Source organism: Schistocerca gregaria, chromosome 1, assembly GCF_023897955.1.
Source record: "Schistocerca gregaria isolate iqSchGreg1 chromosome 1, iqSchGreg1.2, whole genome shotgun sequence".
Lineage (NCBI taxonomy): Eukaryota > Metazoa > Arthropoda > Insecta > Orthoptera > Acrididae > Schistocerca > Schistocerca gregaria.
This window is the reverse complement of record NC_064920.1, coordinates 546223835-546295923: the sequence shown is the minus strand read 5'-3', so window position 1 is coordinate 546295923 and position 72089 is coordinate 546223835. Positions and strand designations below refer to the sequence as shown.

At 44.4% G+C, this 72089-nt stretch overlaps 2 protein-coding genes across 2 annotated transcripts; both read left to right on the top strand.

The window, feature by feature from the left end:
* Nucleotides 1-35617: 35617 nt before the first annotated feature.
* On the top strand, nt 35618-38556 carry LOC126359524 (skin secretory protein xP2-like). Its single transcript, XM_050007641.1, has 2 exons — nt 35618-36071; nt 37913-38556. The coding sequence occupies exons 1-2, from the start codon at nt 35618-35620 to the stop codon at nt 38554-38556; spliced, it is 1098 nt and encodes a 365-aa protein (XP_049863598.1).
* Nucleotides 38557-52772: 14216 nt separating this feature from the next.
* Nucleotides 52773-59572, top strand: LOC126355920 (27 kDa hemolymph protein-like). The gene is made up of 6 exons (XM_050006474.1): nt 52773-53021; nt 53726-53940; nt 56953-57074; nt 58179-58333; nt 58420-58570; nt 58768-59572. The coding sequence occupies exons 1-6, from the start codon at nt 52985-52987 to the stop codon at nt 58988-58990; spliced, it is 903 nt and encodes a 300-aa protein (XP_049862431.1). The 5' UTR covers nt 52773-52984; the 3' UTR covers nt 58991-59572.
* The last annotated feature ends 12517 nt before the right edge of the window (nt 59573-72089 follow it).

Genomic DNA, 72089 nt, shown 5'->3' with positions numbered 1-72089 from the left:
CCACTCAATTATGGAGGCGGATGTACCACTCATTAGGGCTCGCCATTACATGTACAGTAGCACTCGTCATCGGGGTAGCAAATTCAAGAAATGGTTCAAATGGCTCTGAGCACTATGGGACTCAACATCTGAGGTCATCAGTCCCCTAGAACTTAGAACTACTTAAACCTAACTAACCTAAGGACATCACACACACCCATGCCCGAGGCAGGATTCGAACCTGCGACTGTAGCAGCTGCGCGGCTCCGGACTGGAGCGCCTAGAACGGCACGGCCACCGCGGCCGGCTAGCAAATTCAAAGCCCATGATCTACATCTATATGAATACTCTGCAAACAAGTGTGAAGTGCGTAGCAAAGGGTACTTCCCATTGCACCACATACTGTGGCTTCCCTTTCTATTTGCTTATGCAGCATGGAAACAATGCTTGCTACAGTACCTCTGTGTGCGCTGTAATTAGCTAGTCTTAGAAGTCCCTGCGGGAGCGATACTGAGCAGATTGTGTCTTATTACATTCGATCACTTAATGCTGGTTCTTGAAACACTTTAACAAGGGTTTCACGGAACAGTTGGGGGTTACTGGATATTACTAACAATAACTTCGTGTGGCTCAGTGTCCGGTCGCGATGTCTTTCAACTAGACGCCTCTTCGGCGACTTGCGTACCCCTACAGTTTAACGTGAAATTCGAACCACGCTATCTGTAGCGATTTTTCATATGATTGGAGGTGAATTTCAGATAAAAGTCAGACTGAAAAATCAATGGGGCGATCGGGATTCGATCCCGCGACTCTCAGTTTAAGTGCATGGGCTTTACCAGGCCTTTTTTTTTTATCAAAGACGCTGCCTATTTTATTTTATTTTTCTCCGTTTCCTAGATTTAGTTTACAATGTGTGCACAGTAATGAAAATGATCATATGTAACAAAGATTTTGTTTTAAATCATAGTACATACTCGCCATCAAATCTCTACACCAAGAAGAAATGCAGATGATAAACGGGTGTTCGTTGGACAAATATATTATACTAGAACTGACATGTGATTACATTTTCACGCAATTTGGGTGCATAGATCCTGAGAAATCAATACCGAGAACAACCACCTCTGGCCGTAATAACGGCCTTCAAACGCCTGGGCATTGAGTCAAACAGAGCTTGGATGGCGTGTACAGGTACAGCTGCCCATGCAGCTTCAACACGGTACCACAGTTCATCAAGAGTAGTGACTGGCGTATTGTGACGAGCCAGTTGCTCGGCCACCATGACCAGACGTTTTCAATTGGTGAGAGATCTGGAGATTGTGCTGGCCAGGCCAGCAGTCGAACATTTTCTGTATCCAGAAAGGCCCGTACAGGACCTGCAACATGCGGTCGTGCATTATCATGGTGAAATGTAGGGTTTCGCAGGGATCGAATGAAGGGTAAAGCCACGGGTCGTAACACATCTGAAATGTAACGCCACTGTTCAAATGCCGTCAATGCGAACAAGAGGTGACAGTGACGTTTAATCAATGACACCCCATACCATCACGCTGGTGATACGCCAGTATGGCGACGACGAATAAATGTTTCCAATGTGCGTTCACCGCGATGTCGCCAAACACGGATGCGACCATCATGATGCTGTAAACAGAACCTGGATTCATCCGAAAAAATGACGTTTTGCCATTCGTGCACCCAGGTTCGTCGTTGACTACACCATCACACGCGTTCATGTCTGTGATGCAGCGTCAAGGGTAACCGCAGTCATGGTCTCCACGCTGCCGCAAACGTCGTCGAACTGTTCGTGCAGATGGTTGTTGTCTTGCAAACGTCCCCATCTGTTGACTCAGGGATCGAGACGTGGCTGCACGATCCGTTACAGCCATGCGGATGAGATGCCTGTCATCTTGACTACTAGTGATTTCGAGGCCGTTGGGATCCAGCACGGCGTTCCGTATTACTCTCCTGAACCCACCTATTCCATCCATATTCTGCTAAGTCATTGGATCTAGACCAACGCGGGCAACAAAGTCGCCATACGATAAACCGCAATCGCGATAGGCTACAACCCTACCTTTGTCAAAGTCGGAAACGTGATGGTACGCATTTCGCCTCCTTACATGAGGCATCACAACAACGTTTCACCAGACAACGCCGGTCAACGGCTGTTTGTGTATGAGAACTCGGATGGAAACTTTCCTCGTGTCAGCACGTTGTAGGTATCGCCACCGGCTCCAACCTTGTGAGAATGCTCTGAAAAGCTAATCATTTGCATACCACAGCATCTTCTTCCTGTCGGTTAAATTTCATGTCTATAGCACGTCATCTTCGTGGTGTAGCAATTTTAAGGGCCAGTAGTGTATCATGAAAAACAAACAAATTTAAATGTTTCTATGAATGAAGTTTAAGCAGCTTGTTTTATATATACTTCTTATACTGTTTTATTTTCTTTTAATACAACGAAAAGGGAAGACAAGTGACAATTCTCGTTACGGGCGGCACGAGGAAAAAAAATACAATCATCGCATCACATTGGCAGCAGCACGCGTTGATTCGACATCAAATCTTGCGTCCAGCCGGAAAAAACTTAATTATCCCCTCCATTGGAACGGAATCCTTACTTTTTTGGGTGCCGACTAATTATCGGTGTGTGTGTGTGTGTGTGTGTGTGTGTGTGTGTGTGTGTGCGTGTGTGTGTGTGTGTGTGTGTGTGTGTGTGTGTGCTTGGAGCTTATGGACGCTCATCGACGAGGTTGTCAGCGCCCTTTCGCTCATTAAAACAAACGTATGTGGATAAAATTTCTAAAATTGTGGCACGCAGTGAGGAATAAATCTATAAAATTTTACTCATTCACTAATTCCACCTCACTCGCGTTGAGCCACACACACTATCTCACACGCCTAAAGACGACTGCGAAGCCGCGCTGAGTGGCCGCGCGGTATGAGGCGCTGTGTCACGGACTGCACGGCCCCTCCCGCCGGAGGTTCGAGTCCTCCTTCGGGCGTGGGTGTGTGTGCTATTCTTAGCATAAGTTAAGTAGCGTGTAAGTCTAAGGACCGATGACGTCAGCAGTTTGGTCCCTTAGGAATTCACACACAGACACACACGACTGCAAAACGGTGGAAGTTGCTACACCTGGGGTTACAACTGTTGAGTCGTTGCAACCGATTATCATCGTTCTTAGGACTCGTGAACAGTATGCAGTTACATATGGCTCCAGTAGCAGGGTTCCAGTCGTCTTCTCAGTGTGCATTATGCCAACGCCCGAATCTCGTGGTCGTGCGGTAGCGTTGTCGCTTCCCGCGCCCGGGTTCCCGGGCTCGATTCCCGGCCGGGTCAGGGGTTTGCTCTGCCTCGTGATGGCTGGCTGTTGTGTGCTGTACTTATGTTAGTTAGGTTTAAGTAGTTCTAAGTTCTAGGGGACTGATGACCATAGATGTTAAGTCCCATAGTGCTCAGAGCCATTTTTGAACCATTATGCCAACATGCATAAACCGTGTATATTATCGTCTTTAAACGTTCGGACCCGCGAGTCGTATCATTCCTTGGACATTCCAGCTATTCCTAAATAACTGTCAAAATAAGTTCTGTATTTATGAATTCATGTTGGTCTTTTAGGTGTATCCAATGAGCCATCACAGACTATACAGCTCGCCAGAACATGTACTGCGTCGCGCATCCAGCGATCCAGTTGGCCGAATACGTCTTAAGTTTCGGAAAGAGCGTCGTGTCTGGTTAAAAAAGAAAGAAAGGTACATTTGATATGACTTCTGTGTCGGTGGCGCGTCACAGGAAGGCCAGTATACGACGCGTCAGCATCCAAACGTCCCTCGCCGCGTCACACATTCAGCCATGTTCTTCCGTGTCCAACAAACCGCAGGCTATGCAGAGGGAAGACTGAACCATGTAAATGGCGTACAACAGTTCGGTGTGACAATTTTACGATTAATGACGATATACCACATCGATCGCGCTGTCGTTTACAGCAGTGGCGTATGCACTGTGCGCCAGATATGCTGTCAAGCTCTAGTTGGATATTTGATTTCCATGACGTTGCGGCTGTGATGACTCATCAAGCAGCGGTAGATCCGAGCCGTGTGTGTTCTCATGGAAGATGCTTTAGTTGAGGAACGCTGTGTAAAGTCAGGTTAAAACATCGGAATGATATAGAGAAGAGGATTGCGATATGACAGAAGTGGAATCAGTGGGTTCGGCGATGTATCGATTTGTTTTTTTGGTACTGAGATTGGTGAGATCAAGGGTGGGGGGAGAGGCACAACTTATGCTGAGTTTTTATTATAATTCTTTTGCGACACGGTATGTGAAGATTTCGGTTGGTAAAGAGGGTTAAATTTGACGTCTTACTCTATGCTTGGTCAGTTGGATGGGATGATGTAGCCGGAGTTGGTTGTGCAAGACTGGTGCACGTAATCGTTGTGCAATTGTAACAGATACAGTCTGTGTTGGTGCAGCGGTGACTACTGCGTATGATACTGATGTCTATAATTGTGTAGCTCGAATAAAATAGTTAGTTCTTGACAGATGCCAGTGGTGGAGTGTAGTGTTATCACCCAATATGCAGCATGCCATACGTTCATCCGATAGATATACCAGGTGCATTCAAGTTCTAAGGCCTCCGATTTTTTTTTCTCCGGACTGGAAAGAGATAGAAACAAACGCATTGTTTTAAAATGAGGCCGCGTTCATTGTTAATACGTCCCAGAGATGGCAGCACCGTACGGCAGATGGAATTTTACCGCCAGCAGCGAGAATGAGAACTGTTTTAAATACTTAAAATGGCGACGTTTTCCTTACTTGAACAGCGTGCAATCATTCGTTTTCTGAATTTGCGTGGTGTGAAAACAATTGAAATTCATCGACAGCTGATGGAGACATGTGGTGATGGAGTTTTGGATGTGTCGAAAGTGCGTTCGTGGCTGCGATAGTTTAATGAAGGCAGAACATCGTGTGACAACAAACCGAAACAACCTCGGGCTCGCACAAGCCGGTCTGATGACATGATCGAGAAAGTCGAGAGAATTGTTTTGAGGGATCGCCGAATGACTGTTGAACAGATCGCCTCCTGAGTTGGCATTTCTGTGCGTTCTGTGCACACAATCCTGCATGACGACCTGAAAATGCGAAAAGTGTCACCCAGGTGGGTGCCACGAATGCTGACGGACGACCACACGGCTGTCCCTGTGGCATGTTGCCAAGCAATGTTGACGCGCAACGACAGCATGAATGGGACTTTCTTTTCGTCCGTTGTGACAATGGATGAGACGTGGATGGCCGGCCGCGGTGGTCTCGCGGTTAAGGCGCTCAGTCCGGAACCGCGTGACTGCTACGGTCGCAGGTTCGAATCCTGCCTCGGGCATGGATGTGTGTGATGTCCTTAGGTTAGTTAGGCTTAAGTAGTTCTAAGTTCTAGGGGACTGATGACCATAGATGTTAAGTTCCATAGTGCTCAGAGCCATTTTTTTTTTAGACGTGGATGCCATTTCTCAATCCAGAAACAAAGCGCCAGTCAGCTCATTGGAAGCACACAGCTTCACCGCCACCAAAAAAATTCCGGGTAACTGCCAGTGCTGAAAAAATGATGGTGTCCATGTTCTGGGACAGCGAGGGCGTAATCCTTACCCATTGCGTTCCAAAGGGCACTACGGTAATAGGTGCATCCTACGAAAATGTTTTGAAGAACAAATTCCTTCCTGCACTGCAACAAAAACGTCTGGGAAGGTTGCGCGTGTCCTGTTTCACCAAGACAACGCACACGCACATCGAGCTAACGTTACGCAACAGTTTCTTCGTGATAACAGCTTTGAAGTGATTCCTCATGCTCCCTACTCATTTGACCTGGCTCCTAGTGACTTTTAGCTTTTTCCAACAATGAAAGACGCTCTCTGTGGCTGCACATTCACCAGCCGTGCTGCTATTGGCTCAGCGATTTTCCAGTGGTCAAAACAGACTCCTAAAGAAGCCTTCGCCGCTGCCATGGAATCATGGCGTCAGCATTGTGAAAAATGTGTACGTCTGCAGGGCGATTACGTCGAGAAGTAACGCCAGTTTCATCGATTTCGGGTGAGTAGTTAATTTAAAAAAAATTGGAGGCCTTAGAACTTGAATGCACCTCGTAAATCGTTCCATATTATTTTCATTCTCCACCCTCCACCGTAGCTAATACGACTTAGCTGACAATGCTCCTGCAGAACAAGCGACACAATGAGCTCGTGAAGCTCGGGGAAGAGCTGCGTTTGCTTGAGATCTGGCCTCTACTTCTTACTTCACTAAACGACGATCATAACGTTTCTTTAATGGAAGTGCAGTGGTGTATCAGTTTATGCAGGTATGTTAGTTACAGACATGGGCCTGGGTAGTAGCGTAGGTTGGAAAAATCCAAAGCAGAGGCAGGGGTGACGATTATGAAGTGAAGGTATATTGCGGTTGTGGGAGAGGAGTAGAGGTGGATATAGTGAAATGTTGACATAGTGGCAGCAGAAAGGTACAATTCTGTTTATGATGAGCAGCTGATATACACATAGTCTAGCGTTATCAGACGCCAAGACTGAGCTAAGATTTGAGTATATGGCACTGTCGATGATGATTGCGAAACGAGAGACCATGTGACAGCGGCATAGCTGATAGGCGAAGATTGCGGCGGCGACTGCGACACAGATAACAGGCGACGAATTTTCCGACGATGACAAGCGAAATTCACTGATGTACAGCAGGAGAGTTAGTTTTATTCAAACACGGGAATAATCATGAGAAGGCATTCCGAAACCAAACTGGGGATTCCAGTCTCCAGACGACAGTAGCTGCTTGGGCACGTATATGTAAAAGCTCAGGCAAGCAAGTGATAACATGTGATACTTTAAAGACTTTATAGGAGTAACAAACTAGAGTAAATTCTTTAAAGTATCATAGCTTTTTCTAAAACATTAAATGGTATTAAATTTCTATATATATAAAAGCAATGTCCCCACTGGGCGACTCATTCACTCGCTACTCACTCATCATCGATCTCCCCCCCCCCCTAAGGGGGTGAAATAGGGGATAACAAATGTTTTTCTCTGAAATATGCCGAAATTAAGGCACTTTTGAGGCTAGACCTACGAAACTGGTATTTTGTTTCTCGGTCAGAAATAAAGAAAAACGTCTTTCAGCGTTTTTGGAAATTTAGCCCCTTTGAGGATGAAACAGAGTACGATAGTTTTTTTCTGAAAATAAGTCATTATTTAAAAAACTACTAAATCGTTTTAATGCTACATCTATGAAAATTGGTTTTCAACTTTTCGGATACAAATAAAAAAATACATGTTTCAGTGTCTTCGTCTAAGGTGGTGAAATGGTAGATTAAATGTTTTATGAAGATATTTCATAATGAAAGCACTATTAAAACTAAATCTATGAAAATTTGAATGTTTTCTCGGCTAAAAATAAAAAAACACATGTTTCACTGTTTTTGGAAATTCAATGCCTATTGGGTGAAATAGGGGATGAAAGTTTTATCGAAATATTTCGTTATGCAAGCTTTTTTCAACCAAGTCATTTGAAAATTTGCATTTGGCTTTTCTGTTAGTAACAAAAAATTCCGCATTTCACTGTTTTTGGAAATTAAACCTCTAAGGAGTGAAAACTTTTATGATAATATTCCATTGTGAAAGCATTTTAAAACTAAAACTCTGAAAATTGGTATTTGGCTTCTCCGTTAGAAATGAAAAAAGTATGTGTTTCTCTGTTTTTGGAAATTCAACCTCTAGTCGGATGAAATAAGGGATGAAACGTTTTAAGAAAATATTTCGATATATTAAAAAAATTTAAAGTTGAATCTATGAAAATTGATATTTCACTTCCCGGTTAGATATAAAGAAATACGTGTTAAAGGACGAAAGTTTCTGTGCTAAAGAATGGAAATACCACCACAAGAACGAAAAAGACATGATTAACAAAACCCTTGGACTTCAGCTACCAGAATCGCATTTTGGTCAGAGCTACATTCGAAAAAGACGATGCTTGTATGGCCTTCATTAGTGCGAAAAGTTTAGAAAGTGTTGCAGTTTGTTCACAATACAAAAATTCGCTTCAAGAAAAACGAAAAAAATCTGTGCAAACCATAATCTACGCGAGCGAGGCAGCGAGTGCTAAGCTAATTATTAGTGAGCGTAATCATACAGAGACGTATACATGCGAGTAACCATGTTATGGAGTGAGACAGTCTGAGAGTTGTGGCAGGCACGGCCCCTCCGAACAGCCTCCTCTAGCTATACGTGGTCACTCTCAATGTAAGCACAGGCATAACTCTTTCTTGTTCTTGTTCTTCTTCTTCTTCTTAGGAGGGTCTGTCTTAGGAGATATATCGACTGGATGCGCTACACTTTCCTCTGCCCTGTGTCTCTTCCTCAGTCTGCTACTAACATCGTCCATTTTTAGTTTCATCCAGCATTCCAAGACTTCCACCATCTCTCCTCTTCTTGCCCTACTCCTTGACTCCAATGGTCCTGTTGCAAGTAATTTCTTCGCAGTAAATGTCCCAACTAAGATGCCTTCCTCCTCCTTGATATTTCCACTAGTTTTATTTCCCCTGATATTTCTTAATTCGCCATCCTGTCAGTCCGTTACATATAGAGTTTCAAAACTGCCCCAATGCTTCTCCCCTTCCTTTTTGACTGTCAATGATAGACTGCTATGATCTATCCGATCAGAATATCCGTACACCTATTAGTGGACATTAACTTAGTGTGTGTCCATCCTTCGCCTTTATGACGTCTTGAACTCCATAGGAGACACTTTCAATGTGGTGTCTGAACGTCTTCGCAGGAATGGCAGCCCTTTCTTCCTCAAGAGTCGAAACCAGACAAGGTAGTGCTTCCTGAGGCTGGGGTCTGGAATGAAGTCAGTGTTCTAACTCACTCAAAGATTTTCCATTGGGCTCTGGGCGAGACTCTGATCAGGCCAGTCAGTTTCAGGAATGTTATGGTCCACAAATCAGTACCTCACAAATTTAATTTTATGGTGGTGCATAGTCGTGCTGGTACAAACAGTCATCGTCTCCGAACTGTTCTTCTCTGCACGCAGTTCAGAACTGTGTAACAAATGTCCGTACCATTCTGAATGTAGCGTTTTCTTAAGCGCCACCGAGCGAGGTGGCGCAGTGGTTAGCACACTGGACTCGCATTCGGGAGGACGACGGTTCAATCCCGCGCCCGGCCATCCTGATTTAGGTTTTCCGTGATTTCCCTAAATCTCTCCAGACAAATGCCGGGATGGTTCCTTTGAAAGGGCACGGCCAACTTCCTTCCCCATCCTTCCCTAATTCGATGAGACCTCGCTGATGACCTCGCTGTTTGGTCTCTTCCCCCAAAGAACCCAACTCTTAAGCGCCTTAAGGAGACAACACCCTTATCACGAAAAACATCCTCATGTAACAGCATATCATCTGTGCTTCACTGTTGGCACTACACCTGATGGCAGGTAACGTTCTCCAGACATTCACCAAACCCCAGCTCTACCATCAGATTCCCACTGGTACAGCGTGATTCATCCCTAAGACATCAGTCGTTTCTGGTCATCCACTGTACAGTGGCGTCACTCTTTACACCAGCTCAAACGTCGCTTAACATTAACTACAGAAGTGTGGAGATTATGTGGAGGTGCTGGACCATTGCACCTCGTGCTTTTCAGCTCTCTACGAACAGCCATTGTGCCAGCTGCCGTCTGGTACCACTTTGAAACTCACGAGTGATTCCTTCCGCTGATTTCATGTGATTTTATGCAGCCATTCTCCCCAACGCTCGACGGTCCCTGTCCGTTACTATGCGATACGTGCTTGGCCTCGGTTTAGCTGTAGTTGTGTCTCCGCGTTTCCACTTCACAGTAACACTGTCGCCAACTGTCGCCTTCGGCACCTTCATAACGATTGAAATGTTCCTTGATGAAGCTGTTACTCAGGTGACATCCAATGACTAGTCCACGTTCGAAGTCGCTGAGCTCTCCTGAGTGACCAATTCTGCTGTTACTGGTTCTCTTCTGGTAACACTGTACTCCCCGCATCGTTTCATAACGGCGAGTCCGTCTCTCGTGACATGCAGTGATCAGTTCCGTATTAAAAAAGGGCGTCCGTGTATTTTTGATCATACAGTGCACAATACTACACGCAAGATAAAGCATTTGGTGAATCTCGTTTTTTATTCCATTTGGAATTCTTTTTTAAGTTAACAAACATTTCGTCTTTTCAAATTCTCTTGTATACACAGGTGAAATTTCTTATTACCTCCTAACCGCACTCATTCTCTGTCACCAAAATTCTTAGATACCTAAGATATTTTACTTGTTCCAAAGTATTTCATTCCAGTGATATTTTGACGAATGCTTCACGTTTTCTGATGTTCAACACTTTGGCCTTTCCCACGATTATCCACAGTCCACATTCTTGTTTCCGCTTTTACTTTATTCTCCGTAATACATTGCAATTCCTTCTATGAGGCAACACTTCTGGGTCATCTGCAATATAAGCTCAGGCGTAACTCCGTAAGAGCAATCAGACCAGCGCTGCCACTACGTCATGCCGAAATCCAGCCAACGGGCCATGACTTTTATCACCTGTATGCGACTACGAGTACTCGTAGTCGCCAATTACTGCATCTGCTTACGATAATTTATTCCCTTATTTTCCATAAATATTTTGTACGTAAAAAAGACCTACACAGTATCGTAACATTAGTCCTGGAACACATTCATTTTAAACGTTCACACTCACTACAACAAATTTTCTTAGTTTCCCAATCCACGTGCCACATGTTCTCTATTCTCATCCCTTGCTATCCCCAGAACATCATTCACCCATTCACTCATTGCTTCCATCCCATTCACTGAAGGTTGCAAACCACTCTTCTACTCAGAACCAATCCCACACACAGTCTGACACCATTACTAATCCAAATACACATTCTCCCCAAAACGTCAGCATCAATCCTATTCATCAAACTTCCTATCCCAAACTTACCAGTGGCTCACGCTACATCATCCTCGTATATCTTAAACACCAATCAACGTCTCATCAAATACTTTATTATCACTGTTTCCAAGTTCCAAAAAAAAAGAAAAATCTACTTGGTCAACTGATAACAAGTATCTCTAGAATGGTTCAAATGGCTCTGAGCATTTTGGGACTCAACTGCTGTGGTCATCAGTCCCCTAGAGCTTAGAACTACTTAAACCTAACTAACCTAAGGACATCACACACATCCATGCCCGAGGCAGGATTCGAAACTGCGACCGTAGCAGTCGCACGGTTCCGGACTGCGCGCCTAGAACCGCGAGACCACCGCGGCCGGCTATCTCTAGAGAGTGACATTTTGGACCACTGCAGCTCATCCTCCCCCCATGAGCGGGAGGGTATGTGCATACAGTAAAGAAAAAAATTAGCATACTTAAAACTGCCGAGACACGAGACGAGTCCGTGACCTCTGCTATAGGAAATGGTGCTGTCCCGAGACCACACAAACCAGTCGATGAATATTGACATCTTCAATGAAGAAATGGCGTGAGAAATTAGGCCTTAAAAATTTGCAATAACTTAGATTTATCACACTTTCACTTCCGAAGACTTTTCCTCCCAAAATGAAAGTACTGCATGCTTCAGTTGACACAGACAGAACGTGAAATGCCTGATCACACCAAACATACATTAAAAATGGCAGTCATTCAGATTACTTCACAGTATAGTCTCTTTCGTTCATAATAGTCATCACACTATTCTTATAAATCAGACATTAATAAACTATACTGGCGGAAAAAATCGAAACACCAATAAGGAGTTATACGATATAAACGAAAACTGGTAGGCATCTTTCTACATATGAAAGACGATCTCTATACAGATTTCGACACAGTCATATAAGAGTGACACCACTAGCTCTCCTACGATGATTCAAATTAGGTTTGGTTCACATACAAGCCGTAACGTCGTAAGCGTTAGTTATCTTAGAGGTTTGACGTGGTGATTCGATGATAGTCAAGACGCTATTGTTAACACCTCATTGATTTTGAACCGGTGTCACGAGAATGTACGGTCATAAGAAGACCGGGCTCTAGACGGCCACGTGGCACTACCGAAAGAGACGACCATCGTTTTCGGCGTTTGTTTCTGACGCACCGCACTGCATCTGCAGCAGCAGTTTGAGCAGCAGTTGGCACCACAGTGACACAACGAACTGATACAGATCGGTTATTCAAGAAAAGTTCCGAGCCGGATGCCCTGCAGCGTGCATTGCACTGACTCCAAACCATCGCCATTTGCAACTTCAGTGGTGTCAAGCGAGAGCTCATCGGAGGGCAGGATGGTGGTCTGTTGCGTTTTCTGGTGAAACCTGGTTCTGCCTCGGTGCCAGAACGGCTGTCGGAAAGCCTCCGTGCGCGCTCGAATCTCTCTAATTTTACATTCGTGATCTCTTCGAGAGGTATAAGTAGGGGGAAGCAATATATTCGATACCTCATCCAGAAACGCACCCTCTCGAAACCTGGACAGCAAGCTACACCTCGATGCAGAGCGCCTCTCTTGCAGAGTGTGCCACTGGAGTTTGCTAAACATCTCCGTCACGCTATCAGGCTTACCAAATAACCAAATAACGCGCCGCTCTTCTTTGGATCTTCTCTACCTTCTCTGTCAACCCGACCTGGTACGGATCCCACACTTATGAGCATTACTTAAGTATAGGTCGAACGAGTGTCTTGTAAGCTACCTCCTTTGTTTATGGCTTACATTTTCTAAGAACTCTCCCAATGAATCTCAACCTGGAACCCGCCTTACCATCAATTAATTTTATATGATCATTCCACTTCAAATCGTTCCGCACACATATTCCCACACATTTTACTGAAGTAACTGCTACCAGTGTTTGTTCCGCTATCATATAATCATACAATAACGGATCCTTTTTTCTATGTATTCGCAATACATTACATTTGTCTATGTTAAAGGTCAGTTACCACTCCCTGCACGAAGTGGCTATCCGCTGCAGATCTTCCTGCATTTCGCTGTAATTTTCTAATGCTGCGACTTCTCTGTATACTACAGCATGATCGGCGGAAAGCCGTATGGAACTTCCGACACTATCTATTGTAACCCAGGATACTCTACAATGTGTCGACTTGTCCCCTGCCCTGCTCGATCACCAAGTCTGTCTCCAGTTGACCACTTATGGGAAATCATTGGACTACAGCTCCAGCGTCACCCACAAACAGCATTAACCATCCCTGTATTGACAGACCAATTGCAGCAGGCACGGAACACCATCCCACGAACTTACGTGCGGCACCTCTACGACGCAACGCATGAACGTCTGCATGCACGTCTTCACCATTCTGTCGGTTACATCGTTTATTAATGTACCAGCATTTCCCATTAGCAATGGCTTATCTGGCGCCTACTTTAACCTGTGGTCTTGCAATATTAATCACTTAAATATGTTACCTAGGCAAACGTATTCTCGAAATTTCAGCAGTGTACAGTAATTATTCTTTGGTGTCGTGATTTTTTTCCATCAGTGTACCTCCAAGTTAATATTTCACGAGGAAATTTTGGAAGCATTGGAGGTTGACGGATAGGACGGTGGTCTATCATCAGTATTGTTTAACCTAACCCCAGAAAAATTAATGAGAACATGGAAGGTTACAGTACACGAAGAGGGAGTAGAGGACGTCTGTGGAAGTCGAGAAAGGCGAGGCCTAAACCGATGATAATTACAGATGGTCTGGTAGTACTAGCAAGAAGTAAAGAAAGCCCTCAGAAGAAGACAAGACTCAAGATCTCTGACGAGAATGAAGAGAATGTTCAATGCTGACTTGATAATGGAAACGCATGTGGGAACGAAATTTAGAAAAATCAACACAGTAAGAAAATTTAAATAATTTGAGTAATATTCAAAGCCAAATGGAGTTGATAAAGAGGGAACTATGAGAGGAGCTACGAAGAGGAAACTAGCATAGAGATCAGTGTAGAACAAAGACAATAAGAAGGTGATCTTCTACGAATCAAAGATAAAAACATTACAGTAGTGAAGACACAACCATTCTATAAATCAGAATTCAGGGCACTGAATGAGAAGGTCGAAATGTATTAACTAGAGGAGAAATAACGAATAAGTTTAAGAAAGTTTTTTAGAACCAGAAATCGGGAACGAATGGTACATGGAGCAAGAGAAATATATAAGACCTGTTCTGCTGGGCAGAGAAGATAACAGAAGGAATCCGCAAGAAGAAACTGAAATTCTTGAAGGATATGACTCGAATGCTTGAGAGTAGACTAACAAAGAAAATTAGGACCATATTACCGAGTTGAAAGTGACCTCAAAATGAGGTAAGGACATAAGAAAAGGTACAAACCAACACGGAGAACCCACGACATTCGGATCAAGGAGTTACTTCAGACTTCCTAAACTATTACAGACCATCAGGGCAACATAATGTGCAAGTAGTAAGGTCTACTACTTAAGCGATTTCGAGAAAATCGCAAGACACCTCTGTGATGTATCTGTACGTTGTGACCTTGAGGACGAGCTGGCGGCAGTCGTGCGGTTAGCGTTGAAGCTCCGTAATCAGTAGTCCGGCTCACTTTTTTTAAATTTATATTTACTAGTGTTATTATTTAGTGCATATTACATTTGAAAAGTAATATGATGAGAAAACACATTTGTATTTGCATAAACTTTTATTGAATTCCCAATGCTGTTTGTCTGTTTACTAATTTTTGTTATTGTAACAAATATTAAGCGGCTTTTATTTTTATAGGCAACTTGCAAGCTTTATCAAGCGCCCTCAAACTTGTCCATATTTGATTGACAACGAACGAGAAATTGCTTTACGTGAAGATGCTGTTAAAATAAATTCAATCATACATCGCCAATTTTCGGCACGAATATTTACGAAAATGTTGCGTTACTCATGGTTTGCACCCAAATAGTCGGCAGAAAGAGAATTTTTTGAAAATTTTTGGTTTTCCTTAGAAAGTCTGGAGATTCTTTGTGCTTACGGAAAAACTGTATGCATTTGATGTAGTTGTTTCTGGTTTAGTTTGTCTCTTCCGTGTCTGTATGAAAAATATCATCCTGCAATTTGTAACGACGAAAGCACATCTGGCGATTAATCTACATTACTCTCATATTCGCCATATTGTAATTCATTGTATTTTTCAATAAAGTTGTTTACATCTTTATTTATCCATGTTTGGCTTGGGCTTCCGAAGCCTGTCCGTCAACGCTGTACCTGTGTCCGCAGACTGAAGTGACCAGGTGCAAAGCAGTTCTCGGTACCGCACCCATCTGCAGGTATAAGGGATTTCGGAAATCACGACAGACGTACTTTTTCAGGAAAACTGTATGTGTTTGGTCGTTTATTTGTCGATAGTTATAAATATAATATTTGTAGCGATGGAAAATTTTAGCAAAGAACCAGTTATCGTTGAAAACTGAATAAAAGTTCATGCAAATACACGTGTCTTTTCATCATATTACCTTTCAAGTATAATAAGTATGAAATAGTATGACTAGTGTTGAAAAAATATAAATTTAAAAAACATGAGCTGAACTCGATTTAGCAATCCGCCGATTACTGAACTTGAACGCTAGCCACACGGGCCGGCCGCTGTGGCCAAGCGATTCTAGCGGCTTCAGTCTGGAACCGCGCTGCTGCTACGGTCGTAGGTTCGAATCCTGCCTCGGGCATGGATGTGTGTGATGTCCTTAGGTTAGTTAGGTTTAAGTAGTTCTATGTCTAGGGGACTGATGACCTCAGATGTTACGTCTCATAGTGCTCAGAGCCATTTGAACCATTTTTGAGCCACACGGACGGTGCCATCTAGTACTCAGCGCCAGAACGTACTGACACATCACTCACGCGTCTTGCGATTTTCACGAAATGGACTAAGTAGTATACTTTACTACTTGCACATTATGTTGTCCTAATGAACTACTAAAAGTGTACAAATTTTGAAGTAGATCCTTGGTCCAAATGTCGCGGCCTCCCTTTGTAAATTGGAATAGATCAAAAAGGCACCTTGATTTAAGGAGTGTTTAAAGGATCAATGACTGCAAGAGGTGCAGGAACAACAAAGCACAAAGCCCAAAGACACCTGGTTGGAAGAAAGGAAGACGATACTCAGGGAGAGAATGAATAAATTCTCAGAAGGAAAGAAGAAACAAACTAACAATTTAATTGTTCTTCACGGCTCATAGTAGACGATCTCTATTAATAAGGAAAAAAGGATCACCACAAAATAATATTGTAATAAATCATATCCCTACAATACACCCAGTTCTTTATTTGAGAGAAATAAAGCAACAGTGAGACAAAACTGTGAAGAACTGGGAGGTCGACCTTGCCAGCAAAACAAGGCGTCATTAGGGAGAGACGTCAGGCGAACCTGTCTCCGTAATCTGGACATCCGGCCAGCAGAACAGGCACCACATACGCCGAGGGTACGACAGAATTCCAGTCGGGAGTGGAACGTCGTTTGCTCATTTCTACGACTATGCGAGGTGTCTTATTACCTTGACTATCCCAGATAGCTTTTAGTCCAGCACCAAAATAAAATATGTATGAAGTAAATGTTCTTTAGCTATCAGGAGTGCTTTAACCAGCATGATTGTGTCTTTTGTAGCATTGTTCGTTACAAACACATGAACAGTAATACGCCTTTATTAAACAGCGCCTTATTCGATACTCCACGCCTCTCCACAAGAACTGTTTAACTACGTATCATAGTGTAGCATTCATGTAAACATGACGTTATTAAAATGTAACACAGAACAAAAAAAATGGTTCAAATCGCTCTAAGCACTATGGGACTTAACATCTGAGGTCATCAATCCCCAAGACTTAGAACTACTTAAACCTAACTAACCTAAGGACATCACACACATCCGTGCCCGAGGCAGGATTCGAACTTACGACCAAGTAGGAGCGTGATTCCGGACTGAAGCACCTAGAACTGCTCGGCCACAGCGGCCGGGTAACACAGAACAGACTTTGACACTCTTGTCCTAACAAGCTGTGTAGATAGTCTGTGTAAAGTAAATCGTCCAGTGGCTGAAGAAAAAAATAGGAACGTAAGAAAAATGCACTCCGGTCATTCAGCCAACCGTTCCCAAACGTTTGTACGAGTACGATGTACATCAGTGAACAGAAGGTAGAAATGCAACTCGTCTATGGAGAAAGTAAATTAGTGGAAGAAGGCATGGTTTGTGTATTCTCCTTATGTTCCCATTTGCTTACTGTCAACTTCAGCAAGTGGACGAGTTACGTCATCCTGCGTACCTGCACTGTGTGATGCTGCGAAAGAGTCAAAGCTAATTTTGTTTTACGTTATCAATAACGTCATCTTTATTTTAAAAGTGCAGTGTGATAAGTTTTTAAACAGGTCCTGAGGAGATGAAGTGATTGATCGAATAAAAATCATGCGAGCTACTGTTCACATGAGTGGCAGACAAATGAAACACCCATCACACAGGGACCACGGGACCATGGAATGGTTCGATTCAAAAGTGATCAGCACTCACCTTCCGACGTTTATCCCGCTGGGAGGTAAGGTGATCAATTCTTGTCTCACAGAAGGCGGTCGGTCGCTGACGGATCCTCAACCGCACCCACTCGTAGCTCTTCGTCCGACCGAGACTGACGTCCACGCACGTCTTCCTTCATGTCGCGAAAGATGTTAAAATCACACGGTGAAAAAATCTGGGTTGTACGGAGGATGTTGCAGCGCTTCCCGATTAAGTCTCATCCAATTAGCACTGTGTTGGCGGACGTTTCCTTGCAACAGGATGATTGCGCCCGACAGCATTCCCACAGCCCGTGGGCAAACGGCACAGCCAATAGAGGAAACATCCCCCATCTCCCCCGTCAAAGATATCCAGAGCTGTTCACACGAGTTCTGGTAAGTTCATAATGAGCTTCTTCTTGGACTGCTGGGGCTCTCTGCTCGTCGAGTTCCTTACACATAGAACCACAACCAATGCCCAGTGCTATGAAGAGACTTCGCAGAAACTGCGACGCGCCATACATTCAAAACGCCCAGGAATCCTGTCGGACGGAATCATCCTATTGTACGACAACGCGCGCCCCCACACTGCCAATCGGACGACGGCTACACTTCGGCAATTTCGTTGGGAATGGAAAATGGAAATGATCGTATGGCATTGTTGGCCGGGAGGCCGCATTCGGGGTAGTTCAGCCGCCGTATTGCAAGTCCTTTTTAGGTGACGCCACATCGGCGACTTGGGAGTCAATGATGATGAAAATGATGATGAAGGACACAGAGCACCCAGTCCCCTGCCGGGAACCGAACCCGGACCCCCTGCGTAGTAGGCGGCAACGCTAGCGCCACGCTACAGAGGCGGACGGTTGGGAATACTGCAACATCTTCTGTACAGGCCTGATCTTTCATTGCGTGATTTTCACATCTTTAGCGACCTGAAGGAACACATTCGTGGATGTTGATTTCAGTCGGACGAGGATGTGCAAGAGTGAGTGCGGTTGTGGATCCTTCAGCGGCCGACTGCGTTCTACGAAACAGGAATTTATCATCTCCTCTCCATGTGCGACAAATGTCTTAATGCGTGTGGTGATTACTTTTGAATGGAACCGTTCTGTGGTCCTGTTGTGGAGCTTGTTCAGTTTTGATTGGACTGCTGCTTGTATCTTCGTAACGAACGAAGTTAATGTCCCCCTGCTAAATAACATTTTCTTGATACACTTTTTAATTTTCTATCGGGTAAAAAGTTATTCTGGGTGATAAAGCTAAATGAGCCAACCTGTGTATGCAAGGTGAATTCGAACTCCATCGACTAAATTTCAGAGGTTGTTCAGGGACATTTTATGAGTGTTTTGGTATATGGGATCCATAGTATTCAATGGCTCCTTACAGAAAAGTAATTTAATTATGAATTATGCGCTTTGTTACCCTAATATCCTTTGTTTGTGTGAAAATGCCTTCACAACAGTGGAAATGTCTGTAATACGCACTCATCAAAACTTCCAACACGAAACACAGAGCAATGCATCAACCCTCATACGAAACACATTATATTCAATCCGTTCAGTTAGTGTAGAGTACAAATGTAGAACTGCTTCCTTACGGGATTGTTCCAGATGCTGATCACTATAATGACGGTAGAGTGTGTAGCGAGGCACTAATGCCTCTTTCACTTTTTCAAAAATGCCAGGAATCAGGGATTACATTCGCGGCTGCGACAATCGTACCAACCTGGTCCATGTAAGTATCGGCCCGCTGCCTCGTAAACTCCGTTCTGTAAACCCAGGCAGAGCCGGGCAGTACTGTAGACCAGCTTCAGAACGACATTAGAGAGGTTATTATTGTTATCAAAAGGAAGTTCGCTGAGTAAATGGAATAAGTGTAGTTACTAAAGAGGTCACAAAGCGCATACCATTGACATTTGTATTATTCTGCATATATTTTCGGTACAATACAGATGCTAATATAAATAGTGGTAAGAAACCAAATGAAATGCAATTACCGTTTAACGAGCCACTTGAGACCAAAATACAAAACATTCCTGAGTAGCCTCCGAAATTTTATCGGTGATGTTCGGGTTCGTTCTATGTACTCCATAAGACATTGTACAGCGTGTGACAAAGAGTACTTCTTACCAGTATTAACGATTCTTTGTCTTATTGAGTGAGGGGAAAAATAATGGCCTATATGCCCTTGTATGAGTCTACACCGATCTGCAGCAAGTCCTCTTCGAATCCGTCTCTCCACATTTTCTTTGGTCTACTTAGTGCCTTCGTCTTTGGGGAGTGAAATCAGTGGAATTCAGGAGGCCATTGATGTTTGTCCAGCAGAATGAGATGATCTGCCCGTACAAGCTGTTTGTTTCTCGCAATGTCTACAATACTTATACCGCTGTATACCTCATCCAGATCACAATTAAGCTCCCGGACAACAGACCATCCTTTAGACTTTACGATCCAAAATGAGACGATCATTTAAATCCTTCTTCCGGAAACTATAAATTTCGCAGCCATTCCGCCCTACAGCTTGGAACAGTGCCTTGTATAGCTAAAGACTGAAATTCTTTGGCAGACTGCGAGATTTAAGAGGCTGACTGAGATTCAATTTCCAGCTTGTAGCTTCTCCGTGTAGTGTTAGGCCTGCAGCCGTAGGCCGGCATCTCTCTCTCCAAAGTGGCAGCGAACTAAGATGTGCTGTTAGCTGTAAACTACAGGGCGGATTAGAGCTCTTGGTGGAGCAAGTGGCCTTTCCTCAAAGGACCGTGCAGCTGCCGTACAGGAACAGCCAAGATCCTGTTTCCCGCCTAGAAGGGTAGCGCAGCATGCGGTATTTTATGTAGATTCTGTTCGTGTGTTTCCTGCTTTACTTTATTAATTATTAATCTCTGTATTCTGTATAGTATTAACGCGTTATTTAGAAATAAACGTTGCCCAGGTGTGCCTGAGCACTGCACCGCAACTGGTTGATGAGGCATGCTGGGGAAGTGCCATTATGACATTGTTAACCAGCCTGAAGACTCAGAACACAAGAAATTAGAAGTGAAAGGCCCATTTACGACACGGAAACAGAGAACGGTACCAGCACTTCAAGTAGCCTGGCAGTGAAGGTCGCATTCGAGAAATATGGAGCGAAAGTCCGGATTTTCAGTTCGAAATAGGCGATTTAGATGACAGTAATTTTTATTTATTTATTTATCGTGGATAGGCTTTTTAGTCCAGAAGTAAAGAGCGAGACTGGAAACTGGAAGGTTTTTATGGCCTTGTAAAGAAATACACACATCAAAAAAAGTTTTGCATCATCTCGGTCCGAGAGTTCCGGAACCTGTACAGAAAATTGGAACAGAGATCAACATAAACATCATTTCCGCCCTTTTTATTGCTCACGTAAACCACACATTGCATGTGGTACCACCACACAGCGAGACCTTCAGAGGTAGTGGTCCAGATTCCTGTACACACCAGTACCTCTAATACCCAGTAGCACGTCCTCTTGTACTGATGCATGCCTGTATTCATCGTGGCATACTATCCACAAGTTAATCAAGAAACTGTTGGTCCAGATTGTCCCACTCTTCAACGGCGATTCGGCGTAGATCCCTGACAGTGATTGGTGAATCACGTCGTCCATAAACAGCCCTTCTCAATGTATCCCAGGCATGTTAGATAGGGTTCATGTCTGGAGAACATCCTCGTCACTCCAGTCGAGCGATATCGTTTTCCTGAAGGAAGTCATTCACAAGATGTGCACGATAGGGGCGCGAATTGACGTCCATGAAGACGAATGCGTCACCAATATGCTGCGGATATGGTTGCAGTATCGGTCGGAGGATGGCATTCACGTATCGTACAGCCGTTACGGCGCCTTCCACGACCACCAGCAGCGTACGGCGGCCCCACATAATGCCACCCCAAAACAGCAGGGAACCTCCACCTTGCTGCAGTCGCTGGACAGTGTGTCTAAGGCGTTCAGCCTGGCCAGGTTGCCTCCAAACACGTCTCCGTCGATTGTCTGGTTGAAGGCCTTCGCGACACTCATCGGTGAAGAGAAAGTCATGCCAATCCAGAGCGGTCCATTCGGCATGTTGTTGTACCCCGCTGCATAGTGTCGTGGTTGCAAAGATGGACTTGTTCATGGACGTCGGGAGTGAAGTTGCGTAACATGCAGCCTTTTGCGCACAGTATGAGTCGTAACACGACGTCCTGTGGCTGCACGAGAAGCATTATTCAACATGGTAACGTTCTTGTCAGGGTTCCTCTGAGCCATAATCTGCAGTAGTAGCCCTTGGGCATGTCATCGACAGTTCCTCTCTTTCTCTATATCCTCCATGTCCGAGTAACATCGCTTTGGTTCACTCAGAGACGCCTGGACACTTCCCTTGTTGAGAGCCGTTCCTGGTACAAAGCAAGAATCCGGACGCGATCGAACCGCGTTATTGACCGTCTAGGCATGGTTGGACTACAGACAACACGAGCTGTATACATCCTTCCTGGTGGAATGACTGGAACTGATTGGCTGTCGGACCTCCTCCGTCTAATAGGCGCTGCTCACGCATGGTTGTTTACATCTTTGGGCGGGTTTAGTGAAATCTCTGAACAGTCAAAGGGTCTGTATCGGTGATACAATATCCACAATCAACGTCTATCTTCAGGAGTTCTGGAACCAGGGTGATGCAAAACGTTTTTTGCCTGCCGCTGTGGCCGAGCGGCTCTAGGCACTTCAGCCGTGGAACCGCGCTGCTGCTGCTGCGGTCGCAGGTTCGAATCCTGCCTCGGGCATGGGTGTGTTTTATGTCCTTAGGTTAGTTAGGTTTAAGTAGTTCATAAGTTCTAGGGGACTGATGACCTCACATGTCAAGTCCCATAGTGCTCAGAGCCATTTGAACCATTTTTGCAGCAGCACCGACAGCAGGTGAATGTAGGATGTTGCCACTATCACAAATCAAGAAAGCCAACGCAGCTTTGCAAGCCAGATTAGCTGAATCAGCAAACTCGGTTGCTACTGCGTAAACTAGTGCAGTAAGAGCAAGGCAGATTTCCACACTGGCAGTGGCAATAGTGTTTTACGATACGTGACTGATACGGGTACATATGCACAACAAGCGCGCTGCTACTGAATAAAAATAGAATTATTCTGAGCCATACAGTCCAGTAAGGATGGCGGGACTGTGCTGAACGAGGATATCAACTGGACCTGCCAGTAGAAGTCTCCGGTCTGAGGCCACGGCAGGGCAACAGCTCGATGCACTAAGTCCCTCGCCAGACTTATTGCCAGTGGGTCACATCGGGTCAATTCCAGCAGCGAGGGTGACTCCTGTGCACACCGACCACCATCTGCCGTCACGGGGAAGGCATCTCGGCGTGGTGCCCCACTGTGACCCAGCTGGGCAGCACCCAGGACTGTAACAGAGAGGTCATCATCAAGAACACGCCGCTGGTGCAGACACCACATGGCTGGCTTACGTAACGAGGCCACCGGTACAGTGGAGTAACGTGTCAGTACAGCACAATTCAGCGTGCAGCTAGCCACTGACCTGTTGTATGAAGCAGCAAAGATGTGTCAATGAAAGAACTCGTTACACCTACAGCAGCCTCCTGGGCTACAACCTCACATTCACCAGCCAGCCAGAGTAACCTTGCTCATAGCCGTTCCACCGTGCACCAGGGGCCACTGTAGTCTGATGTTAGAATTTGTGGCGTCATCCAAACACGGCGCAGCGTTGGATGAAAACCTACTGTTTCAACATGGTGCAGTGAGTGAAGAAACATTTGGTTATGTTTTGGAAGTTGTAACAGACATGGAAGCGAGACGCGACTGCCATCATAACTTGAAGATTACCTTGTTTAGGCTGGTCATGCTGACGGACTTATCGGAATTTAAGAGTAGTTGTAGAGAGCAGTAGTTTCTGCCTGTAAAGTCTACATGATTTAACTTACTTGGGCATACCGTGCCGTGCAGGGACGATGATGATGTTTGGTTTGTGGGGCGCTCAACTGCACGGCCATCAGCGCTCGTACGCAGTCCCAATTTTTACACAGTCCAATCTTTTACACGGTCCATTCCGGCCACTGTCAAGAATGATGATGATGATGATGAAATGATGAGGACAACACAAACACCGTCCCTGGGCAGATAAAATCTCCAACCCAGCCGGGAATCGAACACGGGACCTCATTATCTGGAGGCAGCAACGCTATCCGCAAGACCACGAGCTACGGAAGCCATGCATGGAGTCAGTGCCTTTAACTGTTATACATTTCGTCGATATGGTCATATTGCAAGGCAGTGTAGAGAATCTAGGTGACTGACGATACGATGTAAAGACTAAGTTTATGATGATCTTTTAACGTTGTAATTTATTTTGGTATTATTGTGCGTAATGTAGAGTAAGAGTGGCACAATGGTAAAGTCAGAGATGCAAGGTGTGCCAGAACGGCAAGCAGTATGGATATTGTAGGAAAATTAGTGCAGCTAAAAGTGGGTAATACACACTTATATGGGCAGTTGACAGCTAGTGACAAACAGTCAGCATCGCTTCAGGTACCGCAGCATGAAGTGAATCCAGCTGCCACAGGATTGATTGTTCCTTTTTGTGGAATACCACTGCAAGTGTAGACGACCTTTGAACATTGGCAGAGATAGGTGATTGGACTGGTAGTTAATTCTTTTGGGTAGCTTAAAGAATGCAGCAAGCTTTGAGCAATTGGAGAAGGGGCTTCTGTAAAGAAACAATAAACAGAATAGTGTGACGTATTAACGGGTAGCGTAACGGATTACACGAGGGCATCGGAGGACGTGATGAATCTGAGTTTGGGAGTGCGGGTAGACGTATTGGCCAACGGAATAGTAATGACAAGGCACTTAGAAGCATTCATCTACATCTACATCTACATGACTACTCTGCAATTCACATTTAAGTGCTTGGCAGAGGGTTCATCGAACCACAATCATACTATCTCTCTACTATTCCACTCCCGAACAGCGAGCGGGAAAAACGAACACCTAAACCTTTCTGTTCGAGCTCTGATTTCTCTTATTTTATTTTGATGATCATTCCTACCTATGTAGGTTGGGCTCAACAAAATATTTTCGCATTCGGAAGAGAAAGTTGGTGACTGAAATTTCGTAAAAAGGTCTCGCCGCGACGAAAAACGTCTATGCTGTAATGACTTCCATCCCAACTCGTGTATCATATCTGCCACACTCTCTCCCCTATAACGCGATAATACAAAACGAGCTGCCCTTCTTTGCACCCTCTCGATGTCCTCCGTCAATCCCACCTGGTAAGGATCCCACACCGCGCAGCAATATTCTAACAGAGGACGAACGAGTGTAGTGTAAGCTGTCTCTTTAGTGGACTTGTTGCATCTTCTAAGTGTCCTGCCAATGAAACGCAACCTTTGGCTCACCTTCCCGACAATATTATCTATGTGGTCCTTCCAACTGAAGTTAGCGGATATTGTATAGAACACGTGAGGGGCAGTGTCAAACATCCAAGAAGCCATAAATCACATGTTGCACGGACAACTGAGATCTAATCTTTTGTCGCCTGAACAGTACTTATCGGCGCTGCAGAAAGTATGGAACAAAAGCTACCACCTGAACTGAGCATAATCACGAAACCCAGTAGACAAAACATACCCTCTGCTACCGCAAAGCAACGGTGGAAACGAAAACCAACCGAGCACAACTGTATATTTTAATTCGATTCTTCGTAACAGGAAAACATGCACAGTTTAAGTGCTATGCCATTCACATGTACTGAGTGAAGTGGGGAGCTCTTCAAAAATTCAAGCAGATGAGCATCCACGGGGTATTATTAATTTTGGAATATGGAAGAAGGCATGCAGTAATGATGTAGGAGGAGCTATAAGATTGTCAAAGGGAAGGTCACGGTAATGATGTAGGAGGAGCTATAAGATTGTCAAAGGGAAGGTCACGGTGTGCCTGACCATGGTAATACAAGCCAGCCAGACCACATGCACAGTTCATTTGTTCTTAGACAGGAAGGACTAGGTTCCCCGAGGGATATTGGGGAACATAGATTGCATTCCAGCAAGCAGGTTTTCTTTCATTTACCCCACTTATGACGACATGGTAGTAGTGGCAATTTGCTACAAGAAGGGGAAGCTGATGGAGGCCGAAACGATTGGACTTAAGGGACGTAGATTACAAATAAGTGGTTCAAATGGCTCTGAGCACTGTGGGACTTAACACCTGAGGTCATCAGTCCCATAGAACTTAGAACTACTTAAGCCTAACTAACCTAAGAACATCACACACATCCACGCCCAACGCAGGATTCGAACCTGCGACCGTTGCGGTCGCGCGGTTGCAGACTGAAGCGCCTAGAAGAGATAAGTGGAACTACATGACACATATCAGGATCAACCTCCCAGCTACCTGTCACAGATCCGAGAATCACGCAAGTGAATATCTCACAACCACAGATGTATCGGCCAGATGTATCTTTGGAGTCGTTAGCAGCACCTAGTATAATATTCCAACACCAGACTCTAGAAACTGACCTAATTCATTCCGTGGATCAGTTTGTTGCCATGCAAGAAGGGCACAGTTCAACATAGCAGCTAATGCAGCGCTTAGAGCAGTCCAGAGAAGAATAACGTCGTGTGATGTAGATTTTGAATGCTGCAATACCAAGTACCACGGTAGCTGTCTGCTGTGTGTAGCTTTTATTGTTTTGAGGCTGAAAGCCGACAGTCAGCATAAACCACCAACAGCCCAGATTCCAGTAGACTAGATCCCTAGAGCATAAGAGAGAGTGAGATTGTAACTTAATAGTGTGAATGCAGAACAGATGTAAATCTGTAGTTCAAGCGATCAACAGGACAAGCTGTGAAGGTTTAAACTGTCAAATAGCCGACAGCAAAAACAAAACTGACAAGCGGAATTGTAAGCAGAAAGCACAAGCAGCATACTACGTACGACTGGATGCAGCATCTAAGCCATGTGGGCAAGTCACCAGTTGTTTAGATTAGTAATATCTCTGTATTTTGTATAAACGTGTAGAATAACATGAAACTGGGTTTAAGACCGCCACAAGGGAGCAGATCTCGTTCACAGGACGGGAGGGAGCTAATGTAGCGTAACGACCATAAACATACACTATGTGATCAAAAGTATCCGGACACCCCCAAAAACATACGTTTTTCGTATTAGGTGCAATTTGCTACCATCTGCTACCAGGTACTCCATATCAGCGACCTCAGTAGTCATTAGACATCGTGAGAGAGCAGAATGGGGCGCTCTGTGAAACTCAGGGATTTCTAACGTGGCCAGGTGATTGGGTATCACTTCTGTCATACATCTGTACGCGAGATTTCCACGCTCCTAAACATCCCTAGGTCCCCTGTTTCCGATGCGATAGTGAAGTGGAAACGTGAAGGGACACGTACAGCACAAAACATACATACAAAGCATACATGCCGATCTCGTCTATTGACTGACATAGACAGCCGACAGTTGAAGAGGTCGTAGTGTGTAATAGGCAAACGTCTGTCCAGACCATCACAAAGGAATTCCAATCTGCATCAAGATACACTGCAAGTACTATGACAGTTAGGCGGGAGGGGAAAAAAACTTGGATTTCATGGTCGAGCGGCTGCTCATAAGCCACACATCACGCCGGTAAATGCCGAACGACGCCTCTATTGGAGTAAGGAGCGTAAACATTGGACGATTTAACAGTGGTAAATCGCTGCGTGGAGTGACGAATCACGATATACAATGTGGCGATCCGATGGCAGGGTGTGGGTATGGCGAATCCCCGGTGAACGTCATCTGCCAGCGTGTGTAGTGGCAACAGTAAAATTCGGAGGCGGTGGTGTTATGGTGTGGTCGTGTTTTTCATGGAGGGGGCTTGCACCCCTTGTTGTTTTGCGTGACAATATCACAGCACAGGCCCACATTGATGTTTTAAGCACCTTCTTGCTTTCCACTGTTGAAGAGCAATTCGGGGCTGGCGATTGCATCTTTCAACACGATCGAGAACATGTTCATAACGCACGGTCTGTGGCGGAGTGATTACACGACAATAACATCCCTGTAATGGACTGACTTGTACAGAGAACTGACCTGAATCCTATGAAACACTTTTGGGATGGTTTGGAACGCCGACTTCGTGGCAGGCCTCACCGACCGACATCGATACCTCTCCTCAGTGCAGAACTCCGTGAAGAATGGGCTGCCATTCCCCCAGAAACTTTCCAGCACCTGATTGAACGTATGCCTGCGAGAGTGTAAGCTAAGGATGGGCCAACACCATACTGAATTCCAGCAATGGAGGGCGCCACGAACTTGTAAGTCATTTTCAGCCAAGTGTCCGGATACTTTTGATGACATAGTGTATGAGCACATTAGTGTCAGCCTGAGCAGTGTATTGTAGCAGCACTGACAGCAGCCGAGCGCAGGATAATGTCGTTGTAATAGTTCAACTTGCCCAACTCAGTGTTGTGAGGCAGTTTAGCTTGCTGAAACACCGAACTCAGTTGTGGTGCACAAACTGGTACAGCAAGGGGCAACGCAGATTTCCCATGTGTAAGGAAGGATAGAAACACAGCAATTAGTTGCAATCTCATGATTTTTATTACTCTTTCATATCTAGATGTTAGTGCATTTGAGCGATTTAATCCAACAAACTTCAGCAATACATGTCACCATATAACCTTCGCCTCTGCACCAGTGAAGTCGCATGGTGACATGTACGTCTGGGAGTTTGTTGGATTATAACTCATTCAAGTACACTGAAGATGGCTATTTGTAGCTGAAATCTAGATATGCAAGAATAACAAAAGAAACCAGTGGGATTGCGACTGATTGCTGTGTTTCTATACTTCCTTATAATAATATACAATTGCTGCGGGTAACGGTTTCTCGTGGATTCAAAGTTAGTGGCAGTAGCGTTTTAGGGGGGAACCGATAGCATTTAATATCTTTCCGACAGGGAATTCATTAGAGAGAGAGCACAAGCTCGGATTAGAGAAGGATGGGGGAGCAAATGGGCCACGTCCTTTCAACCATCCTGGATTTTGCCTTAAGCGATTTAGGGAAATCCCAGAAAACCTAACTCAGGATGACTGGATGCGATTTCGAGCTATCGTCCTCCTGAATGTGAGTGTAGTGTGTTAACCACAGCGCTACCTCGCTCGATGTGTAATAGTGTTTTAGCGTACGTGGCTCATATGCACAACAAGTGTGCCACTACTGACTATAAGTAATGGTCATTTTTGTAATAAAATTATTCTGAGTTTCGCAGCCCAACCAGGACGACGGGGCTGAGCCAGATGAGGAAACCACATAGACCTGCCAGAAGAAGTCACTGGTCTGAGTCCACAGCACGGCAAACAGCTCAGCGTGCTAAGTCCGTTCTGGTACAGCGGATCGGGCCATGATCATCTCCAGCAGCATGACCAACTCCTGCCCAGGAGCCAGTGGGTCGCACCCCGTGCACGATAACCTTGATCCACCATCGCGGGCATTGTGTCCGGGTCCTGGTTGTCTACTGCTGTGACACGATGAAGTGGTGCCTGGCACTGTATCAGGCGTGCCGTCGTCAAGAACACACGGCTGGCGCTGACAGAACGTGGCTGGCTTACGTAACGAGGCCGCCGGAGCGGTGGAATACCGCATTTGTGAGGCTTGCAGGCAGCCAGCCCAGTAGAGTTCACCGTCTAGCCAGCCACTGACCCGGTGTATCAAGCAGCAAAGATGCGGCAACAAAATAACTTGCTGCATTTGCAGCGGCCTTTCTCTGGAGCCTCCTATGCTCACCCCTCGCCTCTAGCAGCCGTTCGCACCATCTTGGCTCAAACCCCCCCCCCCCCCTCCTCCCTCTGCACCAGGGGGCGTTATAACTACAATAGTTATGCAATGGATTCACATGTTATTATCATATACTACAAACAATACATATTAGTAGAAATCGATGTAATAGAATTATCCTCTCACTACAATGAAAATTTCAAAGCAAATAATACAGACTCTTATGACGTCATCATTGAATGTATTCTGTATAACTAATGTTTACTAAATGCAGCAGCATTTAGTACAGTGGGAAAAAATGAACTGATCGTATGGCATTGATGGCCGGGATACCCACATGGTAACACTCAACGAAACCTCCAGATGTCAGTCAGATTGGTACCAGACGCCGGCCGCTATGGCCGAGCGCTTCTAGGCGCTTTAGTCTAGAACCGCGCGACCGCTACGGTCGCAGGTTCGAATCCTGCCTCGGCCATAGATGTGTGTGATGTCGTTAGGTTAGTTAGGTTTAAGTAGTTCTAAGTTGTAGGGGACTGATGACCTCAGATGTCAAGTCCCATAGTGCTCAGAGCCATTTGAACCATTTGAGCCGTATATGTTTATGCACTTAGGTGCACTGTAGAATACTTTTGCTGCATAATAGTAGCCTGTCTAGTGCAATAACTGTGTGCTCTGACACTCCGACTTTAAAGCATTCTCAGTGGTTAGAACTGACACCATTCGAAGCACAAGTATACAGGGTGGTCCATTGATCGTGACGGGGCCAAATATCTCACGAAATAAGCGTCAAACGGAAAAACTACAAAGAACGAAACTTCTCTAGATTGAAGAGGAAAAACAGATGGCGCTATGGTTGGCCCGCTAGATGGCGCTGCCATAGGTCAAACGGATATCAACTCCGTTTTTTTTTTAATAGGAACCCCTATTTTTATTACATATTCGTCTAGTACGTGAAGAAATGTGAATGTTTCAGTTGGACCACTTTTTTCGCTTTGTGATAAATGGCGCTGTAATAGTCACAAACATATGTCTCACAATTTTAGACGAACAGTTGGGAACAGGTAGGTTTTTTAAATTAAAATACAGAACGTAGGTACGTTTGCACATTTTATTTCGGTTGTTTCAATGTGATACATGTAACTTTGTGAACTTATCATTTCTGAGAACGCATGCTGTTACAGCGTGATTACGTGTAAATACCACATTAATGAAATAATGCTCAAAATTATGTCCGTCAACCTCAGTGCATTTGGCAATACATGTAACGACATTCCTCTCAACAGCGAGTAGTTCGCCTTCCGTAATGTTTGCAGATGCATTGACAATGCGCTGACGCATGTTGTCAGGCGTTGTCGTTGGATCACGATAGCAAATATCCTTCAACTTTCTCCACAGAAAGAAATCCGTGGAGGTCAGATCCGATGAACATACAGACCATGGTATGGTGCTTCGACGGCCAATCCACCAGCCATGAAATATGCTATTCAATACTGCTTCAACCGCACGCGAACTATGTGCCGGACATCCATCATGTTGGAAGTACATCGCCATTCTGTCATGCAGTGAAACATCTTGTAGTAACATTGGTAAAACATTAAGTAGGAAATCAGCATACATTGCACCATTTAGAGTGCCATCGATAAAATGGGGGCCAATTATCCTTCCTCCCATAATGCCGCACCGTGCATTAACCCGCTAAGGTCGCTGATGCTCCACTTGTCGCAGCCATCGTGGATTTTCCGTTGCCCAATAGTGCATATTATGCCGGTTTACGTTACCGCTGTTGGTGAATGACGCTTCGTCGCTAAATAGAACGCGTGCAAAAAATCTGTCATCGTCCAGTAATTTCTCTCGTGCCCAGTGGCAGAACTGTACACGACGTTCAAAGTCGTCGCCATGCAATTCCGGTGCATATAAATGTGGTACGGGTGCAATCGATGTTGATGTAGCATTCTCAACACCACTGTTTTTGAGATTCCCGATTCTCGCGCAATTTGTCTGCTACTGATGTGCGGATTAGCCGCGACAGCAGCTAAAATACCTACGTGGGGATCATCTTTTGTTGCAGGACGTGGTTGACGTTTCACATGTGGCTGAACACTTCCTGTTTCTTTAAATAACGTAACAATCCGGCGAACGGTCCGGACACTTGGATGATGTCGTCCAGAATACCAAGCAGCATACATAGCACACGCCCGTTGGGCATTTTGATCACAATAGCCATACATCAACACGAAATCGACCTTTTCCACAATTGGTAAACCGCCTATTTCAACACGGGTAATGTATCACGAAGCAAATACCGTCCGCACTGGCGGAATGTTACGTGATACCACGTACTTATACGTTTGTGACTACTACAGCGCCATCTGTCACAAAGCGAAAAAAGTGGTCCAACTAAAAAATTCATATTTCTTTACGTATTACACGAATATGTAATAAAAATGGGGACTCCTATTTTAAACAACGCAGTTGATATCCGTTTGACCTATGGCAGCGCCATCTAGCGGGCCAACTATAGCGCCATCTGGTTTCCCCCTTGTAGCTAGACGAGTTTCGCTCTTTATAGTTTTTTCGTTTGATGCTTATTTCGAAAGATATTTGGCCCGGTCACTATCAATGGGCCACCCTGTATAGCATCAGTGACAAGATGTAATAAAGTTGAATACGAACTTTGCCAAAAACCGCTAACATGGAATTCTCCATTAAATGCAGGAAAATACTAAAAACAGACGCAAATAAAAATAAAGTAGAATACAAACAATATATTACAATGCAGTTAAATCGAGTAGTGCACAGTGATTCGTAAGCAGTAACAAACATATGAGAGTCCACAAAACACCGTACGACAAAACTAGCTTCTGTTTTGTATGAAACAAAAGCAAATATGGAATCATTTACTCCACCCAATATTATTTACGGATGCGTGAAAAAATCTAGCAGCACACTTGCAACATATTTACACTGTAATTCAAAGAGTACAAGACACACACGAAGTCATCATCAGGAACACATCATATGAGACCAACATCTGTGTTGAAGTAACCAAAGCAAATATGGAAGACTTTACATCACCCAGTAAGGAACTGAGATGATAGGCTGATAAACTTGTAGCGCTACAAGTGTCTTGCCAGTGAAACAAGGTTGTGTTACCAAAAACCGCTATACGGGTGTGACCCCCGTGCTGTAGGAGCTCCACGACCCGTCTAACCCACCTGGATTCAGGGACTGGGTCTCGCCCGCTTGCTCTTTAGTATGCAGGCAGCGCAAAGCTCCCGTTCCATTACGAGTGTTGTGATATCACAAAAGAGCCACAGTGCTACAAGTTTCGAGTCAATCACGTAAAGTTGTTTAGTCTTTTGATGTGATGGACCTACATTTTCATGGAGACATAAGAATCTCAGCTTCATCTTCGATAAGGATAGAAGGTGCAGCAATGAATTAAAATTTGCGCCATAGTGAGGACTTGACTGCAGGTCTCCTACTTACTAAGCAGATGTGCTAACCACTACATCACAGTAGCATTGTGACTACCCTAACACAATGCTCTCCGTAACACAACCTTCCGTTCATACATTCAGCCCATTTTCCCGTTCTTAAATCGTCAGCATTGCCGATGATCTCCGACATTGGAATAGCATCCCAGCTTTGTATGTAATGAGGAAATCCTGGCTTTACCTAAAGCGTAGGTGTAGTGGTTAGCGCATCTGTCTAGTAAGGAGGAGGCCTGTATTTAAACCCTGGCTGTAGCACAAATTTTAATTCATTGCTTCGGTTTCTATCCCTATTGTTTAGTATTTGTTAATAAGCTGTTTTGTGCTATTTATGGGAGCACAAACATGAATAAAAACGCAGACTGTACGTCACACTGAAGGACTATTTCCGTAAGACAGACACTTGTGTAAGAAGTGGATGACAGCATCAGACCAAAAACACCTAAGAATTACAGTAATATGGTGCGCAGATTCGTAATACAGAGGTGTCTTGTAAATTGCTATATGCCATACAAATAACACAATGAAAACCAGGTGTTCAAAGTGTAGAAAACAGTAGGTGGCAAAATAAACGACTTATAAGTTGCAGAGGGAGTTATTGACGTATTTATTTGTGCCAAGGCTTATGTCAGAGTGCGCCTCCTTAACACAGAAATAATTGCACAATGGGATGACAGAAGAAGTTAAGTAAATATTGTTCCTACCCAGACAATTCTCTGCATAAAAGTTACTTATTTTATGCGATCATTATTAATAGTATTTTTGTTAAGAAAAGAAAGTTCTTAGGAACAATAACCTTCTGGTCTGTTAAAGCCTCACATATCCACAGAACAATCAGGTTTTTTTGATGGGAAAGGAACTCGTGAAGATTCTCAATATAAGACAAATAATAGAAAAATCACCAGAGTTCTGACTTCCTCTTTTCATCTGCTTTCTTGACTATAGGAAAGCCTTTGACTGTGTTTCTGGGAAAAGCTGTGGCAGGTGCTTGCAGAGTTCGGTGCCCACCTCCCTTTATAACATTGATCAAAAGTCTATACAATAATCAATTCGCAGCTGTAAAGACAAGTGCTGGCACGTCCTATTCCTTCAAAGTATCAAAAGGTGTGAGATAGGGTTGTGTCCTATCCCCACAACTGTACAACATCTATTGAGGACATGTCGTTAGGAAATCTCTTGATGGTTTGACCAAAGGCTTCTCAACTGGTGGGAGAATTATTAACAATCTTCGTTTTCCTGATGACACTGTGCTTTTAGCCAACAGCGAAGATGAAAGTGCTGAGTTACTAAAAAGAGTAAAAGACTTTAGACTAGTATGGATTAGACATCAACCTCAGCAAGTCCAATCTCATGATAATTGATCGAGAAGAACAGATCCAGCTCACAGGTCGATTAGAGGAACTGGAAGTCGTGCATCCCTTCACTTATCTCGGGTCTCTCCAGCACGGGAAGTTGTGAAGATGAGATAAGAAGACGGATCACGCTAGGGCGAGTGGTTATGAAGAAGCTCACCTAGATCTGACAGAGCAGAACAATAACAAGTAGTACAAAAATCCGGGTAATGGAAACACTCGTGTTTTCTGTCTTCTTTTATGGTTGCGAAACATGGACACTCAAGGCCAGAGACAAACAGCGCATTGATGCGTTTGAGCTTTGCTGATGGCGTAGGATGCTACGCATAAAATGGACCGAAAGAAGAACAAATGGGTCCATTATTGAACAACTCGATATCTCCAGAAGCCTTTCTTTTCGAGTCACCGAAAACATTCTCCACTTTTTTGGCCATATTGTGACAAGAAATGGAGAAAGTCCTGAGAAAATAATTTTGCAAGGAAAGACTGAGGGCACGAGACGAAGAGGAAGAAGAGCAAGCAGATGGATAGATCAAATCAAGATGTCCAGTGTACCTCTTCAGCAGGCACTAAGAGAATCTGGCAACTGTCCGGGAGGGAATCGTTTGGTTCATAGGGTCACGACGCTCAGCAGAGAGCACAACGACTTATGATGATGATGATGATGATGTTAAAGAGAGGATCATTTAGGAAACTATCCCGACAACAGCGACGTTTAAAATTAAAACAGACATGCCGTCTGGCAGTTTTGCTAACAACTGTGGTTATTTCACATCCAGGAATATCCTGTTCTAAATACCATATTCTGTATTTGTGTAATCGCATAAATAAATTAGGGAGTGTTATTGTTACGAGGGGCAGTCAAATGAAAACGAGACAGATGGGGAGAAAGCAATAAGTAAACTGTTCACTATTTCAAAAGTACTCGCCATTACTGTTAATACATTTATCCCACTGTGAGACAATACAACCAGTGACTTCATGGGAAAATGTATGCAATGAGACTTTCAGATATAGGGGGAGTTGCTCATAAGAACAGGACTTCCAGTATAAAGTTATTCAATTGGGCTCCTTATATTCAAGGTCACTCCCATTCCCCTCACAATGCGGAACCACTGGGAATTGATCAATGTCACCCAGGGGAATCAACCATAAGCCTTGGACAATTATACAAATTATCGATAGTGGTCATATGATATGAAACTGGCGGGAAACCTCTCCCTAGCTCTCTCCAACAATGGGCGTGCAAGAAAATGGCGGGAAACCCAATGGACCAATAAGATTCGAGCTTCGCCTCCTCCTCCTCGTCGTTATCATCCTATATAACTAAGGCACCTGAGTGGGACACTTTCAGTTCACGCCGAGCGAGCCTACTGCTGTCATCGTAGCCGCCGCGTCATCGTCCACCGCCGCCAGCGTACCGGAGCCATCCTCGCAGGGCCTCTACTACTCGGAAGTAACGAACGGACGCACAGTCGCTGAGATGTGCAGCCGCGAGAAGGACGTACCTGCGCTTGCTAACGACGCGAAGGGTGTGGCAGATCGCCGTCCGGCCGCGCTTGCGCCGTCGGCGTCCCCATCTGGCCCCCCACTTACGACGACCAGTGCTATGGCTATGGATTTGATGGACACAGCTTCGCAAACTTTGAAGACAGCACTGTCTGTTCCGCTCCCCGATTCTGAAGATGAGAGCTCCACCGCCCCTCAGCCACGCGGACGAAGTGGGAAACAGAAGAGGAGGGCAACAGCCGCCACGTCCGCTGTTCGCAGCTCACCGATCGTGAAGAGGGCCAAGCAAGATTTCACCCCTGACGCTGATGGTTTTGACCCGGCCCGGCGCACTGCAAGACGCATGCAGTCATCGACGACGCTTCCAACTGCCGTCGCCAACTCATTCGACGCGCTCGCTGACGCACCGGACCAGGGGAACTGCAGAAGTTGTTGTGCAGCTGGACAACGGCCGTATATACCGTGAAGCCTGCCGGACGAGACCTGTACAGGGTCACACTCCGCACTGCTGACGACTAGCGCCGGGTCACTCAGGAGGCGACTGAGCGTGGTATCCCGTTCTATACTCACGCTTCCGCACCTGACAAAGTCTTGAAGATTGTAATCCGGGACCTCCCATTCAACATGGAAGCCGATTACCTGCATCGCGAACTCGCTGACATGGACTTCTACATACGAGCAGTTGTGAAGACGAAGTCGCCTAAATCGCGCGATGATATGCCGCTTTTCCTGGTCGTCTGCTCCGACACCGTGGAGAACCGCAAAGTACACTCCTGGAAATGGAAAAAAGAACACATTGACACCGGTGTGTCAGACCCACCATACTTGCTCCGGACACTGCGAGAGGGCTGTACAAGCAATGATCACACGCACGTCACAGCGGACACACCAGGAACCGCGGTGTTGGCCGTCGAATGGCGCTAGCAGCGCAGCATTTGTGCACCGCCGCCGTCAGTGTCAGCCAGTTTGCCGTGGCATACGCAGCTCCATCGCAGTCTTTAACACTGGTAGCATGCCGCGACAGCGTGGACGTGAACCGTATGTGCAGTTGATGGACTCTGAGCGAGGGCGTATAGTGGGGATGCGGGAGGCCGGGTGGACGTACCGCCGAATTGCTCAACACGTGGGGCGTGAGGTCTCCACAGTACATCGATGTTGTCGCCAGTGGTCGGCGGAAGGTGCACGGGCCCGTCGACCTGGGACCGGACCGCATCGACGCACGGATGCACGCCAAGACCGTAGGATCCTACGCAGTGCCGTAGGGGACCGCACCGCCACTTCCCAGCAAGTTAGGGACACTGTTGCTCCTGGGGTATCGGCGAGTACCATTCGCAACCGTCTCCATGAAGCTGGGCTACGGTCCCGCACACCGTTAGGCCGTCTTCCGCTCACGCCCCAACATCGTGCAGCCCGCCTCCAGTGGTGTCGCGACAGGCGTGAATGGAGGGACGAATGGAGACGTGTCGTCTTCAGCGATGAGAGTCGCTTCTGCCTTGGTGCCAATGATGGTCGTATGCGTATTTGGCGCCGTGCAGGTGAGCGCCACAATCAGGACTGCATACGACCGAGGCACACAGGGCCAACACCCGGCATCATGGTGTGGGGAGCGATCTCCTACACTGGCCGTACACCTCTGGTGGTCGTCGAGGGGACACTGAATAGTGCACGGTACATCCAAACCGTCATCGAACCCATCGTTCTTCCATTCCTAACCGGCAAGGGAACTTGCTGTTCCAACAGGACAATGCACGTCCGCATGTATCCCGTGCCACCCAACGTGCTCTAGAAGGTGTAATTCAACTACCCTGGCCAGCAAGATCTCCGGATCTGTCCCCCATTGAGCATGTTTGGCATGGCAAGCCGTTCCATAGGACTACATCCAGCATCTCTACGATCGTCTCCATGGGAGAATAGCAGCCTGCATTGCTGCGAAAGGTGGATATACACTGTACTAGTGCCGACATTGTGCATGCTCTGTTGCCTGTGTCTATGTGCCTGTGGTTCTGTCAGTGTGATCATGTGATGTATCTGACCCCAGGAATGTGTCAATGAAGTTTTCCCTTCCTGGGACAATGAATTCACGGTGTTCTTATTTCAATTTCCAGGAGTGTATACCAATTGACGCGGATCGCTGACGTTCCGGTTCAGACCGAAGATCTTCGCTCCAGGAGAGGCCCTGTGCAGTGCTTTCGCTGCCAGGGGATCAATCACGTCGCGCGCCACTGCTCTATGCCGGACAGATGTGTTAAATGCGCCGGCGCCCACGCAGGAAGTGCGTGCCCCCGTCCACCCACCGAGAAGCCGACATGTGCACTCTGTGGCGGTGCTCACGTGGCCAGCTATCGTGGGTGTGAGGTGTGGAAGCGTGCCATCGCTCGCCAATGTGGCCAAACACCAGCGCCGCGTCCGAAGAAGCCAGCAACGAGACGGCCCGGCGTCTCTTTCGCGGCGGCAACGTCAGGGGTGCCCTCCGCCGTCCCGGCTGCGTCGGCTGCTCCTGCTCCTGCCGCGTCCGATGCCGTGCCGATACCTGAGGCTCCTGCGCCTCCACCACAGCTGCTTGTGGCGGACCCGGGTACTGCCTCTCCCGGGCCGTCGGCCGGACCGCGCCCCGCCAATCGCTTGCGCGGGGGTCAGCGCCCCGTGGGTACCCAGCTCTCAGCACCGTCAGTCGACCAGCCCCAGGTGGACTCTCCAAGCGAGTCAGCCACGCCTTCCCCTTCCAGCGACGGGGCCGCGCCGGCTGCCTCCACCGCTGACCTGGCCAACCTTGTCGAGCAGCTCACTGCCTTGGTGACCAGTGCTACGAAGTTGATTGAAGTCCTATCGCAGCAACTCACCGCTGCAGTGCCGATGGCCTCTCCGGCCCCGACCGCTGTCAACACTCACCAGCTGCACCACGGGCAGCGTTAGAGGGCTCACGGTCGTCACGTGGAATGCCAACGGCGTCCGCACTCAAGCTGGTGAACTTCGCCAATTTCTTCGAGATAAAGCCGTCGAAGTCTGCCTTATCAACGAAACCCACCTGAAGCCTGGGGTCGACGTCAGGGCGGCCAACTACTCCAGCTATCGCACCGATCGACTGACGGCGGGTGGTGGGACAGCCGTTTACGTCCACAATGGCATTCGTCATCACATGATACACCTTCCGCCACTGGCAACCCTGGAGGCCACTGGTGTCGTCGTTCACACCTCGGCGGGCGCCATCACGTTCGTCGCTGCCTATCGGCCGCCGTCTCGTCCACTGGACCCTGCTGACATCGATGCTCTGCTCTCCTTGAGGGGGCAGGTGTTCGTCACCGGGGAGTTCAATAGTAAACATATCTCCTGGAACTCCAGGATCACCAATGCCGCTGGCCGCTGCCTGCTCCGGGTAGCAGAACGCCACCATGCGCTTGTGGTGGGGCCGTACGATCCGACAATCTCACCTGCCCGTGGCCTCCCGAATATCATCGACATCGCAGTCGTCAAGGGCATCCCTCATCAGATCACCGCCACGACGAGGACGGCACTGTCTTCTGATCATGTCCCAGTGGTTTTCGATATCGACTTAGACGCCTTGCAACAGCCCAGGCGAGGCATCTCACTTGCTGGCATCGACTGGGGCAGGTTTCAAGCAGCCGTGACGGACTCACTCGCCGCCGCGCCGCCCCCTGCGGAAGCTGGAGCGGACGCAGCGCTTCTGCACTTTGCGGCAACCACGATCGACGCTGCCAACATAGCAACGCCGCCCCGACCTCGCACTCCGCCTGACTACTCCCGCCAGCTGCCGCCGGACATCCTTGAGGCCATCACTGAGAAGAACCGGGTCTACCGAGAGTGGCAGCGGACAAGAAATGCCGACACCAAGCGCCTCCTCAACAGGATGCGGCGGGACATCCGGGTCGCCATTGACAACCATCGCAATCGCGACTGGAATAACAAGGTCGCCACCCCCTGTCTTGACGACAGCACGGCCTGGCAGACGATGAAGCGTTTCCTACGCCGCACGCAACGTATCCCTCCACTGCTCGTCAATGGTCAGGCTGTCTGCGAACCAGCTGCGAAGGCTGATGCCCTCGCAGACGTCTTTAAGGCTGCGTTTACGCCGATCGAAGACCCGACCGACGCTGTCCACGACGACCTGGTTGCTGACCGGCTCCTACGCTACTTGGAGGCACGCGACGACGATGACGTCATTGAAGAGACGACGGCGGAGGAGGTGTCGTCCATCCTGCGTGCCCTGAACCCCAGGAAAGCTGCGGGCCCAGACGAGGTTTCCAACGCCCTACTCCAGAAGTTGCCGCCGGTGGCTGTCACTCATCTCGCCGCCGTAATCCTCCGGTCCTGCAGTTTTCCTCAGTCCTGGAAGCATGCAGAGATCGTGGCGATTCCGAAGATGGGGAAGGATCTGCGTCAGCCCGCGAACTACAGACCTTTTAGTTTACTGCCGGCCGTCTCCAAGGTCTTTGAAAGGGTGTACATCAGGCGGCTGCAGCGCCACGTTGACGAGGAAGGCCTCCTGCCCGAAGAGCAGTTCGGCTTTCGCAGGGGCCACTCGGCAGTTCACCAACTCCTACGGCTAGTGGAAGATGTGTTCGTCGCCCTCGAGCAGCGCGAGTCCTTCGGCGCGGTGTTCCTGGACGTGTCGCGTGCTTTCGACAGTGTGTGGCACCGCGGCCTCTTGTTCAAACTTTTTGAACTTGGGGTCCCGACGTCGCACGTCCGTCTCATCCATTCCTATCTTGCCGATAGGACCTTCCATGTGCGGGCCGCGCATGGCTTGTCCTCCGTCCGCCGCATCAACGCCAGTGTGCCACAGGGCTCGGTCTTGGGACCACTCCTGTACTCGCTGTACACTTCTGATGCGCCGAAGATCAACCGTGTGCGGCTCGCCCAGTACGCGGATGACACGGCTGTATATACGAGGAGCCTCAATGCCGCCGTCATGCGCCGCCGTCTGCAGCTCGCCGTTGACACCCTGGCAGCCTGGGCCGTCAAGTGGCGTCTACAATTCAATGGGGCCAAGACGCAGTTCCTGATCGTCACCAGGCGACTCGTTCCTGCGGGTCTGCAACCGCTCACCGTCGGTGGCAGCCCTGTCCTGTGGCGTCCCACGGCGCATTACCTCGGCGTCACCATCGACCGCCCACTCACGTGGGTTCCGCACATCCGCGAAGTGAAGGCCAAAGTGTGGAACCGGCTTCGCGTCCTGTACCCGGTGCTAAACCCCGGCTCCCGACTACCACCGCGTCTGGGCATCACTCTCTACAAGGCGCTGCTCCGCCCTGTACTCAAATACGCCGTCGTCGTCTGGGAGAACGCCGCCGACACGAACCTGAAGAAGCTGGAGGCACATATCCTTAGGCTGGCCTTGCACCTGCCTTACGATTTCGCCACCGCTCCTCTTCACGACGTCGCGGAAGTACCTCTGCTCCGTGACCTCTTCCAGGCGGCCACCCGCACCTTTTACGAACGTGCTGGCCGGTCACACAACGCCCAAATCCGGACGCTGGGCCGCAAACTGCCGCGCAGCGTCACCACCCGCTGGCCACACCTGCTCGCTGCATAGCTAACACTGCAGAGACTGGATGAAGCGTCGTCTCACGCGGTCTACACGTCCAGCACGAACGCTGGTCCAACTGAGGCGCCACGTGGAAATGGCATGGCAAGCCGTTCCACAGGACTACATCCAGCATCTCTACGATCGCCTCCATGGGAGAATAGCAGCCTGCATTGCTGCGTAAGGTGGATATACACTGTACTAATGCCGACATTGTGCATGCTCTGTTGCCTGTGTCTATGTGACTGTGGTTCTGTCAGTGTGATCATGTGATGTATCTGACCCCAGGAATGTGTCAATAAAGTTTCCCCTTCCTGGGACAATGAATTCACGGTGTTCTTATTTCAATTTCCAGGAGTGTATGTCACAGCACCTCTCTCACTATGTGATAAAATGCGATCTTAGAGAGCTGCAGGGATCGAGCAGCGTCTGTCGATAAGCATATTTTCAAAAAAGACCAGTTATTACAATTAGCATACTACTACAATGATTCAAATTGCGAACAACACACGCGTAGTGACCGATGGAAGAAAACGGACTGCAGTACCTAATAACAATGGAATTCATACCATTTTTTCTCCAATCCAGCGACCACCGCATGGCTCCAGGTGGCTCAGAGGTGTAGTTGGAACAGCGCTCGCCACATAAATGAAATCTCTACTCCCGCAGCTCACAGCCTCAAAGTGCGGGCATTTGTTGATGACAACTGCCGACAAGCGACCTACACAACATCATGTATGGGCAGCAATCACTGATCTTTGTGTGTCGCTAACGTTAACGGTCAAGAAGTTCCTGCCCGCCACTGCACACGAGTCTCCACCGCACTGCCCGTAGGCTTCCCTGCGCCCATTAAAGAAACAGGACCAGAGGAGAGCCCACACACTGAGAGTGATGTATCTAATTGCAAGAAGCCGGTGCTAGATAAGGTTTGTAGTATGTCACCTCTCGAAAATTCTTTGCAGCCAGAGGACTATGTATGAATGAAAAAAACACTCTAACATGTGGTTGTTGTACATCTCTCTAAATACCAGTAATGAGATACTACTGACCATAATGGGGTTCACGCGCAAAATGACAATTTATTAAGTCGATTATACAAAGAATAAACGTTCTGAGACAAATCTGAAGCAACTTGTAGATTTGTGTGGTTGACAACCATAGAAAAAACAAATAACAAACACAACTGAAGAGCCAAAGAAACTGGTACACCTGCCTAATATCGCGCACGCAGAAGTGCCGCAACACGACGTGTCATGGGCTCGACTAATGTCTGAAGTAGTGCTGGAGGAAACTGACACCATGAATCCTGCAGGGCTGTCCATAGATCCGTACGAGTACGAGGAGGCGGAGATTTCTAGTGAAAAGCACGTTGTACGGTATCCCAAATGTGCTCAATAATGATCATGTCTGGGGAGTTTGGTGGTCAGCGGAAGTGCTTAAACTCAGAAGATTGTTCCTGGAGCCTCTCTGTAGCAATTCTGAACGTGTGGGGTATCGCATTGTCCTGCTGGAATTTCCAAATCCGTCGGAATGCACAATGGACATGAATGGATGCAAGGTGATCAAACAGGGTGCTTACGCACGTGTCACCTGTCAGAGCCGCATCTAGACGTATCAGGGGTCCCATATCACTCCAACTGCACACACGCCACACTATTACAGAACCTCCACCAGCTTGAACAGCCTCCTGCTGACATGCAGGGTCTATGGAATCAAGAGGTTTTTTTCCATTTCTGTATACGTCCATCAGCTCGATACAATTTAAAACGAGACTCGTCCGACCAGGCAACATGTTTCCAGTCATCAACAGTCCAATATCGGTGTTGATGGGCCCAGGCGAGGCGTGAAGATTTGTGTCGTGCAGTCATCAAGGGTAGACGAGTGGTTCTCCGGCTCCGAAATCCCGTATCGATGGTGTTTCGTTGAATGAGTTCCTTGTAACCTACACAAGTCTGTAGTCAGGGCTAGACGACGCTCCAGCTGGTGTAAAGAACGGCATCGTTAGACCATGGATGACTGGAAACGAGTGATTTGGGGTGATGAATCATGCTATCCGATGGAAGGGTTTGGGTCTAGTGAATGTCATCACGTATAGCGCCAACAGTGAAGTACAGAGGAGTTTCTCGTGATTAGGGTGTGGCCCTCTTGTTCTCGTAACAAAACACAAACTGCAGAAGGATACAAACAGATTTTACAGCGTTGTATAATACGTGTAGCGCAGCAATACGATGACTGTGAGTATGAGCATGACACTGCACGCTGTTGTAATGTAAGGCGATGCTTTGTGGACATAAATAATCCAGAAGTGGACTGTCCTCGCCAGAGTCCCGACCTGAGCTCAATGGAACATTTTTGGAATAGGTCAAGACTTCAACTGCGCTCCAGAGCCCGACACCGAACATCACTACTTCCTCTAGTTTGAGATCATGAGGGAGAATGGGTTGTCATTCATCCACAGACATTGAGAGACCTAGTTGAAAGTTGAATAGGGATGTGGAAATGGACTAATAATTGCTTGAATAACTGGAAAAATTGATCGGAAAGAACAGTTGAAAAAAATTTTGGAGGTAATTTATAATCTGTGCACAATCTTGGGCGAACTTTAATTGATACCTATAGCAACAGACCTCTAATATCATTACAGTCAAGGTCAATAAACATAATTTGCATTACATACTGCTGCTTCCAGTAGTGTGCCGTACCAACTAATCACCGCGATCATTGAAATTGTCGATCTGTCACACGAAGCACAATATTTTTGGTAAAACTAAACCAAGTTCAATAGTTGCCTATCAAGTCTGAGTCATTACCCTCACATTACTTGCATGTGTTTAGTCTTGAGTATGACAGTGTCGATGCAGGAACGCTCGTCCACATACCGCGTGAATTATTCTTGTCTGCTCTGAACCTCTTGATGCAGGATCTCGGCGGCAAGTGAAATGATGAACAGATAGGACCTGAACTTATAGCCGTGCGAATAACTATTCCTTTTCTAATAATTTTATATAATACTTTCAATGAACTGTTGAAATACACATTTTTAACAGTGCTGCTACGAAGGATCCAAGCATACGTCCGTACGCTACCACTTCCCGAAACAAAATGGTGAAGGTACATGAATTAATAAATTGAAGAGTTTATGTTTTACTTTGTTTCATACAGATAGTTAATGATGTATCGAAACATTATCCTTGCCACGAAACAACGCGTTAATTTACTTTTGGCGTTGTGCTTGGTCTGTAGCTCATTTAGTTCACATATAGCTTATATATAGGATGTGAATTTCAAGTTGACAAACCAGAATAACTCAAAAAATAAGCTTCACACGAAAAAATGTGTAGAATCCCAAGTTGATTTTTTTCGAGGGGGGGGGGGGGGGTCTTCTGGTGCTAAAATTAGCCCGCCATCCCAGCCCTTTGAGGGTGGAGCGGGAGGCAACTTTAAAATTTCAAATGGGAACCCCCATTTTTTATTTCAGAATCAGCTTCTACATAAAAAATACGTAAATTTTGTCTTAAACATTTGTTTTGATTCTTGGTAGTTGGCGCTGTAATTCAAGAAAATCCATGTTCTCATTTTTGCTTGGAAAATGGTTACAGATAAAAAAAACACTTATTTACTTCGTAAATTTTGATTCACTAAAACTAAAACTCTCCCTCTCACCCTGTAGGGTAGGGTTGGAGAGAGAGGAATTACAGTTTTACAAATATTGACCCAATCCGAATCAGTGGAAAAAATTAATATTTGGGTCAGCATTTGTAAAACTCTAACTCCTTTCTCTCAAACCCTACCCTATGGGGAGAGAGGGAGAGTTTTAGTTTTAGCGAATCAAAATTTACGAAGTAAATAAGTATTTTTCTTTTATCTGTAACCATATTCCACGCAACAGCGAGAACATGGGTCTTCTTCAACTACAGCGCCAACTACAAATATTTAAGATAAAATGTACTTAGTTTTTTTTATGTAGAATCTGATTCTTCATCAAAAAATGGGGGTTCCCATTTGAAATTTTAAAGTTGCCTCCCGCCCCACCCCCAAGGGGCTGGGGTGGCGGGCTAATTTTAGCATCAGCAGATGTCCCCCTCAGAAATAGTCAACTTTGGATTCTACACATTTTTTCGTGTGAATCTTTTTTTTCGACTTATTCTGGTTTGCCAACTTAAAATTTACACCCTGTATAAGCAAAGAAAGAAAAATGATATGATTCAACACAAAGTATCTCCGGTAGAATTCAAACAGTCATAAACGTGAAAGGTGGAAATACGCCGTATTAACATCTGCTGATTGGTAAGCAGTTGCTTTTGTTCAGATAATGTACTTCAGTCTAACTTCGCTCGACATTGCGTGCCTCCTAGCATAATCTGAACACCACAGCTAATTAACTCACCTTTAATGTTCCATCAGCCACCGGCATTGCCGCAGCGGTAGCTCCAGTTCCCTTCAGATCACCGAAGTGGTGTTGCGCTTTGCTAGCATTTGGATGGGTGACCGTCTGGGTCTGCCGAGCGCTGTCGGCAGGCGGCAAGCGGGGTGCACTCAGCGGTTGTGAGGTAATGGAGGAGCTACTTGACTGAGAAGTAGCGGCTCCGGTCACGCAAACTGACAACGGCCAGGAGAGCAGTGTACTGACCACACGCTCCCCCGTGCTCCCACGCTAAACACAGTGTTTTGGAGCGGTTCTTGTGACATGGTATTCAATTCATTCACCAGAGCGCCCTACACGTTGTCGATGAGTTTTAAGTCGGATGAACACGCAGTCCAGTCCATTTGCGGAATATCCTCTAGTTCCAAGGGCTCCTCCGTCTGCACTGTTAGATGCAGTTGCATATTGCCATCCGTAAAAATCAGGTCAGTGTCGTATGCATCCCTGAAAAGACGCATATGGAGTAGGACCACAGTGACAAAATGACGTTTATCAGTGAGTGTACGGTGTTCAAAGATTTGCGATTTTGTGCCTCCCGACAGCATAACACCTGGACCGCCAGAACGATAATATTCGACGATGTTCCTGAGTGCATCGCGTGATTCCATCTCACGTAATGAACCCAGAAACATTATCGAACATAACCATCCTGATGCTCCAGGCATTATGGTGTGGGGAGGCATAATGTTGCGTGAACACAGTGACCTTCAAATCTCTGCACACGGGACACTCACCGGTCAACGTAGTCCTTCGTCATATGCGTCTTTTAACGACGGCACTATTTTTTAGTAAGAGGTGGAGTCCCTCCACGCCCACACTACCATGATGGCCAACACAAAAGGTCTACATCTACATCTACGTAATTACTCTGCTATTCACAATAAAGCGCCTGGCAGAGGGTTCAAAGAACCACCCTCATGCTGTCTCTCTACCGTTCCACTCTCGAACGGCACGCGGGAAAAACGAGCACTAAAATGTGTCGGTGCGAGCCCTGATTTCTCTTATTTTATTGTGATGATCATTTCTCCCTATGTAGGTGGGTGCCAACAGAATGTTTTCGCAATCGGAGGAGAAAGCTGGTGATTGAAATTTCATGAGAAGATCCCGTCGCAACGAAAAACGCCTTTGTTTTAATGATTGCCACTCCAATTCACGTATCATGTATGTGACACTATCTCCCCTATTTCGCGATAATACAAAACGAGTTGCCCTTCTTTGTACTTTTTCGATGTCATCCGTCAGTCTCACCTGATGCGGGTCCCACATCGCACAGCAGTACTCCAGAATAGGGCGGACAAGCGTGGTGTAATCAGTCTTTAGTAGACCTGTTGCACCTTCTAAGTGTTCTGCCAATAAATCGCTGTCTTCGGTGTGCTCTACCCGCAATATTATCTATGTGATAGTTCCAATTTAGGTTATTTGTAATTGTAATCCGTAAGTATTTAGTTGAATTTACAGTCCTCAGATTTGTGTGACTTATCGCGTAATCGAAATTTAGCTGATTTCTTTTAGTACTCATGTTAATAACTTCACTTTTTTTTATTCAGGGTCAATTGCCACTTTTCGCACCATACAGATATCTTATCTAAATCTTTTTGCAAGTCGTTTTGATCATCTGATGAATTTACAAGACGGTAAATGACAGCATCATCTGCAAACAATCTAAGACGGCTACTCAGATTGTCTCCTATGTCGTTAATATAGATCAGGAACAATAGAGGACCCATAACACTTCCTTCGGGAACGCCGGATATTACTTCTGTTTTACTCGATGACTTTCCGTCTATTACTGCAAACTGTGACCTTTCCGACAGGAAATCACGAATCAAGTCACACAACTGAGGCGACACTCCGTAGGCACGCAGTTTGGTTAGAAGACCCTTGCGAGGAACGGTGTCGAAAGCCTTCTGGAAATCTAAAAATATGGAATCAGTTTGACATCCCCCATCGATAGCACTTATATGAGTATAAAGAGCTAGTTTTGTTTCACAAAGACGATGTTTTCTGAATCCATGCTGACTATATATCAGTAAATCGTTTTCTTCGAGGTACATAATGTTCGAATAGAGTATATGTTCTAAAACCCTACTGCAAATCGACGTTAGTGATACAGGCCTGTAATTCAGCGGATTACTCGTACTTCCCTTTGTGGGTATTGCTGTGACTTGAGAAATTTTCCAGTCTTTAGGTACGGATCTTTCTGTCAGCGAGTGGTTGTATATAACTGCTAAATATGGAGCTATTTTATCAGCATACTCTGAGAGGAACCTGTCTGGTATACAATCTGGACCGGAGGTCTTTCCTTTATTAAGTGATTTAAGCTGCTTTGTTACACCTAGAATATCTACTTCTATGTTTCTCATGTTGGCAGTTGTTCTTGATTGGAATTCAGGAATATTTACTTCGTGTTCTTTGCATAATGTTTAGTTTCCTGTGTAGTGAGGTCTCGCAGGATATGGGTACGGCGATGTTTGCGTACGTCTGGTTAAGGTTAACCATTAATACGCGCTCATCTGGAGACAGATTGGGTCGAAAGTTGAACGAAGGGTAGCGGTTTGAAGGGCAGAGGAAAAAAAGTGCCAAGGCAAGAGCCAAGGAAAAAAAAAAAAAAACCTCTGCGATAGTTGGGTCGGGTTGCAAGAGCAGTAGTGGTTTTCTTGCTGCCTGTAACGGTCATGTAAGGGTAGGCTTTGTTATTAGTGGGTATCATGCAGATCGATACCTTTGTCGTGACGTGATGTTACTCGGCGGTTGCCTCTGAGTGCCGGTGTTGATTTCTAGGCAGCGTCAGCATACCTGTAGCAGTTAGGTTCATCATCGTTTTGTGTCCTCTAGGTCATATATCAGATTCACAGTGTAGGGTAATGTTGACGGTTTGTTTGTGCGTCAGTCTGCGAGCTTGTAGGTTTCCTTGCTGTAGCCTGTTGGTCGGCTTTAGCAGCAGCTGGCATATCCAGGCAGCATTGCTGATGTGCAGAGTCTTGCCGATGTTGCCGCATGTGGATGTTATGTTAGCTTGCCATAGGTGGTTATGCCCTAGCTAGTAGAGTCTTTGGCCGCGTATGGTTGTGACCATACTTTCCCAGAGTAAGAATGAAAGGATTGTTCGAGTGTCTCGAGTTCTTGTATTTTCGTATAGCGTATTTTTTAAATACTTCCTTGAGGGTTTCAAGGCGGTATCCATTGCGAAGATCTACGGGGCGTATGTAGCGTGGAGCGTTGCTAATGATGCATATGGAGCGTTGCTAATGATGCGTAGCACTTCGTTCTGTATGATCTGTAAGCGGCGCTGGCGTGTAGAAGCTGCGTACACCCAGACGGGAGCTGCGTACGTCATCAGAGGTGTAATCAGTGTCATGTATATGGACCTCGACACCCTCCTATTCGATGTACTTTCCCTGTTGAGCATTGGGTTGATTTGTTTGAGCATCGCGTTCGCTCTGTTGGCAACGTAATCAATATGCTCTCCCCCCCCCCCCCCCCCATTAAGTTTCCGGTCCAGCCAGTCACCACAAGATATCTGACTTTCTCTCGGAAACGTATGGGGCGTGCGTGTAGTGTTACCTGTCTACAGTGTTGATGTTTGCGCAGTAGCATCGGTCTGCGTGTGAAAAGAACTGCTTCGCAATTGTCAACGTTTACTTTAATACTCCATCGTTCCAACCAACGCCGCGCGAGATTAGCCGAGCAGTCTCAGGCGCTGCAGTCATGGACTATGCGGCTGGTCCCGGCGGAGGTTCGAGTCCTCCCTCGGGCATGGGTGTGCGTGTTTGTTCTTAAAATAATTTAGGTTAAATAGTGTGTAAGCTTAGGGACTGATGATCTTAGCAGTTAAGTCCCATAACATTTCACAGACATTTGAACATTTGTTCCAACCAAGGCTCGGCAGCTCTGAATTTATGTTCGACGGTTTCCAATCTTGCGCAGGGATGGCTGTGTCATCGCGTAGATGGCTAACGTCGTATTTTGTGTTGCTAGGAAGTAATTAACGTACAGGTTGAACAATATGGGCCCCAGGATGCTTCCCTGAGGTACTCCAGCTTGGATACCGTGTGCCCTGGACATCGGAGTTAAAACATCTGTTTGTGTGATATGAGTGTATGCATTCGGCTCTTACTTCATTTTTATGGGTAACCGTGCGCGACTGCGTTGAACCGTGCAAGTGGAGGGGCTCTTGGAACGAGAGGATATTTAGCGAACGAACTGGCCTGCCCTTCTCTCCGATTTAAATCCCATCGAGTGACTGTGGGATGCGCTGAGCAGACATACCACAGCACGTCAACATGCGTCAGCGCCCGTCCAGCAGCCGTCAACTGCGATGGCGGAGGAATGGAGCGCCTTACGACATGGACTCCTTACCGACCTTGTGGCCAGCATTGAAGCACGTTGCAGGGCATGCATAGCCGTCCGTGGCGATCACACACACTATAAAGGTCAGTCAATTGAAAACGAGACACCTGGAAAAAAAAGTCCATAAACTGCTTATTAGTTCAAAAGTAAACATCATAACTGTTAATACATTTCTCCCAGTGTGTGACAAGACGGTCAACGTGTTTATATAAAGGTGTTAGTGTTTGCCAACGGAACGATGATTCTACCCAGGCGTGCGCCTCTTCGTCCGAAGCAAATCGACGACGGCGAATATGTAGCTTCAGCGTTCCAAAAATTTGGAAATCGCATGAGAGGAGATCAGGACTGTATGAAGGATGTGTAAGGGCTTCCCAGCGAAGCTGCAGAGGTTTTTAGTCCGCATCTTGCTAAGATTGTTTCGACTACGCCACAGAAGTTTCTCTTGCCATTACTCATCCTCCACACACTGCCTATCTCTCTCCATGCTATTTCCATATTTTTGGAATGCTGAAGAAAGACATTCGTGGCCGTCAATTTGCTTCAGACGACGAGGTGCACTCCTGGGTGCAATTATGGTTCGGTAGGCAACCGCAAACATTTTTCTACGGAGGCATTGACCATCTTGTCTCACAGTGGGATAAATGTACTGTACCTGTATTAACAGTTATGGAAATTACTTTTGAAATAGTGAACAGTTTACTCTGTTTGTCATCTGTCTCGTTTTAGTTTGATTGTCCCGTATATTAAAAACCATATCTCGCCTCTTGTTATGTCCAGGGGTCCATCATAAATCGCTGTGACTTCAGTGCAATCATTTCCTTTGAATAAAAGTGTCATTGCGTATTTCTTGCAGCTACCTTGTGTACTATACTGAAGCAGTCACACAACAGGTGAACGTTTCTTTCGTCCGTAAGTTTTGCACAGCAGCGCATTTGAACTAGAACGTCGCACTACAAAGTGACGCGACCAAGTTAATCACGCTAAGGCCACGTCTACGGTCAGCTTTGTTAAAACGCCGACCGCCGCACGCATGCTGACGTTTCACTTCTTTGACCAGCTAGGCACGGGAGACGCTTAAAATAACGAACTTATAAATATTCTTTTGTACTTTATAGACGGCCGAGAATAAATTAAGTCTTAATTATTTTTCAAATGAATCAGTCTTTTGTACGCTTTTTTATTTTGAGTCGTTTTACCAGATGATCAGTGTATTTCGCGCATTTAATGGCATATCTGTGTTTTCTATGCTTAATTTGTAAATTATCGACAATGACAACTCACTGCTGGCAGACAGCACTCTTGTAGGTACATGACATCAAATATCACGGAACATAGTTTCCTTAAACTAAAAAGAAAGAAAAAAAAATATATGTAGCGTGATGCGAACTGGAGCACAGGGTCGAGTAATGACCCTCTAAACACTACACCACTACTTATGCTTCAGAAGTGCTGCTCTGTTTTACATATAAACTTCTTGAAGACTTAGACTGCCGTTGTGTTTTTACCTTATATTTAATTATAACGAACTGTACCAGCGAAGAGTTTGCGAGAGATCCTTAACATTTGAAGCAACCTATATTCATGGGACATACGCAATAGTTTGAAACATAGCAAATGACTTTTCTCCCGAAATTTTCCCGGCGTAGAAGACTTTTCTCCCACTTCCCAGAACCCGATACGACCATGAACATCGGTAGCCGTCCGCGATTGTCGAAACTAGGCGTGTACATGTCAGAGTGGTGGCACGAAAAAGTGTTAACAGAGGCGAATGTAGGGTTTACCCGACCCCACACGTTCGGTTCTGTTGTGGCCGCCGACGGTCATATGCCGCTCAGCGTGTTAATGTTTATTTGTATTCCCAAAATTCCATTCACGTTACTCTGTTTAAACAACATATTTATGAACTATTGTACAGTTCCATTAATCCACATTGAGGGACTTCCGTGGTCCGAAAATTTGCCTTCAATTTTATGTAACGCTTGATGTTTCTGTATAACTAGCTTTTGAACGCAAGAAAAATTAAGCGCCGGAAACTTTGCAATGTGTCCCAGAAGTTGTATGCTTGAATTTGACTCCTCTTCATCGCTTAATTCTTTATCAGCATGAGATACTATGTAGGTATATACATGCTAAGGTTAACAGAAGTAGCGGTTTTTGGCTTCAAAAGAAGTCGTTTCTGTTAATGTCTAAAAACTGTTACATCATTCCAAATGCGTTCGCTACCACTCATCGTACTCTGTTAACCCACAAATTCGTTTGAATCTATCTTTGTTTAGTGTTTCAGGCTGCACTGAACTTCTTTTCCAAACCAACAAACACCTTATTGGTGGGATAATTCGCTCGTTCGTCCAGTGTAAACGGATTTCAGTTCTGTCCTTGTAATACCACTCGGAACACGCCGAACTTTTGCTCAGCGCAACGTGCTGGCTCTTCCATTGCACAGGAACTCGTGAACTTCGCTCTGTCGCCGGACTTCTTTAACAGTTATATATTCATAAGTCGTCCTTTCTTTTCTCTGCCATTTGAGATGAGAAACACTTCCTGCAATTCTGATCTAGCGCACATTTTGTCGAAAATTAGCCCAAGAGAAACGCTACAATAGATAGATAGGCCCTACCGTCCACCATGCGGTCCGTACTGGTTTGTTGTGTGTGGCATATGGATTTAAAATAGTGTTGTTTGAGACCTTTTTCACCTTACAGTCCCACTAGCCGAGAAGCGAATTGCACGAAGTTTGTCAACACACCTATTAAGACATAGAACAAATCATGTGGCAATCGCATCAGGGGAAATCCGCGGGAGTGGGGATAAGTTAGTTCGTGCGACTTGCCGCGAGGAAGCGCTGTAACGGTAGCTGTGCTACACGTGAGACGCGAGCAGTCGAGTCAGTCGGAGTGTCGTTGTCGTGGAGGTCGGAGGTGTTTAGAAGAGAGTCAAACACCGTGACTTCTGTGTTGTATGCTAGTCGGACTCTTCGACTACCAGTACTGATTTAGACTCGCAAGTCTTAAGTTCAAGTGTGAAGAATGAAGTTTCTCGCTGGTTTAGTATTCATTATTGGAGGTAAGTGCCTGCGTTCGTGATTGTGTTGTTACCTTGATTTGACAGGACAGAGGGCATAGGTCGGTGTAATCATATCGCATACGGACTGCTCGGTTGTGCAGAAGAATGTTTCTCACATTTTTTTCAAATATTACACTTTAACAAGCACGGCACGGATACACAAAAGGAAAAGGATTGAAGATCCCCGCAGCTGTTTGTCGCATTAAGTAGTTAGAATGAGTTAATAAGTAAAAAAAATAAATTAATTAAAAAAATTCAAACTATATTGATTCATACGATTGGCGCAGTCATCTATAAACAATTAACGGGGACGGGTGACACTGTAATTCCGAATGAACGTGAATAGTAGATCCCCTAGGCTAACTGTATTGCTGGATTAGACTGATGTATCTTCTACGTGCTATTACACAAGACAGCATGAAGGCATGACAATAGACCCAGTTGGGCTCTTAACGTTTGCCTATGTGTTTTACGCAGAGCTATATAATCCATAGACTTCAGTCATATTTATAGGTAAACTCTGTACGTACAGGCGGCACGTTCAATTGATGCATACGATTTCTAGAGCACGGAGAACATTAGCGTTCAAAGTCTATCCAATATCAATATTAAACTTCGTTCATTCCAAGTAATCTTACATTTGAATTTTTTGTGTTCTGATTTCATGGTTTTTCGTACGATTAACATTAATAATTCTCTTAAAGGTCTGGTTTGTGCCGAAATTAGCAGCTCTGATACCATTGACACTAAAGAGCTGGCAAAAAATGTGCAAGAGCGTTTATCAGGAGTGACAAAAATACCAACCAGCGTGGATGACATACCCCAAGAAACGGTAGAAGAACTTGTGCAGGATACTCAGATGAAAGTAGAAGAAAAATGTAGAAAAGTTGGAGGTGAAGCAGCATTCTTACGTGCTCAGGTAATTTTGTGTGTGTGTGTGTGTGTGTGTGTGTGTCACCAGAAAGAGCTAATTTCTCATTGCCTTGGTGTTTCCAAAATAAATTGTCACTGTATTAATTCTGTGGTAAATCTTAAACCCACATGGAATATCAAATAGTTTGAATACAGCAAATTACAGTACAAAATATTATGGATGGCGTCTCTTGTGATAATGGGCAGTTGCTCTCTATATTCCACATACAAAGAAAAATAACTTTTATTGGGAAAAAGCATTAGGATTATAAACACACTGTGGAAAACTTTAAACATCTACTGAAGTGTAGGCTAGTTTCATGTATATTGTACTGTTGATATAAACTTCACATTTAATATATTTATTGATGAGGCTATAATTTTGTTTGAGAAAAACCTTTTTGTAAAATGTGAGTGATGGAGAATGTCAATCAAGCCACAGATTAGAGGACATCAAAATTTCTTGTAGAATGAAAAAGGAGCCTTCATGCAGTAATAAAGAGATCAAATGAGCCGAATAAGATAAAGCAGTACAACTTTAATATTATATTAACAATCATACAGCTGTCAAAGAAACGCATTCCTCAGGGCAAAAATTCATGACTCGGACAATAAAATAGAAATTAGCCTATCTAGAATGTTGTAGTTAGGGAAACAAGGAAAACTGCAGTGAAAATATCTAAATAAAATGGCCATCTTGTAAGTGATCCAAAAGCAGTTATTGATATTCAGCAAACATTTTTTTAAAACAGAATGAACTGGATTGCAAAGCACCATATATAGTCATGAATTTTTTGCAAGTCATTGTACCCAGTACAACACAACAGATAAAGTAACAAGTCACTTTTTGAGAAATTGAGTCATTAAATCTCTGAAAAGTAAAAACTGCTGGAGTGACACTAAATCTAGCAAATTATTGAATGAGTGCTGCAGCCATATAAGACTGACACCTGATGCATCACTTAAGCAAGGAATAGTTCCTGAAAAGCTTAAGTATGCAGCTGTGAAACCACTGTATAAGAAGTGAGATATGAAAAATACTGCACACTATCAGTTAGTTTCACTAATGACAAATTTTTCGAAAGTTTTTGGAGAAACTGATTGCCAGGATTGTTGGTCACCTCTGTGCCCATATCATCTTCAGCAACAGTCAGTTTGGATTCCAGGAGGAGCTATGAATAGAAAATGTAGTATTCACATTTTGTGCCAATGTTTTGGAGTCCAACAAATAAATGGTGCTTGGAATATTTGGTGAACTGTCAAGCATTTGAGTGCTTCCAAATGCTTTTATGCAGACCTACATGTCCTAGGCATAAGTGGTGCAGCAGGGATTCTTTCAAAACAGGAAATTGTACTTGATAGGCTAGTCAAGGTGGTCTCAGCATCAGCAGAATGAGAATACTCTGATGTGTGGAGTGCCTCAGATCTGTTCTGGGCTTCCTAATTTTTGATGATAATAATCTACCTCTGTATATGGATTCTAAATTCATTTTTGCTGATGACTCTACACTACTTGATTATTTGGTGGCCTGACTTGACATTTCAGCTAGTAAGGTTTCTAGGAATGCTATGGATTTGTATAACATTCATTCTCTTTCTGTTAATTACATTAAAACAAACTGTATTGTTTCATACTCTCTAGAGGTGAAGAAATGAGGAAAAACTAGGTAACCAGTTCATAGCTAGGGTGTATAATATGAATACCTGTACTTACATACAAATAGCAAACTAAACTGGTCCTGGATCTGTGTGAAGGCCTGAATTCTGAAACTTGCGCTTTACACTACATTTGCACTTACTGAAACATGGAAGCCATTAATCAGCTTATTGTGGTTATTTTCATGGCATGTGGCCTTGGATTTTGGAGAAATCAGGCACTTGTTGGAAAAAGATGCAAAGTATACAGAAAAAAGCAGTTGTTGTTGTTTTCAGTCCTGAGATTGGTTTGATGCAGCTCCCCATACTGCTCTATCCTGTGCAATCTTCATAATCTCCCATTACCTACTGCAGCCTATGTCCTTCTGAATCTGCTTAGTGTATTCATTTCTTGGTCTTCCTCTATTTTTACTCTCCACGCTGCCGTCCAGTACTAAATTGGTGATCCCTTGGTGCCTCAGAACATGTCCTGCCAACTGATCCTTCTTCTAGTCAAGTTGTGCCACAAACTCCTCCCCAATTCTATTCAATACCTCCTCATTAGTTATGTGATCTACCCATCTAATCTTCAGCATTCTTCTGTAGCACCACATTTCGAAAGCTTCTATTCTCTTCTTGTCTAAACTATTTATTGTCCATGTTTCACTTCCATACATGGCTACACTCCATACAAATACTTTCAGAAATGACTTCCTGACACCAGCACAAAAGAGCTATAAAAATCAAAAGTGGAGTCCACTCTGGAGCCACATGCAGAAATATTTTTAAGGAACTAGGTTTTAGCATCCACTGCACAACATATCATATATCCCTGATGTGTTTTAAAAAGGAAAGAAAGCACCTTTTCAAACCTAATTATGTGTATCATTCGCATGATACCAGAAGAAAAGACAATATCCACTGAAGATACAAACCTGAGTATGATACAGAAGTGTGTTAAGTGATTGTAAGATTTTTAATGCCCTCCCTTCAGAGATTGTTTAGCAGACAAGTTAAAAAAAGCAAGCATTAAGGCAGTTCCTATTACAAAAGTCATTTTATCCTGTGAAAAAGTTCCTGAACAACAATGATTAGTACCATGTACTGTAACTTTCAGATACATGTCCAATCTATGTGATGCTGTCCATTATTGTAAATGTGTTTATTCTATGACATATCTTCTGTAATATTTATCAAACTGTAGAATTTTTCTGTAATAGGACCTAAGCTGAATGATGATTTTCTATTAAACTGGTTAGTGCTGTTTACATAATATGATTTGTAAAACTGACATGTTCCTTATCTTGTGATATCAAAATGTGAATCTCTGGAATATGAAATAAAAATAACCTACTCAATTTGTAAATTACTGTTTCCATTTCAGAATGCGAAGAATGAATTGATGGACTGTATTCAGAATCTAATCAACATTACAGAACTTCAGCAGAAGGTAGAAGATGCTAAGCCGGTTGGAAAGCTGGATGAAGTGTCTAGAGAATACTGCCAGTAAGTCACTAATACAATGGTTACATATGAAACCTTTATTGTTGCAGCATATTTGATCAGCATACCTGAAACCTGTACATAAACTTGAAAGGTGTCTAGAAACTGATAGCAGAGACACAAGCACTAATTTTTATCCATGTTTTGCATTTCTGTATTCAATAATTATGTTAAAGGTATTAAATTTTGTCACAAATTGTGAAAGTGAACTTTAGTGACAGATTACAGCTATGGACTGGATTGAGACACTGAACTAGAAATTTCCATATAATGGCCAGATTTCCTAATCCTCAGTGTAACAGCACCCATCAGCAGTTGCTATAGAACACTTGTAGTCTGCAAACTTTCTTGAACATTGTTTGGGAGAGGTTTAAAGTTGGAAGGGGAGGGTGAATCAGGCTTTCTGTAGGTAGTGCAGTTCTGAACCAGGCTACTCTATTACTCATTCTACACAAATAACTTAATTGCTGTGAAACGAAGGACTTGGCAGTAGCTACTTCAGTGCTACAGTACACAGTACTGACAGATCACTAATGTTGGCTGTGGGCAGATACAACAGTTAATCAAATGCCTCTCCCATTGTTAATAAGAACTTTTCAAGTCCACAATCATTTTTGGCCTTTACAGTAGGCCATTTTCAAGTGGACCCAAAACTAAGCTGTAGAGAGAAATGTCAAACTGGCCATTTCCTGAATAAAGTTCGTATCAGCAACTGGAACAGCATTTCCTTAATTGAACATAGTTTGGAACTGGCACCCTCTGAACATGGATAAACTTATACATAAAATACTACTGGCTCAAAGCCAACAGTCTGACAGATTCAGAATGGGGGACTCCATGCACAGAATTTTGTTTTAGCTGTGAAGGTTGCGAAGGCAAATTCTCTAACCAAAATTGCACGGTTGTAGCCATTGATTAGACATTTTCTTGAGGTAGTAATTGCTGACACATTGTTAGTTGGTAGTATAGCATTGTGAGAGAGAACAGTAGTTGGGAGTTTGACAACCATATGTGCTTGTACTTGCTGATGAAATGAGAAACTTGTCACTTTGTGTATTCAAGAAACATATGTTGGAAACATTTACAGTATAATTTTTTTTGTTGCAGCAAATCTCCTGTCTTGAAAAACTGCATTCAAAACTTTACAGACGCTGCTGAAGGTTGTTTGGAAGAGGCAGAGAAAGAAAGTGTTCGAACTACATTAAACATAACAAATGCAATTCTGGATTTTATTTGCCACAAGCAGGGTGATCGTATTGCATGTAAGAATGAATTATGCACAACCTGATTTTCTTAGGTATGCCTCATTTGTCGGTAAATGTTGATGCTTATTTTATATTTCTTGCAGTATTCATTGCAGAAGGTGGTCAAGATTGCCTGAATAAAACTTCAACTGAAATACAGGAATGTATGAATTCAACTCTTGGTAAATTGGTTCCTCAGGAAAAGTCTAACATAGAATCTCTTCCGCAGTTGGTCCTGGGTGAAAAGGAGTGTGTGTGAGTACTCTGTGAATGAATATTAATTGAATTTAATTTGTTGTGGCTTGTTAGCATTCCTCTTTCACGGTTTGTCTCAAAAGTACAGGCTTCATACTAACAAGATTTCATCAGTGTTTAGTAGTAAAATGTTAATCAACTAAGTGGATGTCCCCAGTTTGTTCTGTGGTAAATTAATTTTTATATTTTACTTGCAGGGCAATGCAAAATATGCAGACATGTACTGTGAATGTAATGGAAGAGAAATGTGCAGAGCCGACACCTGCCAATATAATTGAAAGCATGTTCAGATTCATCATAAAGATGACTCCCTGTGCAAAGTGGGTGAATGAAAAGACAGGTGGAGCAGCAACTGCTATCACCTCAGTATGGAGATTAATAGTGGCATCAGTTATTCCAGCTGTGTTCCTCGCTTTATAATGACGAATTCTGGTGAGATATAAATCAGTGATCACTTACATCTGAATGTAGTGGGTGGACAATTTCAAAGACATTTACTACAAGCAACCTGCAGCTACTGGTGATCTGTGATGCATGTGAATGTGACAGTGATAAGGTGTGCTGGCAACATATTTATTGACTTGCATTTGCACAGTGTTGTGTTCTGAAAGTTACAAATATGAACAGTATTTTAGTGACTGCACTATGACCATGCATCTCAGTAATGAGATGTCCACAGGAACTGAAACAAATTCATTGACTTTGTAAAGGTCTTATCTAGGGCTCAACATTCCAGAAGGTTTGCTAACATTTTATTTAACAAGCATCATCTTATCGATATGATAAAGACCTGTGATATTACGTACATATGGTTCTCTTTTTTATGTGTAATTTTCTCTTGTTAATCGAAAGGACTGTTCGATCATATTTTGTATTTATTTATATTCTTCAGTGGATGAGGGCAGAAGGTGACTTGTTATTATTTAATAAGAGAAATTGCCTATGAGATTATGAAGTTAAACTTGTATAAAATAAAAGTTTATTTCTTTTGTTGTACTTTTACTTTTGCATTTCTTGTTTCATTTATAGAAAATAGTAAAGTATTGTTGGAGGCATAGTAGGAAACAAAAATGTTCCAGGAAATAGCTTTGTGTTGAAATACAAGAAATTCCTACACTATTTACTCACACTATATACTGGCTTTGGGGTACATGTTGTTTAAAACCTTCGTAGTTCAATATTGCAATCTATCTACATGTCATCATCTCAGTATTCAATACAAGTTTCCAAAACTTTGTTCAGTTGATCAAATAATGCAGTTTGTAGTCTCTCACTGATTATCTTTGTTGTAGAATGATGCTCACTGCTATGACTTTGAAGAATAATTTTGCTTGCTTTCATACTTTAAGATGTACTGTAGTTGCTGTGTTTTGGGGTCAGGTGATGCATAATTTTATTTAAATTTCTAGTTAGCAAAGTACTTACATAATTTTTGACAGCTACTTTGCCTTTAAGAGATGGACAGTACAGTCATAAGCATCCACATTTGCAGGAACAGGCATAGGGGGGAAAAAGTGAAGAAGCCAAAAGCACACAAAAACCTAAAAGGAAAACAGGAATTTGATAAACCGAAAAATAAGACTTTCATAAATGGTTTGTGAGGTAGTTGCTTACAAAAGTAGGACATATATTTTCAAGGAAATATTGCATTCTAAACTGTATTGTTTATTACAACACTTTAAAATTGAATTGACCGTAACCATGGTTCCAAAATAACAATCCGTGACAGTTTGACATCCCAGGGCCCACTGGAACCAGAAATGAGAAAGCATTGCTAAACAAATTAAAGTGATCCATTATGTTAACTGTTGCCAGCTTACCATTTTTCCTTCATTAGTCAAGTCTTTGAAGGAAAGGAAAGCATGTCAATTCTATTCTGTTAAGTCTTGTCATTGCATGAATTTTCTCTTGTTAATCAACTGCTAGAGAATACTGTAGATGATTGGTTCAGGTTGTCATTAACATATATTGCAGGACAGCAAGCTCAAAACTGGCCGCAACATAAAAGGCCGAAACCTGGGTAGTAATTAAACAATAGTCAAATGGCAACACATTCATTTAAAAGTATTGTTTGTTGCTCAGAAACATCAAAAACTGTTGACACAATAAGAATTATCGAATAGAAATCGGTCACTTCTTTAAATCTGGTGATAAAAGGTAACTCCCCTCCTCACAAATGGCCTTTTTCAGTCATTTTATATCCGTTCTGTTAAGTTTTTTCAACTTGTTATATTTTTTCAAGTGATTGAGTAGTTAAGAAATCATGTTACATCAGTCATTTGAAAGTTTCCTTTCAGCACTCATTAGTACATCCACCAGATTATTAAATCAAGAATGTTTCTCTTTCTTGGTGTGCATTTTCAAATAATCCAAACCGATAGGAATGTCACAAATCTAGAATTTTGTGATTATTTCTTTGTTCTTAATGTTGGACTTCTTATATTGCTTCCAAAGAGAGGAATTTCAAAATTTGTTTTGTCTCCAACAATTAACTACAAAAAACTTGATCTGTAGAATTTGCAAGTAGAAAAATCTTGCACCTAACTTTCCCCTTCAGTTTCTTCCCACATAAGTGTGATAACCAAAATTTTAAATGTTTAACAGTTTTCTAGAGAAGCTGTCAACTATGTAAATGGTAAGTTATTCACACTCTGTAGGTCAATAAGGTAAAAATAAACATGGTTTTTAAGACAAGCGGTACTTATCCTTCTCAGGAGATTGGCTTCCACATCATATACAATGTCAAGTGATACGGTCATTTTAGGAAATTAACTTAATTATGTCAATCAAGCTGACAAAGTAACTGCTAGACCTCAGAAACCCTGCTACTGATGTAATCCCAGCTATGACAACTAAGTCTAAAAGTGTGGGAAAGAATGGCACTGTCCAACAAATTACAATAAATTATGGGAACCACAGCTGTATGGAGGACCTTAAAAGGCCTATTGGAGAAAGTGTCTTTGCAGTCTGGCTATGCATTGGGTAGGAGTACCAAATCTTGTCTTCCCTTTGTCCATATGCAAAGTTTCTATTGCAGGGTCTCTTCGTTTGTCTTTATAGTAAATTTAGCCAGTGGAGAAGAGTCCAGGTAGATGGAAGGTAAGATAAACTGATGGAAATGCTAACAAGTGTGGCCAAATAAGAAGCAAGATTGTAAAAGTTAACAGAGAATGAGGTTTGATAACAAGTAATATTTTGTAGTGTATAAATCTAGTAATTACAAGAAAGTAAAGGGTAAGCTATATGTATCAGTAAGTAGAAGCATGATACATAAGCAGAAGAGGTATGTGTATATTGTGATGTGTGTGTTATAAATAAGGGTAAGAAAAAGTTAGAAGAGTTAAAATATTTGGAGAGAGCAATCAGGTAATGCCAACAAAACAATTATGGAAGAAACTTATTATTTACAGTGAGAAAAGAGACAGTCTAGTATGTTTACTGATATGTTGTATAGGAAACTTACGTTCTACTCAGATTCACAAGTCACACAAATGCCCTACAAACCTGTTAAGGGAATATGTTTATAAAAGGAAAATGGCAAACATGTTTTCTCTTGATGTGAGTAGAAGTTATGACTGATGATCTCAGAAGTCGCATAGTGGTCAGAGCCAGTAGAAGTTACCTTTTGCTCCAGTAACAGCTGCAGAATGTGAGCCTTTCCTCGGCACATGGGATTTCAGAGGCACTGATTAGCAGGACTTCTACTTCAAGAGAATCAATTACAACAATTTGAATTTTGGGTGATATCTCATAAGTGTTCTGACTCAGTTTCTACTACAAGGAGCAAGCTTGCAGCTACATAAAACCTTACATCAACAAGAAAAACAATTCACTACCAATCCTGACCAAGGAACAATGTTGCTGAGTGTTGGTTGTTCTGTGCCAGTTTTTGGATGATTCCCTATCAGGAATGAAAGAGGTGGCCCAAGATAAAACATCATATCAACAATGGGCATCAATCAACAATTAGCCATGACCTGCAAAGAGGGTTGCCAAATGAATGAAGCATAATTCAGTTGGAAGTGTAGATGGTGCAAGATGACATCATTCAACCTCCAGAGACTCCTTGGTCCCCTCCTGTAGTTCTTGTCAAGAAGAGGGACTGCACCTGATGTTTCTGAGTTGATTACTGAACAAAATACATGAAAAAAGTCTACCCAATACCGTACATTGATGACACACCTGACTGCTTGAAAAGGGCAATGTGTTTCTGAACAATGGGCATGCAGGCAAGTTACTTGCAAATTGAATCAGAGAAGGCTGAGAAGGGGAAAAAGACTGCTGTCATAATGCCTGATGGCCTCTGAGTTCAAAGTTGTGAGTTTTCGACTATGTGACACACTACTCATCTTTGAGTATATGATGGACAACCTATTTCAACAACTTAGATTACAAATTGTTTTTGCTAACTGGGTGGCATTGTCATTTTTCATACGAGCCACCTGACAGCTGTGTTGAAGTATGTTCAGGCCTGGGCCTGAATCCAAAAAACTGCTTCTTCATCACTCAAGTAATAAGTCTAGGGGCACATAGTTAATGGCAAACGAGTCAATCTTGATCCAGAGAAAATAAGAGTAGAGACAGATTCGTAGAGTCCTCAGCTCGTGCATGTGAGAAGTTTTCTCAGAAAATTTTCTTGTCACTGGTAACCCATAAAGTACTTATGCATTGATACAGGACCGTTTCAAGAAGTACTACAGGGGAACAGCAAATTTTCCTGAAATGAGGTGAAAGAAATATCCCTCCTTGTCCTTAAGGAGATTCAAACATCATCTCCAGTCCTAGCATTATATGATGAGAATGCAGAGAGAGAACTTAAAGTGGAAATTCAGGAAGCTGCTGAAAAGCTGTTAGCTTATGCTTCCAGGTTACTTTCTCAGTTTTATATAAGTTCATTTGAGTCATGGAAAGTGTGTCTTTCAGTTGTTTGGGCCATCAGCAATTTCTGGCCAAATTTGTTTGGCAAACTATCATTGTTGTGAAGGACCACCATTCTCTTATGCTGACTGAGTATCCTGAAGGATCCATCATGTTGACTGGCAAAACAGGCATTGTGGCTTTAGGAGTACAATTGCACAGTGGTATACAAAAGCAGATGTCGACATATGGACCATGACTGCTTTCCAAGGAATCCTGTAGGTCATCAGATGAAATCTGACCACTAACAAGCTTTTTATTTACTGTTTATCATTTCTGGGAGATTCTCAAAATTTCTTGTTTGGTTATTCTGAAATATTTAATGTTTTTGTAAATAGTAGCACTCTCCATCCAAGTGATAGTTCAGTTCTGTCTCTACTTTGGTATCTGTAATATACTTCTTCTCAGTGCTAAGTGTTCTACTTCATTGACAATCCTGCTTTTGAATTTGGGTTTGATTATGGTCATGATGTGTAAATATTTTTTGTGAATAGAGTACATAAACTCCTTTGCAAATTTGTTAAGTTCTTGTAGTTGATATTTTAGGAGGTTCAACAACAATAAGCACTCGAGGAAGTGGAACCAGGATAGTATCCTCTCATTTGGGCCAACGGAATAACAGCAAAGGACTTGGAGGATGCATAAATTGTACAGTAACATCATGTTTTGTTGTATTTAGTTCAACAATTATCCCAGAGTCCTACAGATTAAGATATTTACAAGCTATACATATCTTCATGGGATAAATTTTTCCTCTCTCATGAAGGATACCAATTCGTTCCATAAGTTATCTTTTAAGGTGGGCTCCACATCACTGCTGATCTCCCTTGCTTTCAACTTCTTGAAACTATCTAATAGTTCAAAGTTAAGGAAACTTCTGGTTCCAGGAAATGTTTGGAGTTCTGCAAAATCAAGGATGTGTCCGATTTATGACTCTTCAAAAATAAAATAACACTTAACTTTTGCTATGTTAACATTACAAGAGAGGCAACTCTAACGAGTTAATAACTGATTTTGTAGGGATCTTTGTAAACTTTCCTTTCTTCTTAATCTTTTAAAATTACTTGCTGTGCCATACACTGAGTTTTTTCCTGGCCGTGGCTGGTTGCAAAGAATGACCACTCAGCACTGATATTAAAATAGTTTTGAAGAATTGGCCCACACAAGCATCACTATTTTTTTACATATAAATGTGTTCCTTTCATGAAACCAGTCACAACAGACATGTATAATGTAGTCAGATATTACACAAACACACTTGACTAATTTTTTATCTCCAGTATTTTTTAGATTAATTATATTAAGACTTACAGGCAAGAGTCCGATGTCTGATGGCATCCTTGGTCTTTGTTCTGGACCGTAAAAGAAGAATTTTCATTAACATCCATTAATACTGTGGTAATGTTTACATCACTTGATCCTGTAAGTGTCTTATGAGACTAGCCAGTGTAAGAATGTGTATCAAGTTTTTGCAATTTAGATGAAAGATCGCCAATAGAGTTTGCCATACATGTGATCAAGTGCTTTCTGTCACTCGAAATCCATTCATGAAATTCAATAATTGCATCTGCCTTACAGTTTTCATCTTTTTCCCAAAGGAACACAATGGTGTTTCTTTCGGAAGGCCTTCACTGCAGTGCTCTGGCACGCATGTCAGGGGCGGGTTTTTAACATTTTTGTGAGATATTCTTCAAATTCTACAACTGGTACTGTGTTAATTAGTACAATTATGTTCTGATAAATGGTGCAGCTTTCTGGGTGAAGTGAACAATATTTTTAAAAATCTATCTTGATTTCTGGATATTGGTTTTCAAATCTAAATAAAATTTATGTATACTTTCTTTAATACTGCTTTTACTCTGTGCTTACAGCATCTTTCATGTCTGGTAAAGCTTGGCAGAAGTCAGTTATTTCCTGTGTCATGCCACTCCAAAAAGGAAGAAATTGCTGCCACTTGCTGAGAGACAAATCTTGCATGTAGCCAATTGTTACTCATCTTTTACACAAAATATTATTTACCACACAGATAACAAAAACTATACAAAATTATTTTTCCAATATCTGAACAATAATAGTTTTTACGAAACAACTGAATAAAAATTGCTCGGGTGCAAGTAGGACTCTCACATGGAGGTTTCTTTACAAACTTAATCGTGTATATCAATAATTCATCCATTCTGGGAACTGAGAATCTTGATGATTTCTGTCTGTTATCGATATTAATATTGGCAAGGTATTGGTCCCAGTGATTCCAAGACTTTTGAGAATGTTTTAATTTCAAGTGAAACAAAGCATAGGACATTGACAGAGAGATGCCGAATAAAATGCTTTTGGCTGTCAAGAGAGCAATGCATGAAGCCTTCAATTACTACCGCAGCAGAATATTGTGAAATAATCTTTCACAAAACCCTAAGAAATTCTGGTTGTATGTAAAGGCTGTTAGTGGCATTGCAGTTAGTGTCCAGTCCCCAGTGAATGAGACAGGAACTGAAACTGAGGGAAGCAAAACAAAAACTGTAATGCTTAATCTGTTTTCAAATGTTCCTTTTCAAAGAAAAACCCAGGAGAAATGCCACAGTTTAATTCGTGTACCACTGAAAGGATGAGTGAAATTGGCATTAATGTCAGTGGTGTTGAGAAACAGCTGAAATTGTTAATACTGAACAATGCTCCAGGGCATGATGGAGTCCCTGTCAGATTCTATACTGAATATGTAGCTGAATTAGCTCCTTGTAATTATAATGTATCATAGATCCCTCAAACAAAAAACTGTTGTCCAGTAATTGAAAGAAAGCACAGGTCACACCCGTCTATAAGAGGAGTCGTAGAAGTGATCCACACATCTGTCTAATATCCTTGACATCAATTTCTTGTAGAACTCGGAGCATATTCTGAGCTCAAACATAATGATTTATCTTGAACAGAACGACCTCATCCATTCCTCCCAACATGGATTCCAATAACATCTATCGTATGAAATCCAGCTCACACCTTCCTCACATGGCATACTCAAAGGTTTGGATCAAGGCAGCCAGGTAGATGCAGTACCTCCTGATTTCCGAAAAGCATGTGACTCAGTACCACAACTATGCTTATTTGAAAAGTACAATCATCTGGTGTATCAAGTGAAATTTGTGACAGGATTGAGGACTTTTTGATAGGGAGAACACCAGGAGATCATCAGGGAAGTCTGATGGGACCCTTGCTGTTCATGTTGTATATTAATGACCTTGTAGACAATATTGATAGTAACTTAAGACTTTTTTCAGGTGATGCAGTACTGTCTGAAGGAAGCTACTTAAATATTTATTTGGATCTTGATAAGATTTCAAAGTGGTGCAAAGATTGGCAACTTCCTTTGAACGTTCAAAAATATAAAATGTGTACTTCACGAAATGAAAAAACTTAGTACCGTATGATTGTAATATCAATGAATAATACATGCCATGCAATTTGAGGCACCATATCACAGATTGCGTGGCCCCTCCCACTGGAGGTTTGAGTACTCCCTCAGGCAAGGGTGTGTGTGTTGTTCTAAGCATAAGTTAGTTTAAGTAGTGGGTAGGTCTAGGGATCGATGACGACAGCAGTTTGGTCCCATAGGAATTCACACACGTTTGAGTAACACTTGTAACCAGCCAATTCATATAAATACTTGTGAGCAGTACTTTGTACGGACATGATGATGGTGATGTCTGGTTTGTGGGGTGCTCAACTGCAGGTCATCAGTGCACGTACAAAGTCTCAATTTTTACACAGTTCAATCCAGCCACTATCACAAAAGATGATGATGATGATGATGAAATGATGAGGACAACACAAACACCCAGTCCCCGGGCAGGGAAAATCCCCAATCCACCCAGGAAGTGAACCCGGAACCCTGTGATCCAGAATCAGCAAACTTGTAGGTACATGAATGGAATGATCACATAGGCTCTGCTGGGGTAAAGCAAATGGTAGTCATCAGTTTATTGGTAAAATACTGTGGAAGTTTACAAAGGAGATTGTTTACTAATCACTCATGTGACCCATTTTAGAATATTGCTCACGTATGTGTGGTCTGTACCAAATAAGACTAACAGGGGACATTGAATGTATACAGAGAAGGGTAACACATGTTTGTTTGGCTTGTGAAAGAGTGTCACAGAGACACTGAATAAACTGATCTGGCAGTCACTTGAAGATAGACATAAACTACCCTGAGGAAGTCTAGTAATAAAGTTTCAGGAACAAGCTTTAAATGGTAACTCTAGTATGTATCATGAGGACAAGATCAGAATAATTACAGCATGCATAGAAGCATTCAAACAATCATACTTTTTGCACTCCACACATAAATCAAATGGAAAGAAACCCAAATAACTGGTACAACAGTATGCAGAAGATGAAGTATGAAGTCATATAACAAATGACAAAAGAATATTTTTCCAATAATATTAGAGAAGGAAAGTTGCTACTCACCTTGTAGTGGAGATGCTGAGTCTCAATAGGCATAATAAAAAGATTCACACAATTATAGCTTTCGGCCATTAAAGCCTTTGTCAGTGATAGACACACAAACACACACACACACACACACACACACACACACACACACACACACACTCACACAAACGCAACTTGCACACACGCCTGCAGTCTCAGATAAATGAAACCACACTGCGAGCAGCAGCACCAGCGCATGATGGGAGTGGTAACTGGGTTGGGGTAAGGAGGATGCTGGGGCAGGGAGGGGGAGGGATTGTATGGTGGGGGTGGCAGACAGTGAAGTGCTGCAGTTTAGACAGAAGGCAGGAGAGAAGGTGGGGAGGGGAGGAGAGGAAGTAGTGGAAAGGAGAGAAATAAAAAGAAATTAAAAGACTGGGTGTGGCATTGAAATGATGGCTGTGTAATGCTGGAATGGGAACAGGGAGGGGGCTAGATGGGTGAGGACAGTGAGTAACGAAGGTTGAGACCAGGAGGGTTACGGGAACATAGGATGTTTTGCAGAGAAAGTTCCCACCTGCGCAATTCAGAAAAGCTGGTGTTGGTGGGAAGGATACATATGGCACAGGCTGTGAAGCAGTCATTGAGATGAGGAATATCATGTTTGGTGGCGTGTTCAGCAACAGGGTGATCCACTTGTTTTTTGGCCCCAGTTTGTCAGTGGCCATTCATGTGGACAGACAGCTTGTTGGTTGTCATGCCTATATAGAATGCAGCACAATGGTTGCAGCTTAGCTTGTAAATCACATGACTGGTTTCACAGGTAGCCCTGCCTTTGATGGGATAGGTGATGTTAGTGACCGGACTGGAGTAGGTGGTGGTAGGAGGATGTATGAGACAGGTCTTGCATCTAGATCTATTACAGGGGTATGAGCCACGATTTAAGGGATTGGGTACAGGAGTTGTGTAAGGATGGACAAGTATATTGTGAAGGTTTGGTGGATAGTGGAATACCATTGTAGGAGGGGTGGGAAGGATAGTGGGCAGGACATTTCTCATTTCAGGGCATGACGAGAGGTAATCGAAACCCTGGCAGAGAAAGTAATTCAGTTGCTCCGGCCCCGGATGGTACTGAGTTATGAGGGGAATGCTCCTCTGTGGCCAGACTGTGGGGCTTTGGGAGATGGTGGGAGACTGGAAATACACTCCTGGAAATTGAAATAAGAACACCATGAATTCATTGTCCCAGGAAGGGGAAACTTTATTGACACATTCCTGGGGTCAGATACATCACATGATCACACTGACAGAACCACAGGCACATAGACACAGGCAACAGAGCATGCACAATGTCGGCACTAGTACAGTGTATATCCACCTTTCGCAGCAATGCAGGCTGCTATTCTCCCATGGAGACGATCGTAGAGATGCTGGACGTAGTCCTGTGGAACGGCTTGCCATGCCATTTCCACCTGGCGCCTCAGTTGGACCAGCGTTCATGCTGGACGTGCAGACCGCATGAGACGACGATTCATCCAGTCCCAAACATGCTCAATGGGGGACAGATCCAGAGATCTTGCTGGCCAGGGTAGTTGACTTACACCTTCTAGAGCACGTTGGGTGGCATGGGATACATGCGGACGTGCATTGTCCTGTTGGAACAGCAAGTTCCCTATCCGGTCTAGGAATGGTAGAACGATGGGTTCGATGACGGTTTGGATGTACCGTGCACTATTCAGTGTCCCCTCGACGACCACCAGAGGTGTACGGCCAGTGTAGGAGATCGCTCCCCACACCATGATGCCAGGTGTTGGCCCTGTGTGCCTCGGTCGTATGCAGTCCTGATTGTGGCGCTCACCTGCACGGCGCCAAACACGCATACGATCATCATTGGCACCAAGGCAGAAGCGACTCTCATCGCTGAAGACGACACGTCTCCATTCGTCCCTCCATTCACGCCTGTCGCGACACCACTGGAGGCGGGCTGCACGATGTTGGGGCGTGAGTGGAAGACGGCCTAACGGTGTGCGGGACCGTAGCCCAGCTTCATGGAGACAGTTGCGAATGGTCCTCGCCTATACCCCAGGAGCAACAGTGTCCCTAATTTGCTGGGAAGTGGCGATGCGGTCCGCTACGGCACTGCGTAGGATCCTACGGTCTTGGCGTGCATCTGTGCGTCGCTGTGGTCCGGTCCCAGGTTGACGGGCATGTGCACCTTCTGCCGACCACTGGCGACAACATCGATGTACTGTGGAGACCTCACACCCCATGTGTTGAGCAATTTGGCGGTATGTCCACCCGGCCTCCCGCATGCCCACTATACGCCCTCGCTCAAAGTCGGTCAACTGCACATACGGTTCACGTCCACGCTGTCGCGGCATGCTACCAGTGTTAAAGACTGGGATGGAGCTCCGTATGCCACGGCAAACTGGCTGACACTGACGGCGGCGGTGCTCAAATGCTGCGAAGCTAGCGCCATTCGACGGCCAACACCGCGATTCCTGGTGTGTCCGCTGTGCCGTGCATGGGATCATTGCTTGTACAGCCCTCTCGCAGTGTCCGGAGCAAGTATGGTGGGTCTGACACACCGGTGTCGATGTGTTCTTTTTTCCATTTCCAGGAGTGTATAAGGCACAGGAGATTTGTTTTTGTACAAGGATGGGAGGATAATTATGGTCAGTGAAGGCTTCAGTGAGACCCCCAGTATATTTTGAGAGGGGCTGCTCATCACTACAGATGTGACGACCTTGGGTGGCTAGGCTGTATGGAAGGGACTTCTTGGTATGGACTTTCTTCTTGGTATGGACTGAGTGGCAGCTGTAGAAGTGTAGGTATTGCTTGTGGTTAGTAGGTTTTATATGGATGGAGGTACTGATGTAGCCATCTCTGAGGTGGAGGTCAAAATATAGGAAGATGGCTTGTTGGGTTGAGTAGGACCATGTGAAGCAAATGGGGGAGAAGTTGAGGTTCTGGAGGAATGTGGATAGGGTGTCCTTACCTTCAACCCAGATAGCAAAGATCAACAGTGATCTTTGCTATCAACAGTGATGAGCAGGGCACCGTGTGGTAAAGGGACAGGAACTGTGGAGAGTCGTTGGAGAAAATGGTTGGTATCTTCTATATAGAAGGATAGGTTCTGGGTAATAGGTTGAAGGTGTTGGTCTATAAGAGCAGAGATTCTCTCAGTTGGGGCACAGTAACCGGCCACAATGGGTCATCCTGGGTGGTTGGGTGGCCGGTGCCATCCTTCCCACCAACACCGGCCTTTCTGAATTGTGCAGGTGGGAACTTTCCTTGTAACACATCCTACATTCCTATAACCCTCCTGGTGTCAGCCTTCGTTAGTCACTGTCCTCACCCATCCAGCCCCCTCCCTGTTCCCATTCCATCACTATACAGCCGTCATTTCACCACCACACACAATGTTTTAATTTCTTTTTATTTCTCTCCTTTCCGCTACTTACTCCCCCCCCCCCCCCCCCCAACCTTCTCTCCTGCCCTCTGTCTAAACTGCAGCACTTCACTGACTGTCCTTCGCCCCTACCATACTATCACTCCCCCTCCGCACCCCAGCCTCCTCCTTACTCCAACCCAGTTGCCAGTCCCATCATGCACTGGTGCTGTTACTTCTCTAATTTTGTTACATTCCATCAAGATTTTTTTCTGTCTGATATATAAGGGACATTAGAAATGAGCCAGAGGCATAATTAGAGAAACCAGTACCTGTATTGGCTGGCTGTTGAGACACTTGTCCCACTGTGACACAAGGTGGTGAATGGCTGTCTCATAAAACTCCCAGGGCTGCAATGTTAATCATTTCTGCATGTACAGCTGGGTGTCGTCACCCGAGTTGAATCATTTGCCCCTCAGAGACTTTTTAAGGAGCCCAAAAAAGGCGTAATCACAGGGAGAGAGGTCCGGTCTGTATGGAGGGTGGCCGAGAACCTCCCATTGAATTTCTGCAGGAGTGCCATGACTGTGTTGGCTGTGTGAGGCTTTGTATTGTTGTGGAGTAGAATGACCCCACAGGTGAGATTGCCTGGTCGTTTTGATTTGGTTGCTTGGCAAAGGGTGGTCAAGGTTTGCGAGTAATACTGGGCATTTACTGTTGTCCCTGTGATTATGCCATATTTGGTCCCCTTAAAAAGGCTCTGAAGGGCAAACGATTCAACTCAGA

Excerpts from the sequence above, each read along its gene's own strand:
- LOC126359524 (XM_050007641.1), top strand. The coding sequence starts at position 35,618 with ATGTGCAGCCGCGAGAAGGACGTACCTGCGCTTGCTAACGACGCGAAG. Across the intron at positions 36,072-37,912 it reads GGACCAGGGGAACTGCAGAA|GAAGTGCGTGCCCCCGTCCA; the intron begins GTTGTTGTGCAG and ends GCGCCCACGCAG.
- LOC126355920 (XM_050006474.1), top strand. The coding sequence starts at position 52,985 with ATGAAGTTTCTCGCTGGTTTAGTATTCATTATTGGAG. Across the intron at positions 57,075-58,178 it reads GTGTCTAGAGAATACTGCCA|CAAATCTCCTGTCTTGAAAA; the intron begins GTAAGTCACTAA and ends TTTTTGTTGCAG. Across the intron at positions 58,334-58,419 it reads GCAGGGTGATCGTATTGCAT|TATTCATTGCAGAAGGTGGT; the intron begins GTAAGAATGAAT and ends TATTTCTTGCAG.